Genomic DNA, 72,089 nt, shown 5'->3' on the forward strand with positions numbered 1-72,089 from the left:
CCCTTCTGAGCTCTGCCGTGTGCCCAAACAATGGTTTACCCTCACACATGGGATATCAGCGTACTCAGGAGAAATTGGACAACAACTTTTGCTGTCCAAGTTCTCCTGTTACCCTTGGGAACATACAAAACTGGGTGCTAAAATAATCATTTTTGTGGCAAAAAAAGGATTTTTTATTTTCACAGCTCTGCGTTATAAACTTTAGTGAAACACTTGGGGGTTTAAAGTTCTCACAACACATCTAGATAAGTTCCTTGGGGGGTCTAGTTTCTAATATGGGGTCATGTGTGGGAGTTTTCTACTGTTTAGGTACTCTGGGCAAATGGCACAACTTTTGAGGTCCAATTTCTCCTTTTACCCTTGGGAAAATAAAAAAATTGTGGGCAAAAAGATCATTTTTGTGAAAAAAATATGATTTTTAATTTTTACGGCTCTACATTATAAACTTCTGTGAAGCACTTGGGGTTTAAAAGTGCTCAAAACACATCTATATAAGTTCCTTAGGGGGTCTACTTTCCAAAATGGTGTCACTTGTGGGGTTTCCACTGTTTAGGCACATCAGGGGCTCTGCAAAGATAACATGGCGTCCGATCTCAATTCCAGCGAATTTTGCATTGAAAAGTCAAACGGCGCTCCTTCTCTTCCGAGCTCTGCTATGCGCCCAAACAGTGGTTTACCCTCACATATGGTGTATCATTGTACTCGGGACAAATTGCACAACAAATTTTGGGGTCCAGCTTCTCCTGTTACCCTTGGTAAAATAAAACAAATTGGATCTGAAGGAATTTTTTTGTGAAAAAAAGATAAATGTTCATTTTTTTTAAACATTCCAAAAATTCCTGTGAAGCACCTGAAGGGTTAGTAAACTTCTTAAATGTGGTTTTGAGCACCTTGAGTGGTGCAGTTTTTAGAATGGTGTCACTTTTTGGTATTTTCTATCCTATAGACCCTTCAAAGTGACTTCAAATAAGATGTGGTCCCTAAAAAAAAATGGTGTTGTAAAAATGAGAAATCGCTGGTCAAATTTAACCCTTACAACTCCCTAACAAAAAAAAATTGGTTCCAAAATTGTGCTGATCTAAAATAGACATGTGGGAAATATTACTAATTAAGTATTTTGTGTGATATATCTTGTGATTTAAGAGCATGAAAATTCAAAGTTGGAAACATTCAGAAATTTTCTAAATTTTTGCTAAATTTCAATTTTTTTCACAAACAAACACAAGTAATATCAAATAAATGTTTCCACTGTAATTAAGTACAATATGTCACGAGAAAACCATGTCAGAATCACCGGGATCCGTTGAAGCGTTCCAGAGTTATAATCTCGTAAGCGGACAGTGGTCAGAATTGTAAAAATTGGCCCGGTCATTAACGTGCAAACCACCCTTGGGGGTAAAAGGGTTAAGGTTAAAATTGTCACAGTCACTAAGGGATTTTAATGCAACGACACTTGTTTCTGTGCATGCTTTTTGTGAGGTTCGTAATAAAAGCCAATAGAGAAAAAAACACAGATGGTCCTTGACCTAGCATTCTACGTATTATCAATGCATGTCTCTAAATACTTTGAAATCCCTATGTAATGTTTTTTTATTTTAATGTATTGTTCATACATCAATATCTATTAATTAGTTTCCTGCATTTATTACTTCTTAACTTTTTGGGGGGTCCCAGGAGAGTTCTAGTGCTTCTCTTGGACAGACTTGTATTATATTTGCCCTCATCATCTCTCGCCTTGACTACTGCAACCTCCTGCTCTGTGGCCTCCCCTCTAACACTCTCGCACCCCTCCAATCTATTCTAAACTCTGCTGCCCGACTAATCCACCTGTCCCCCCACTATTCCCCGGCCCCTCCCCTCTGTCAATCCCTTCACTGGCTCCCCATTGCCCAGAGACTCCGGTGCAAAACCCTAACCATGACGTACAAAGCCATCCACAACCTGTCTCCTCCATACATCTGTGACCTCGTCTCCCGGTACTTACCTACACACAACCTCCGATCCTCACAAGATCTCCTACTCTACTCCCCTCTTATCTCCTCTTCCCACAACCGTATACAAGATTTCTCTCGCGTATCACCCATACTCTGGAACTCTCTACCCCAACATATCAGACTCTCGCCTACCATCGAAACATTCAAAAAGAACTTGAAGACCCAACTCTTCAGACAAGCCTACAACCTGCAGTAACCACCGATTGACCAAACCGCTGCACGGCCAGCTCTATCCTCACCTACCGTATCCTAACCCATCCCTTGTAGATTATGAGCCTTCGCAGGCAGGGTCCTCATTCCTCCTGTACCAGTTATGACTTGTATTGTTTAAGATTATTGTACTTGTTTGTATTATGTATAGCCCGCCTCACATGTAAAGCGCCATGGAATAAATGGCGCTATAACAATAAATAATAATAAATAATAATAATAATATTTTTTCTAAGAACATCATCCTTGGCTTCAATGAAAAAAAAGTCTTACAAAGTTGAAATCTGATTAAACTTTTCAGTAAATTTGAAAAATTATTAATTTATGTCAAGATAAGAATGAGGAAAACAAGCAGAAATAGCTTAATTCCATCATGATCAGAATCGTTATTTCTAACAGTTTCTCAAAAGCATTTAAAAATGATTCCATGCTACAATGTTATATTTTCCTAACAGTTTAGGGCACAATCAGCAGGGAGTAGATCCAGGGTGACGTATGATGAAACAAGACTATATCTGGTCCCATGTAAAATCTATCCCGTCATACTGTATATAAAGTGAGGACAGAGTTGTGTGGTGCACAATGCAGCTGATGATGATGAGTGCCGTGTTCTCTATGTTGGGTGACTTGCTGACTTTCCCTCATCAGTCATGTATTGTAGCAGATGTAATGCTCGGCACAGGAGCTTCATATCACTGCTGTAATATTATGTTATATGTCACTGTCTTCTTAGTGACTCTGACTATATCTGAGGATTCACACCTAGTCTGTAACCTTCCTATTAGAAAAACGAAAACTGTTTTTAAAACCTGTTACCACGATGGAGACATCATCATTGGTGGATTGTTCACTATAAATACAAGAAGCAAGGATGAAATATTTCCCGAAGATCCTTATACGTCTATATTGTGTTTCGCGTAAGTAGTTTTCAAATATTTATGGAGAAATAATATCTTCTTGTATCGTAATTAAAGTATATCCATGAATTAGTGACTCATCGTCAACAATGTAGTAAATGAGACTTGCAATTTCAAGAACGACTTTGGGGTTTCTCTTGAACTTGATCAAATATATCATGTGGCATCAAGTGATATAGTCTTGCTACTCTTATTGTAAAAATGTCCTTCTATGATGATGGTACCTTCAAGATCAGAGGTCTCAAACTGCATTCCTCGAGGGCCGCAAACAAGTCATGTTTTCAGGATTTCCTTGTATTGCACAGGTGATAGTTTAATCACCTGCACAGATAAAGATTTCATCACCTTGTGCAATGGTAAGGGAATCTTGAAAACACGCATGGTCTGAGGCCCTCGAGGAATGCAGTTTGAGACCCCTGTTCTAGATGGAGTGGATGTCCCCTTCTCATGGTCAAGGAAACTCATTGATCAGATCGGAAGTGGAGATGTCCTTCCATCATGAGGTGGTGAAACTGCAGAGAATGGTGTTTTCTCCAAGCTACTCTGGCCATCATCGTAAGAGCTTTGCTGCTATTTCTCAGTCATTCAAACACTAGCATGGCATGAAAAATACTAAGATTTGAGAATCCTCAGTGGTTGATACCTTTTAATGGCTGACTGAAAAGATGGTAACAAATTGCAAGCTTTCGAGACTACTCAGGTCTCTTCATCAGTCATAGAATAGTCATAAAAGAGACCTGAGTAGTCTCGAAAGTATGCAATTTGTTACCATCTTCCAAGCTTTCGAGACTACTCAAGTCTCTTTATCAGGCATAGAACACAAAATATTCTATGCCAGATGAAGAGACATGAGTAGTCTCGAAAGCTTGCAATTGTTAACCATTTAATGTAGCCAATAAAAGGTATCAACCACTGAGGACACTCAATTCTAAATATTTTTCTATCCACTGGCTAACATGGTACAGAGATATATATCTTTCCATTTGCCGCATGGTATGTGATTCAGCCATCCATCACTTATTCTAGAGAGCCATAAAACATAGAAAGGTGAAACTAATCACCTGAATTGAAATTGAAGTTACATTTACAGTTACATTTCTTAGTTTGTGGCTCTGCTTTGCTGTCTCCAGTCGAAAACCTTTAGAAAGTCTGAACATCTGATTTGGCAGTCTTTTTGAGATACCTTTCATTTTCTTTTTTTCTACATGACTATTGTACATGGTCAGTTCCAAAAGTGTCTGCCGGTTATTATATGCCTAGTTTACTTGCTGGCTTCTTAACTCTAAAAAGTCGCGAGTGCCATTTTAAAACCTCAAATACCACAATGCTTAAACATCTACATCGTGGTAAAGTGATTGCCATTTTGCCAGAACTTGATGAAAAATGTATGTTTGCCCAAAAGTCATCATTGTGTAAGCAATAGCGATAGTCAACATGGTATTATAATTCTCGATATTTACAAGGATAAACCATAAAATTAAATATTGAGCGCTAGAGAGCTCCAACAAAGTCCTACACTCTCCATGACACCTTTCTTTCATAGACAGGTATACATTTTTCCGCAATTTGTGCATTAGTAGATGCAATGGCTCTTAAATTTTAGAGTGCTGTGGAATATGTTGGCACTATGGAAATAAATTATTATTATTATTACTATTAATATTATACTATGAGATGCACACCAACTGGATTCCCTTTCACTCTCCATGGACAACAATGAGCTTTGGGTGCATCGCTCTCTTCCCAGTTCACTGTTGGTCCTTCTTTGGGACACCTTTGTTAGGTACTAACCGCTGCATAGCTGGATATTAAAAGTCATTTACTTTGTAAATGTCTTTCAGATGGTGAGTAGGAATAATGAGAAGGAAAAGTAACATTTATCATTGCAAGAAACAACCTACATTCCACTCCATATAGAATCCACTGGTCGCGAAACACAAAATTTGAAGTCAAATTTTTATTAGTAACAGGGATGTTTGTGTTTGTCAAAATTCTTGTTTTGCAGTTAACTCCAATTTGCCCAGGAACATTCATCTGTATTAGATTTTTCTCATAGTTATATGAATGAGCCTTATTGTATTTTCACCAGCTCCTAGTGTAGAATAATCATAGGGTGGAAAAAAATAAAATATATAATACCTTGTTCGTTGAGATGAGAGAACCTGAATTCCAAAGTTCGGTGTTCGTACCGGACAGTTAGTGTCCGATGCTAAACGCCGAAATTCGGGTTATGCTCACCCCTACTTGCTAGCCATCTGCCCCACCACCGCAGTGAGTATTGATATTCTGTTATTTTTTTCTCTCCTGTCCCAACCTTCTACAAATCAGTAAAATATCTGCTACACTTACACAAAGTGAATCACAAAGCGTGCCTGAATCAGAATTCCATGTAAGAATTGAGGCACATTTCATTCAGCTCAGGCAGATTTATTCAACTGTTATTAGATAATAAAATAAGCAATGGAGATATTGGCGCCAACCACAAAGAATGTAGATAATTCACAGCAAAGAAAGTCTTCAAGAAGCAACATGAGTTAAGAAGAAGATTGAAGGAAGGTCAAGGGTGGCAGTAAGTAGCTTCCCTTTTAAGATGATGACATAAATTATATCTTCTTATTTTTTTACCATTTACAGGGCCTCATTTAAGGGACACATGGATGCTATGGTTTTCTCCTTTGCTATTGACAACATTAACAAGGATCCTGACATTTTACCCAATATTACACTGGGTTATCATATATATGACTCGTGCTTAGATACAAGACTGGCAGTGAAATATGCTTTTCAGCTTCTGTCCAGTCCAGATAAAGTAATTCCTAATTACTCTTGTGAGAAACGTGCTCAGCTGGCTGGAGTTATTGGAGACCACCACTCATCCACCACTATCCCAGTAGCACAGATACTTGGCCTATATGGATATACTCAGGTCAGTGTATAATCATCACAGATTATCATCATTTCAACAAAGTTGCATTCCTTTTTCTAACATCAAGCGAATAGAAATGTTGCCCAATAAACTACAAAATATATTTACGTAGTCATGCTAAAATGTATTTATATATGTATATATATATTAGTCCATAAGGTCAAAAAACACATTCACCAATGCCAACCACGACAACCCTCCACACATTGGACAGGCTAATGCTACCCTTTCTGTAGCCTGTCCAATGTGTGGAGGGTTGTTGTGGTAAAATGTATTTATGCAAATTGTCTATTCAGAGAATAAAAGAATTTGAACTCTAGTGCCACCTTAAAGGGTCAATATTGACTTGTAGGATTGCTATTTCCAATAGGAGTCACTAGAGCTCCGTTACATATTTAATTTCCCAGAGTAGCATTCAAGGCGTTTATCCCCTTTCCAACATCCGACGCAATAGTTCGCAGATGTCGGACTCCCTCCCTTTGATGTGAGCTCCTGCGCTGAGCCCACATCTTTTCTGGCACATGTCAGCTGTTTTGAAGAGCTAAGATGTGCCTCTAACAGCCGCAGATGGAATCGTGATCCACCCTCTGCTGTTATGTAGTTTAACACGCACTTCTGGCAATCGCTCCACAAATCTCACCCATCGGCACTCGTGTCACATGACCACAGGTCGCCGATAGGTTGGAATGACAATCAGAGGTCTCCGGCAGACCTCTATGGTTGTCACTGCTGGATTGCTATGAGCGCTGCCCGGTGGTCGCAAGTCAGCAATTCTGCTACATTCAGGCGATCTGATCATCACCTGTATGTAGCAGAGCCGATCGGGTTATGTTATGGCAGCTTCTATTTAGTTTTTAAAACTATTAAAGAAATAAAAATAAAAGTTCAAATCACCCCCTTTCATCCTTTCATTCCATTCAAAATTAAGCAATAGAAAAAAAATCAAACATACACATATTTGGTATTGCCACGTTCAGAATTGCCCGATCTAACGATATAAAGAACAAATTAACTCAGTCGCTAAATGGCATAAAGATAAAAAAAGTAAAAACTCCAGAATTGTTTTTTTGGTCGCCGCAACATTGCATTAAAATGCAATAACGTATGATCAAAAGACCATAACTGCACCAAATATTATTAATAAAAATGTCAGCTTGGCTCACAAAAAATAAGCCCTCACCCGACCCTAGATTATGAAAAATGGAGACGCTATGGGTATCAGAAAATGGCACAATTTTTATATTTTTTAAAACAAATTTTGGAATTTTTTTCACCACTTAGATAAAAAAGAACCTAGACATGTTTGGAGTCTACAAACTCATAATGACCTGGAGAATCATAGTGGCAGGGCAGTTTTAGCATTTAGTTAAAATGTTTTAAAAAAACCCAAAAACAACAACTGTGGGATTGCACTTTTCTAGCAATTTCATCGCACTTGGAATTTTTTTTCCTGTTTTCAATTACACTATAGGTTAAAACCAATGGTTGTTCAAAAGTATAACTCGTCTCGCAAATAGCAAGCCCTCACATGGCCATATTGACCAAAAAATTAAAGAAAGTTATGGGAAGAAGAGGAGCAAAAAATGAAAATGCAAAAACGAAAATACCTCCAAGGTTAAGGGGTTAAATCTCCTAATACTGGCATGTCAGACGTGGCATGTCACTCTCCACATGGAGAAAATTTACCTTTTAGATCAAAGTTTATTTAGACATCTCTTGAGGCCAGTTTCACACGTCAGTGGCTCCGGTACGTGAGGTGACAGTTTCCTCACGTACCAGAGACACTGACTCACGTAGACACATTAAAATCAATGTGTCTCTGCACATGTCAGCATGTTTTCACGGACTGTGTGTTCGTTTGGAAAACACGGAGACATGTCAGTGTTCGTGGGAGCGCACGGATCACACGGACCCATTAAAGTCAATGGGTCCGTGTAAAACACGTACCGCACATGGATGTTGTCTGTGTGCAGTCCGTGTGCCGTGCAGGAGACATAGCTACTGTAAGCGCTGTCCCCCCCACATGTGGTGCTGAAGCCCCAATCATTTCTTCTCTCCAGCAGTGTTCGCTGGAAAGAAGGAATGAATAATCTTTTTTTATTTATTTTTGTTTTTAAAATAAAGTTGCCGGTAATCTGCCCCCTCCCACCCCCTGTGTGCCCGCCCGCTGGCATTAAATACTTTCCCAGCTCCCTCGGCGCTTACATCCTCTCAGCGTCGCTGCTTGTCCTGTATGAGCGATCACGTGGTGCGCACAATACAGTGATGAATATGCGGCTCCACCTCCCATAGGGGTGGAGCCGCATATTCATTACTGTAATAAGCGGCACCACGTGACCGCTCATACAGGAAGAGCTGCGAGGCTGAGAGGATGTAAGCGCCGAGGGAGCTGGGTAAGTATTTTAATTTGAAGAAAAGGATCACAGTTCCAGCTCCTTAAAACGATTAGTTTATTAAGTTCAAAAATATAAAATCCAAATATCCAAAGTGAATAAACTCCCAGCGGTTGGTGCTAAGATAGCGAAGACTGACTGGCAACGCGTTTCGATCACATTGATCTTTATCCGAGCCACATGTCAGTATGGTTGCGTCTTTCCTATATAGGGAGACTTGTCCAACCATGACACAGATTTAAGTTGTATGACTACCTCGAAGGTCCTGTCTAAAACCAAATACTATTACAATAGAAATGCAATAATACAGTAAAAATAAAAATAATCATCTTTAGCAATAGTGTAGCATAATTTCGTTTCTCTTATTTAGTCCCATTGGAGCCCGGGTATTCAATTGCAGAATCCAATACGCCTCCCGTGTGAGAAGTCGGCGTCTGATATCACCGCCGCGGGGGGAGGAATTAACCCTTTCTATTCCCTGGATCTGAAGACAGCTTATGCTGCGTGCATGATGAATGACAAAGTGTTTTGATGCCGCTGACATGTTTCTATTTTGGTTATCCGTATTTTTTATGTCATATAGATGTTCCCTAATGCGTATTTTTAATTTTCTGGATGTACATCCAACATACATTAGATTGCATTCTGTGCATCTGATGTTATATATTACGTTGGACGAGTTGCAATTAATATATTGCTTTATATCAAATTCCATAGTTCTATCCGCATTATGAAAAGTTTTAGCACTGGCAGCCACTTTACATGTGCCACAATTTTGTATGCCGCATCTAAAAAATCCTGGATAATTCAACCAGGTTTTTTTTATTTCTTTCCGAACTAAACATGCTAGGAGCTATTTTGCTGCCAATCGTTGGAGCCCTCCTGGACACCACATTAATACCCGAATTCAAAATTTCGTACAATTGATCATCCTCATACAATAATGGCAAGTATTTGTAAATGATACTTTTAATTTTAGGGAACTGGGGACTATATTGAAAACATATATATGGTTTCTTTTTTATTTGTACATTATCTTTATTTATTTGGGGTGCAATTAGCTCTTTTCAATTTTTTTCATTAACAATTCCCTTAGCCCGATCAATTGTCCATTGAGGATATTTACGGCATTTTAATTTTTTCGTTATCTGATTGAACTCACCATTTAGATCTTTTGATGAGCTACAATTACGCTTGATCCTGGTGAGTTCGCCCACAGGTATTGATTTAATTGTGTGCTTGCTATGACTACTATGGGCATGCAAAATTGTGTTTCCCCTGACTGGTTTATGATGTGTTTTAGTTGCAATTCCCTGATCAACATGTCCTGTAAGCTCCAAATCTAAAAAAGAAATATCATTTTTATCCACTTTGTGCGTAAATCTAATGTTATACATATTACAATTCAAGTACTCCAGAAAGTGTGGTATGGTAGATACATCCCCCTCCCAAATTATGAGGGTATCATCTATGTATCTACCATACCACACCAGATGTTCCAGAAAAGGATTAGCCACAGAAAATACATACTCCATCTCCCAAAAGGCCATGACTAAATTTGCGAGGGAGGGTGAATATTTAGCACCCATGGCCACTCCTGCTTGCTGAACAAAAAACTGACCATCAAATGAAAAATAATTATTAGTCATCAGAAAATGTATAACCATAAGCAAATATTCAATCAAGTCCACAGAATAATTACTATATTTCTCAAGATGATATTGTATAGCCCTCATTGCCAGATCATGCGGAATGCACGTATATAAGGATATCACATCGCAACAAAGCCATGAGTAATTAGACTGCCAGACTTTATTCTCAAAGATACATAGGACCTCTTTGGAATCCCTAATGTGTCCTGGAATGCGTTTAACCAGTGGTTGGAGGAGAGAATCGACCCACTGGCAAAGTTTTTCGTTACATGATCCGATTCCGGACACAATGGGACGCATGGGGGGAATACCTTCTTTTTTGTGTATTTTTGGTACCCCATAAATGATGGGGATAACCGGATTTCGTACTGTAAGGTATTCTATTTGCTTTTTAGTTAATACCCCCAAATTCTGTCCTTCTTTTATGATTTGATCTCTTTTGTCAATAATTTCCTGAGAGGGATTATATTTCAATTTTTTGTATATTGTATAATCAGATAATAATTCTACCATCTTTTTCTGATAATCCGTTGTGTTAAGTACCACAACTACTCCCCCTTCATCTGACATCTTAATAGTTAAATCTGACATGTCTTGAAGTTCTTTTATTGCTTTGCGATGTTTTATAGATATATTTTTTTGACTACTATTCCTTTTACTTCTTGTGTCCTCATATAATCGTTTTAATTATTTTTCGACACTTTCTTGGAATCTGTCCATACATTCAGATCTAGTCTGGACTGGATAAAAGTATGGATTTTTAGTCGTAAAATTTTGAGAGAAATGCACCCTGTCATGATCTGGCAATGCTGAGGCACCGAGATCCTGTAAGGCAATTAGAGCTACTTGTTCCTTAAAGTCCATAAACGAAAATTCATTTTCTAGTCTATTTGGAGCACTAGTTTCCTCTTGATTAGAGTCCTCCATATAGTTGTCCTCATTCCGAAAGTGCTTCCTGATAGTCAGATTTCTCACGAATTTGTTGGTATCCATAATGGTAGTGAATAAATCAAAGTCCTGATCAGGGACAAAATTTAATCCCAACGATAAAACTTGGATTTGATCAGATGATAGGGGTTTTGACGATAAGTTCAACACATTAGTATATTCATTTACTTCGCATGTAATTTCTTGTTGCGTGTTACCATCCCCCCTTCGTCTGTGCTTCCTCCCCCCCCGCCTCTTACGTTTTTTGCCTGGCGGGGACCATCTGTCGAGGTACATGTTCTATTTTCATTCAGAGAAACATCTGAAGCGCTACCTTGATTATCTGAAGATTCCGGATCTGATGATGTAAAATATACATGTGACTTTGTTCTTTTTTTAAAACTTTTCCTTTTATGTTGAAATTGATTTTGTTTCAATATTGACTTCGGATTTTTGTTTATATTAGTCCAATTAACCCAGTCATAAACTTTATTCGTAGAATAATCATTGGAATCTCTAATGAATTTTCTTTTCTTCCGATCCATAATCTGTTCCTCCAGGGTAGCTATCCTTTCATTGATTTTCGCCATTAAATTCTCAAACTGTGCAGCTGTTTTATATTCACTTATGGCAGAGTTTACTTCCTCCAGTTCCTGCTGTATATTTTTAAGTTTATTGTCCTCATACTTAATGATGAGTTTCATCAAGTTTAAAGAGCAGTTACTTAGTATGGAATTCCACTCCTCAGTAAACTCTGCCGAATAGGTGGTTGTGGGCAGCTTTTTAATCCGCAATCCTCTCGGGATCATGTCCTTTGACACATAGTTGTTTAATGTGGTTTGATCCCACCATATTTTAGTCTCTTGTGTCATGAGTGTTTCTAATTTGTTCATACTCTCATTAAGGGTTGATACACCCGAATCTCCCTCTGGTTGTGTGGAGAACACCTGTGCTGCTTTCCGCAGTCTTTCTCTGGATAAATCCATAGCCACACTTATATGCAAGATGATCAATAGCAAAACTCCGCATCTATAGGCAATCCAACCGAATATATAAGTACAACAGTACCCAAGTCCAATTTCAAGGGAGCAATACTGGTAGCACGGTAGTCCAGCAATAAATATAGCATAGAAAAGGGGTATGTAACCAGCTCACCAGTAATCACCGCAGGTGCACGGAACTCCGCTGCAGACAGGCGAAATGTTCATACTTGAAGAAAAGGATCACAGTTCCAGCTCCTTAAAACGATTAGTTTATTAAGTTCAAAAATATAAAATCCAAATATCCAAAGTGAATAAACTCCCAGCGGTTGGTGCTAAGATAGCGAAGACTGACTGGCAACGCGTTTCGATCACATTGATCTTTATCCGAGCCACATGTCAGTATGGTTGCCTCTTTCCTATATAGGGAGACTTGTCCAACCATGACACAGATTTAAGTTGTATGACTACCTCGAAGGTCCTGTCTAAAACCAAATACTATTACAATAGAAATGCAATAAAACAGTAAAAATAAAAATAATCATCTTTAGCAATAGTGTAGCATAATTTCGTTTCTCTTATTTAGTCCCATAGGAGCCCGGGTATTCAATTGCAGAATCCAATACGCCTCCCGTGTGAGAAGTCGGCGTCTGATATCACCGCCGCGGGGGGAGGAATTAACCCTTTCTATTCCCTGGATCTGAAGACAGCTTATGCTGCGTGCATGATGAATGACAAAGTGTTTTGATGCCGCTGACATGTTTCTATTTTGGTTATCCGTATTTTTTATGTCATATAGATGTTCCCTAATGCGTATTTTTAATTTTCTGGATGTACATCCAACATACATTAGATTGCATTCTGTGCATCTGATGTTATATATTACGTTGGACGAGTTGCAATTAATATATTGCTTTATATCAAATTCCATAGTTCTATCCGCATTATGAAAAGTTTTAGCACTGGCAGCCACTTTACATGTGCCACAATTTTGTATGCCGCATCTAAAAAATCCTGGATAATTCAACCAGGTTTTTTTATTTCTTTCCAAACTAAACATGCTAGGAGCTATTTTGCTGCCAATCGTTGGAGCCCTCCTGGACACCACATTAATACCCGAATTCAAAATTTCGTACAATTGATCATCCTCATACAATAATGGCAAGTATTTGTAAATGATACTTTTAATTTTAGGGAACTGGGGACTATATTGAAAACATATATATGGTTTATTTTTTATTTGTACATTATCTTTATTTATTTGGGGTGCAATTAGCTCTTTTCGATTTTTTTCATTAACAATTCCCTTAGCCCGATCAATTGTCCATTGAGGATATTTACGGCATTTTAATTTTTTCGTTATCTGATTGAACTCACCATTTAGATCTTTTGATGAGCTACAATTACGCTTGATCCTGGTGAGTTCGCCCACAGGTATTGATTTAATTGTGTGCTTGCTATGACTACTATGGGCATGCAAAATTGTGTTTCCCCTGACTGGTTTATGATGTGTTTTAGTTGCAATTCCCTGATCAACATGTCCTGTAAGCTCCAAATCTAAAAAAGAAATATCATTTTTATCCACTTTGTGCGTAAATCTAATGTTATACATATTACAATTCAAGTACTCCAGAAAGTGTGGTATGGTAGATACATCCCCCTCCCAAATTATGAGGGTATCATCTATGTATCTACCATACCACACCAGATGTTCCAGAAAAGGATTAGCCACAGAAAATACATACTCCATCTCCCAAAAGGCCATGACTAAATTTGCGAGGGAGGGTGAATATTTAGCACCCATGGCCACTCCTGCTTGCTGAACAAAAAACTGACCATCAAATGAAAAATAATTATTAGTCATCAGAAAATGTATAACCATAAGCAAATATTCAATCAAGTCCACAGAATAATTACTATATTTCTCAAGATGATATTGTATAGCCCTCATTGCCAGATCATGCGGAATGCACGTATATAAGGATATCACATCGCAACAAAGCCATGAGTAATTAGACTGCCAGACTTTATTCTCAAAGATACATAGGACCTCTTTGGAATCCCTAATGTGTCCTGGAATGCGTTTAACCAGTGGTTGGAGGAGAGAATCGACCCACTGGCAAAGTTTTTCGTTACATGATCCGATTCCGGACACAATGGGACGCATGGGGGGAATACCTTCTTTTTTGTGTATTTTTGGTACCCCATAAATGATGGGGATAACCGGATTTCGTACTGTAAGGTATTCTATTTGCTTTTTAGTTAATACCCCCAAATTCTGTCCTTCTTTTATGATTTGATCTCTTTTGTCAATAATTTCCTGAGAGGGATTATATTTCAATTTTTTGTATATTGTATAATCAGATAATAATTCTACCATCTTTTTCTGATAATCCGTTGTGTTAAGTACCACAACTACTCCCCCTTCATCTGACATCTTAATAGTTAAATCTGACATGTCTTGAAGTTCTTTTATTGCTTTGCGATGTTTTATAGATATATTTTTTTGACTACTATTCCTTTTACTTCTTGTGTCCTCATATAATCGTTTTAATTATTTTTCGACACTTTCTTGGAATCTGTCCATACATTCAGATCTAGTCTGGACTGGATAAAAGTATGGATTTTTAGTCGTAAAATTTTGAGAGAAATGCACCCTGTCATGATCTGGCAATGCTGAGGCACCGAGATCCTGTAAGGCAATTAGAGCTACTTGTTCCTTAAAGTCCATAAACGAAAATTCATTTTCTAGTCTATTTGGAGCACTAGTTTCCTCTTGATTAGAGTCCTCCATATAGTTGTCCTCATTCCGAAAGTGCTTCCTGATAGTCAGATTTCTCACGAATTTGTTGGTATCCATAATGGTAGTGAATAAATCAAAGTCCTGATCAGGGACAAAATTTAATCCCAACGATAAAACTTGGATTTGATCAGATGATAGGGGTTTTGACGATAAGTTCAACACATTAGTATATTCATTTACTTCGCATGTAATTTCTTGTTGCGTGTTACCATCCCCCCTTCGTCTGTGCTTCCTCCCCCCCCGCCTCTTACGTTTTTTGCCTGGCGGGGACCATCTGTCGAGGTACATGTTCTATTTTCATTCAGAGAAACATCTGAAGCGCTACCTTGATTATCTGAAGATTCCGGATCTGATGATGTAAAATATACATGTGACTTTGTTCTTTTTTTAAAACTTTTCCTTTTATGTTGAAATTGATTTTGTTTCAATATTGACTTCGGATTTTTGTTTATATTAGTCCAATTAACCCAGTCATAAACTTTATTCGTAGAATAATCATTGGAATCTCTAATGAATTTTCTTTTCTTCCGATCCATAATCTGTTCCTCCAGGGTAGCTATCCTTTCATTGATTTTCGCCATTAAATTCTCAAACTGTGCAGCTGTTTTATATTCACTTATGGCAGAGTTTACTTCCTCCAGTTCCTGCTGTATATTTTTAAGTTTATTGTCCTCATACTTAATGATGAGTTTCATCAAGTTTAAAGAGCAGTTACTTAGTATGGAATTCCACTCCTCAGTAAACTCTGCCGAATAGGTGGTTGTGGGCAGCTTTTTAATCCGCAATCCTCTCGGGATCATGTCCTTTGACACATAGTTGTTTAATGTGGTTTGATCCCACCATATTTTAGTCTCTTGTGTCATGAGTGTTTCTAATTTGTTCATACTCTCATTAAGGGTTGATACACCCGAATCTCCCTCTGGTTGTGTGGAGAACACCTGTGCTGCTTTCCGCAGTCTTTCTCTGGATAAATCCATAGCCACACTTATATGCAAGATGATCAATAGCAAAACTCCGCATCTATAGGCAATCCAACCGAATATATAAGTACAACAGTACCCAAGTCCAATTTCAAGGGAGCAATACTGGTAGCACGGTAGTCCAGCAATAAATATAGCATAGAAAAGGGGTATGTAACCAGCTCACCAGTAATCACCGCAGGTGCACGGAACTCCGCTGCAGACAGGCGAAATGTTCATACTTGAAGAAAAGGATCACAGTTCCAGCTCCTTAAAACGATTAGTTTATTAAGTTCAAAAATATAAAATCCAAATATCCAAAGTGAATAAACTCCCAGCGGTTGGTGCTAAGATAGCGAAGACTGACTGGCAACGCGTTTCGATCACATTGATCTTTATCCGAGCCACATGTCAGTATGGTTGCCTCTTTCCTATATAGGGAGACTTGTCCAACCATGACACAGATTTAAGTTGTATGACTACCTCGAAGGTCCTGTCTAAAACCAAATACTATTACAATAGAAATGCAATAAAACAGTAAAAATAAAAATAATCATCTTTAGCAATAGTGTAGCATAATTTCGTTTCTCTTATTTAGTCCCATAGGAGCCCGGGTATTCAATTGCAGAATCCAATACGCCTCCCGTGTGAGAAGTCGGCGTCTGATATCACCGCCGCGGGGGGAGGAATTAACCCTTTCTATTCCCTGGATCTGAAGACAGCTTATGCTGCGTGCATGATGAATGACAAAGTGTTTTGATGCCGCTGACATGTTTCTATTTTGGTTATCCGTATTTTTTATGTCATATAGATGTTCCCTAATGCGTATTTTTAATTTTCTGGATGTACATCCAACATACATTAGATTGCATTCTGTGCATCTGATGTTATATATTACGTTGGACGAGTTGCAATTAATATATTGCTTTATATCAAATTCCATAGTTCTATCCGCATTATGAAAAGTTTTAGCACTGGCAGCCACTTTACATGTGCCACAATTTTGTATGCCGCATCTAAAAAATCCTGGATAATTCAACCAGGTTTTTTTATTTCTTTCCAAACTAAACATGCTAGGAGCTATTTTGCTGCCAATCGTTGGAGCCCTCCTGGACACCACATTAATACCCGAATTCAAAATTTCGTACAATTGATCATCCTCATACAATAATGGCAAGTATTTGTAAATGATACTTTTAATTTTAGGGAACTGGGGACTATATTGAAAACATATATATGGTTTATTTTTTATTTGTACATTATCTTTATTTATTTGGGGTGCAATTAGCTCTTTTCGATTTTTTTCATTAACAATTCCCTTAGCCCGATCAATTGTCCATTGAGGATATTTACGGCATTTTAATTTTTTCGTTATCTGATTGAACTCACCATTTAGATCTTTTGATGAGCTACAATTACGCTTGATCCTGGTGAGTTCGCCCACAGGTATTGATTTAATTGTGTGCTTGCTATGACTACTATGGGCATGCAAAATTGTGTTTCCCCTGACTGGTTTATGATGTGTTTTAGTTGCAATTCCCTGATCAACATGTCCTGTAAGCTCCAAATCTAAAAAAGAAATATCATTTTTATCCACTTTGTGCGTAAATCTAATGTTATACATATTACAATTCAAGTACTCCAGAAAGTGTGGTATGGTAGATACATCCCCCTCCCAAATTATGAGGGTATCATCTATGTATCTACCATACCACACCAGATGTTCCAGAAAAGGATTAGCCACAGAAAATACATACTCCATCTCCCAAAAGGCCATGACTAAATTTGCGAGGGAGGGTGAATATTTAGCACCCATGGCCACTCCTGCTTGCTGAACAAAAAACTGACCATCAAATGAAAAATAATTATTAGTCATCAGAAAATGTATAACCATAAGCAAATATTCAATCAAGTCCACAGAATAATTACTATATTTCTCAAGATGATATTGTATAGCCCTCTTATTGTATTGCCTTACAGGATCTCGGTGCCTCAGCATTGCCAGATCATGACAGGGTGCATTTCTCTCAAAATTTTACGACTAAAAATCCATACTTTTATCCAGTCCAGACTAGATCTGAATGTATGGACAGATTCCAAGAAAGTGTCGAAAAAGAATTAAAACGATTATATGAGGACACAAGAAGTAAAAGGAATAGTAGTCAAAAAAATATATCTATAAAACATCGCAAAGCAATAAAAGAACTTCAAGACATGTCAGATTTAACTATTAAGATGTCAGATGAAGGGGGAGTAGTTGTGGTACTTAACACAACGGATTATCAGAAAAAGATGGTAGAATTATTATCTGATTATACAATATACAAAAAATTGAAATATAATCCCTCTCAGGAAATTATTGACAAAAGAGATCAAATCATAAAAGAAGGACAGAATTTGGGGGTATTAACTAAAAAGCAAATAGAATACCTTACAGTACGAAATCCGGTTATCCCCATCATTTATGGGGTACCAAAAATACACAAAAAAGAAGGTATTCCCCCCATGCGTCCCATTGTGTCCGGAATCGGATCATGTAACGAAAAACTTTGCCAGTGGGTCGATTCTCTCCTCCAACCACTGGTTAAACGCATTCCAGGACACATTAGGGATTCCAAAGAGGTCCTATGTATCTTTGAGAATAAAGTCTGGCAGTCTAATTACTCATGGCTTTGTTGCGATGTGATATCCTTATATACGTGCATTCCGCATGATCTGGCAATGAGGGCTATACAATATCATCTTGAGAAATATAGTAATTATTCTGTGGACTTGATTGAATATTTGCTTATGGTTATACATTTTCTGATGACTAATAATTATTTTTCATTTGATGGTCAGTTTTTTGTTCAGCAAGCAGGAGTGGCCATGGGTGCTAAATATTCACCCTCCCTCGCAAATTTAGTCATGGCCTTTTGGGAGATGGAGTATGTATTTTCTGTGGCTAATCCTTTTCTGGAACATCTGGTGTGGTATGGTAGATACATAGATGATACCCTCATAATTTGGGAGGGGGATGTATCTACCATACCACACTTTCTGGAGTACTTGAATTGTAATATGTATAACATTAGATTTACGCACAAAGTGGATAAAAATGATATTTCTTTTTTAGATTTGGAGCTTACAGGACATGTTGATCAGGGAATTGCAACTAAAACACATCATAAACCAGTCAGGGGAAACACAATTTTGCATGCCCATAGTAGTCATAGCAAGCACACAATTAAATCAATACCTGTGGGCGAACTCACCAGGATCAAGCGTAATTGTAGCTCATCAAAAGATCTAAATGGTGAGTTCAATCAGATAACGAAAAAATTAAAATGCCGTAAATATCCTCAATGGACAATTGATCGGGCTAAGGGAATTGTTAATGAAAAAAATCGAAAAGAGCTAATTGCACCCCAAATAAATAAAGATAATGTACAAATAAAAAAGAAACCATATATATGTTTTCAATATAGTCCCCAGTTCCCTAAAATTAAAAGTATCATTTACAAATACTTGCCATTATTGTATGAGGATGATCAATTGTACGAAATTTTGAATTCGGGTATTAATGTGGTGTCCAGGAGGGCTCCAACGATTGGCAGCAAAATAGCTCCTAGCATGTTTAGTTCGGAAAGAAATAAAAAAACCTGGTTGAATTATCCAGGATTTTTTAGATGCGGCATACAAAATTGTGGCACATGTAAAGTGGCTGCCAGTGCTAAAACTTTTCATAATGCGGATAGAACTATGGAATTTGATATAAAGCAATATATTAATTGCAACTCGTCCAACGTAATATATAACATCAGATGCACAGAATGCAATCTAATGTATGTTGGATGTACATCCAGAAAATTAAAAATACGCATTAGGGAACATCTATATGACATAAAAAATACGGATAACCAAAATAGAAACATGTCAGCGGCATCAAAACACTTTGTCATTCATCATGCACGCAGCATAAGCTGTCTTCAGATCCAGGGAATAGAAAGGGTTAATTCCTCCCCCCGCGGCGGTGATATCAGACGCCGACTTCTCACACGGGAGGCGTATTGGATTCTGCAATTGAATACCCGGGCTCCAATGGGACTAAATAAGAGAAACGAAATTATGCTACACTATTGCTAAAGATGATTATTTTTATTTTTACTGTATTATTGCATTTCTATTGTAATAGTATTTGGTTTTAGACAGGACCTTCGAGGTAGTCATACAACTTAAATCTGTGTCATGGTTGGACAAGTCTCCCTATATAGGAAAGACGCAACCATACTGACATGTGGCTCGGATAAAGATCAATGTGATCGAAACGCGTTGCCAGTCAGTCTTCGCTATCTTAGCACCAACCGCTGGGAGTTTATTCACTTTGGATATTTGGATTTTATATTTTTGAACTTAATAAACTAATCGTTTTAAGGAGCTGGAACTGTGATCCTTTTCTTCAAGTATGAACATTTCGCCTGTCTGCAGCGGAGTTCCGTGCACCTGCGGTGATTACTGGTGAGCTGGTTACATACCCCTTTTCTAAGTATTTTAATGCCAGTGGGTGGGCGCACAGGGGGTAGGAGGGGGCAGATTACCGGCAACTTTATTTTAAAAACAAAAATAAATTAAAACAAAATTATTCATTCCTTCTTTCCAGCGAACGCTGCTAGAGAGAAGAAATGAATGGCGGCTTCAGCACCAGATGCAGGGGACAGCGCTTAACTGTAGTGCTGTCTCCTGCACGGTGCGTGTGGTACCCAGTCGGCACACGGGCATCACACGGATGCCGCACGTGTGCCACACTGATGTGCCACGTGAGCACACGGACACACGGAAACGGATATTTCCGGTACCGAATTTTCCGATTATCTGGACGTGTGAGACTGGCCTTACCATGAGAGAAATATCAGTGTAAAGCCATGTTTACATGTCCAATATTTGGTCAGTATTTTACATCAGTATTTGTAAGCCAAAACCAGTAACGGGTGAAAAATGCAGAAGTGGAGACTTGTTTCTAATATACTTTCCCTCTGATTATCCCACTCCTGGTTTTGGCTCACTTAGGCTGCCATCACACTAGCAGTATTTGGTCAGTATTTTACATTAGTATTTCTCAGCCAAAACCAGGAGTGGGTGGTAAATGCAGAAGTGGTGCATATGTTTCTATTATACTTTTCCTCTAATTGTTCCACTCCTGGTTTTGGCTGACAAATACTGATGTAAAATACTGACCAAAGACAGAACATGTGAACAGGGTCTAATAGTGAGAAAATAATGGGGAAAAGAAGTGCAAGCATTCAAAGTTTGGGGTGCAATACACAATGGTGTTTAAAAGATTGTAAACAGCTCAGAATTTTCCATATTTCAGCATAAATTTTAGGTACAACTACATCAGATGACTTTCAGATTAGTCCTAAAAGTAGATAAAGTGAAGTAAATCAAACAAATAATTAAAAAATTAGACTGTATTTTTTGCTTTGTAAGATGCACTTTTTTCCCCACAAATTTTTGGGGAAAATGGGGGTGCATCTTACAATGCAGGTATACCACTTACTGGTACCATTGCAGGCTGAGATGAGGGGGTGTCCACCGCCGCTACCACTGCCCAGGGTGTCCGCCACTGCCCAGGATGTCTGTTGCGGCATGGGGGCTCTGCCGACATTTCGTGAAAGGCCAGAGCCCCCCGGCAGTTTCGTGGTTTCGTGGTTTCCTTCCGTGTGGTGGTTCTGGGGAAATGGCTGCCAGAGGCAGCACATGCACAGATGGAGATCTTGGGACCAAGATCTCAAGAGATGAGCTCTCAGAGCTGAAATCTCATCTCCCGAGATCATGGTGCCGAGATCTCCATTTTCACATGTGCTGCCTCCCAGCGGCCATTTTCCCTAAGTCCACAGCGCAGGAAAGCATGGACAAACTGCCGGGGGGCTCTGGCCTTTCACAAAATGTTGGCAGAGCCCCCAAACAGCACTGGGTACATCAGCATCACCGGAGACATATCACAGGAGTCCCCCCACAGCACAGGAGCCCCTCACAGAACAGGAGCCCCCCACAGCACAGGACACCTGCACACCCCCTCATCCCAGCCTGCGGTTAATAAAAAAAAATAAAAAAGTTATATATTCACCCTCCAGTGGCCCCCGGATCGAAGCGGTTACCAACGCTCCTCGCGACGCCCCGGTGACCACTCCATGCATTGCGGTCTCGTGAGATGATGATGTGCGGTCTCGCGAGACCGCTACGTCATCATCTCGCGAGACCGCAATGCACTCTTCAGACTGGAGCGCACGAGGAGCGTCGGTAACCTCTTCGATCTGGGGGGCCAATGGAGGGTGCGCAATATACTATGTGGGCTGCGCAATATACTACATGGGCTGCGCAATATATAACGTGGGCTGCACAATATACTACGTGGGCTGTGCAATATACTGCGTGGGCTGGGCAATATACTACGTGGGCTGAGCAATATACTACGTGGGCTGCGCTATATACTACGTGGGCTGCGCAATATACAATGTGCGCTGCGCAATGTACTACGTGGGCTGGGCAATATACTACGTGGGCTGTGCAATATACTGCGTGGGCTGTGCAATATACTACGTGGGCTGGGCAATATACTACGTGGGCTGGGCAATATACTACGTGGGCTGCGCAATATACAACGTGTAATGCATGGGCTGCGCAATGTTCTGCGTGGGCTGTGCTATACACTACGCATACATATTCTAGAATACCCGATGCGTTAGAATCGGGCCACCATCTAGTAAATAATAATATTAAAGAGAGAATATTGTTTATTGATTACTATGGACATTCTTCTAAATCACTCATCTTTCCAGATTTGAGATCACGTATAGCCAACATATTACCTCTGATGGAATACAACAAGGATTACTAACGCCATTTGTACTGACAGTTATTAGCGGCAACAGCACACATGTTTATCTATGTATTTTGTTTTTTTGTGGTGTGTTTTGGGTGGTGGCTTTGGTAGGGATACCTTTTAGGGTCCTTAGGGACAGTCTACATTGAGCGGGGGCGCCATATCGTACCCCAGGGTGCCAACCTCCACTGCAAGGAATGGATTCCATTAGGGAGAGGCACGTCTATCTTCCCTAGCCTTTTCCTTATTAGCTATTAGCTATATCCAATTATTTGTACTCGACGACTATCTGATCCTATTTGTGTGTTCCCTGCCATTGGTTGTTTGGTATGTGTGGTTTCTATTCCAAGAATTTTATTATTATCATTAAAGAGTACTTTTTAGGTCTTTTGTGTAATTTCTTGGTTTTTCCTATTGATACTAGACCTAGGCCATCTTTTTTGTTTTTTTCTCAATCCATATACACTACCATCGGTAGAGAGGGATCCTTAGTGGTAGTGGAGACAGCAGGAAAAGGGATGTTCTATCAGGAAAGAGTGCTAGGGCTGAAGATATGTCCTGTATCGGAGAGAAAGACTGTAACCTGTTGTGCCCTATCCCACATACCTCACAGAATTGACCTCAATGTTTCACTGTTGTAAAGCACTTGTTGTCCACTGGAATGTGTGCAGCGGTTCCAGAGGATGAAAGCCTGGAGCCAGTGGAGGCCTATGGCCCACAAAGGAGTGTGATGCACCCCACACCTGACAGCACACTGGGACAGGGACACGGTTTTCCTGTAGGGTGACAGAGCGGGCAGGAGCAGCAGACCACGCACGACTACCTCGCTCCGGCACCTTACACTAAGGCCGGGATCACACATGCGAGAAATACGTCCGAATCTCACACAGTAATCCCCGACCCTGCCGCCTGCACTCCGGAGCGGAGCGTGCGGCCGCATAGCAATACATGGAGCCCTACGCTCCGTTCCTGAGTGTCGGTTGCAGGGTCGGGGATTACCATGCGAGACTCGGACGTATTTCTCGCATGTGTGATCCCGGCCGAACACAGCCTTTCTCAATCACAAGAGACCACATTAGCTAATATGTCCCATCAGGTGTGCTTTTTTATCACTGGGATATTTTCTCTGCTTCCTGGATTATAACAAGTGGGATAGTTGAACCAGGAGCTATTGAAACTTTCACCAATATTCACTATTTTGTCTTCCAATGCTGCCACCTTTTTTTGAATGTTACACACACATGCATTTCATGCCACACAACATATATTAGGCTACGTTCACATTTGCGTTGTTGGGCACAGCGTTGGCGACGGATACCGACGCATGCGTCATGCGCCCCTATCTTTAACATGGGAGCGCATGGACATGCGCCGGTATGCGTTTTCATGCTTTGCATGACGCATGCGTTTTTTTGGTACACCAAACAGGGCGCAGATGACGCTACAGGTTGCAGTTTTGATGCATCACATTTCCGATGAAAAACGCATGCAACGCGTTGTAAATGCGCCAAAAGAATACATTAGTGTCTATAAAAAACGCATAGGGCGAGGTGCCTGCGTTGAGCCGCGATTTTTTGACGCATGCGCCTTTTGACTTAATGTATTTTTTGGGGGCGTTTTTGATCTTCAATTGTATAAGACAACATGTGCGTCAAAAAATGCTGCGTTGTGTATGCGTTTGACATGCGTTGTGCGTTGCGTCGATGATGCTGCGCCCAACAATGCAAATGTGAACGTAGCCTTACACATAAACTGCATGTTGCATGCACTGCATGTTGCACGCACAACAAATGTTACACACGGACACTATATTACACACACTGCATGTTACACACACATTACATGTAACACACTACACTATGCACACACACCGCGTGTGTGAGTTGCCGCAATACTCTACATACAATACATGTTACACACACTGCATGTTATACTAAGGAGATGTCTGGAAGTTTAGCGCCTGCAACAACAGCAACCAGTAGCAAAAGAAGAGGGCCGCCAGGAGGTGTGTCCATGGCATGGTTGCACATTTTTAGTTGTAGCAGCAAAAATCGCACTGTAGAAAAATAAATGTCAGAAAGAGAAATATCTCGAAGTGTAGAACTAGATATGGCAGCCTTGACAGTAGCAAGGAGTTGATTCCTCGCTGAATATTGGTAACAATTAGGGTTGAGCGACTTTTCTTTTTATAGGATCGGGTCGGGTTTCACGAAACCCAACTTTTTCAAAAGTCGGGTCGAGTGAAATCGGCCGATCCTATAGAAAAGTCGGGGTCGGGGTCGGCCGAAACACGAAACCCAATGCAGTGCATTGGGTTTCTAATGGTTCCCAGGGTCTGAAGGAGAGGAAACTCTCCTTCAGGCCCTGGGATCCATATTTAAGTGAAAAATAAAGAATCAAAATAAAAAATATTGATATACTTACCCTCGGACGTGCCTTGGTTCTCACCGGCAGCCTTCCTTCCTAAGAATGAGCGCCTGAAGGACCTTCGATGACGTCGCGGCTTGTGATTGGTCGCGTGAGCGGTCACATGGGCGTTACGCGACCAATCACAAGCCGCGCCGTCATCTAAGGTCCTTCAGGCACTGATTCTTAGGAAGGAAGGCTGCGGGTTGGAACCAGGGCACGTCCGAGGGTGAGTATATACCTATTAGGAATATACTCACCCTCGGACGCGCCCTCGGACGCTTCCTTCCTAAGAATTAGCTCCTGAAGGACCTTAGATGACATCACGGCTTGTGATTGGTCGCGTGACGCCCATGTGACCGCTCACGTGATCAATCACAAGCCGCAACGTCATCGAAGGCCCTTCAGGCGCTCATTCTTAGGAAGGAAGGCTGCCGGTGAGAACCAGGGCGCGTCCGAGGGTGAGTATATCAATATTTTTTTATTTTTATTCTTTATTTTACACTTAAATATGAATTCCGTTACCGATTCCCGATATCTTAAACATATCGGAACTCGTTATCGGAATTCCGATTCCAGATCAGAAGATCGCCGACCTCATGGCCGACCCCACACAGGGGTCGGGTCGGGTTTCATGAAACCCGACTTTGCCAAAAGTCGGCGACTTCTGAATCTGGCCGACCCGTTTCGCTCAACCCTAGTAACAAAATGGAAGACAGCAAATGGCGGGCAGAGGGGTCAATTTGACAAGTCTAAGGTTTGCAAAGCTTGTGATGGATAAACTATCCACCTAGAGTTAATCAGAATTGTGGTAAATGATGCCGGCCATGCACCGACTGCTATGTAACATGAGCGTAAATGTGATTGGCTAATTCTGAGCACAACCAAAATTACAAAAGGGTGTTCAGTGTTCACACTTATGCAATCACAGTATATGAGTTCATGCGGTGGAATAACATGGGCTTCATGTGTGATTCCACCGCATCATAGCACCGGGATCGCGATAGCCAGCAACGCTGGAATGATTACAGGAAGGTTTCTTAGAAAGCCCCAACAATATGCTAACTAGGGTTGAGCGACCTTGACCTTTTTAGAGTCGAGTCGTGTTTTGCGAAACCTGACTATCTTAGAAGTCGAGTCGAGTGGAATCGGCCGATTATCGCGAAAAGTCGGGTATCGGCCGAAACACGAAACCCAATACAAGTCAATGGGGGAGCATAGTCGGCAGTGAGTGGAGGCCAGGAAAACACCTACACTGCCCATTTTAATGGCAAAAACATCCATTCTTTTTACTGAAGCTTGTCAATCGTAATTTAGCTTATAATAATTGGAAGGCATTTGAAATGGGGGTCATTTGGCTAAAGTTGTGGGGGGTAGGGCTGGTTCAAGTAATTAGTGGGCCCAGGAAATCTGGAACGCGTCACGGCAGTGGAGCAGGGAGAGGAAAGTATTTCAACTTTGCAAGTGCTGTGATCCTGAGCAAGCAGGGGGGGCCCCACTCGTTGGCACTGGCACTGGCACAGGGCCCCTCAAAGTACAGCGGTGTGTTTGCACGGCGGGGGCGTCTCCCACCGGCAGCAACACTTTTGCGTACTATGAGAGGCCCTGTGTCAGTGACGTCGCCAACTAGTATTCCTCCCCCCACCTGATGAAGGAACCTGCACTTTCATCTGCACCTTCCTCTTTGTCCCCGTGTAAGGTGGTATGGTATGCGGGAAGAGGAACCTGACTTTCAGCAGGGTCACAATCTTGCTGTGTAGCGTGCATGGGGAATATAGCGTTATGGGTCAATGTACCAGCAGACTCATCTATCACTGGCTGGGCAATGGGCAGGATGAGGAGGAAACACAGATATAGGCCCAAAGAATAAAGTGGGCTAAATGCAGTTCAAAATTGGTAACACAGGACTAACCAGGGGGCATTGCAGTGGAGGACAACTGTAATGAGAGGCTGACACAGAGAGTAGGCCCAAATCAGTAAGTAGTCAAAATGCAGTTCAAAATTGGCAACCGTAGTAAACAGGCGGCACAGCTTTGTTCAGTGGAGGAGAACAGCAAGGAGTGGCAGACACCGATAGTAGGCCCCAACCCAACTAGTAGGCCAAATGCAGTCTAACATTAACAACTACTTAACGAGAGCCTGAAAATGGAATTTCAGGACAGGAAACCAGGAGAACAGCAAGGAGTGGCAGACACCGATAGTAGGCCCCAAACCAACTAGTACGCCAAATGCAGTTGTTCCATTTAACCACAATTTAATGAGAGCCTGAAGATAGAAGCTCAGGAAAGGCAACCTGGAGAACACCTTGGAGTGTAACACACCATCTCTACACCCCATACCCAATTTGTAGTCCTAATGCAGCGTAGTTTCCAGCAACTACTAAACGAGAGCATGAAGATCGAAGCAATGGAGAGGAAACCTGGGGAACACCTTGGAGTGGAACACACCATCTCTCTACACCCCATACCCAATTTGTAGGCCTAATGCAGCGTAGTTTCCAACAACTACTAAACGAGAGCCTGAAGATAGAAGCTCAGGAAAGGCAACCTGGAGAACACCTTGGAGTGTAACACACCATCTCTCTACACCCCATACCCAATTTGTAGGCCTAAAGCAGTGTAGTTTCCAACAACTACTAAACGAGAGCATTAAGATTGAAGCAATGGAGAGGAAACCTGGGGAACACCTTGGAGTGGAACACACCGTCTCTACACCCCATACCCAATTTGTAGGCCTAATGCAGCGTAGTTTCCAACAACTACTAAACGAGGGCATGAAGATCGAAGCATTGGCGAGGAAACCTGGGGAACACCTTGGAGTGGAACACACCTTCTCTCCACACCCCATACCCATTTTGTAGGCCTAATGCAGTGTAGTTTCCAACAACTACTAAACGAGAGCATGAAGATCGAAGCATTGGCGAGGAAACCTGGGGAACACCTTGGAGTGGAACACACCATCTCTCTACACCCCATACCAATTTTGTAGGCCTAATGCAGTGTAGTTTCCAACAACTACTAAACGAGAGCATGAAGATCGAAGCAATGGAGAGGAAACCTGGGGCACACCTTGGGGAGGCAGACATCGTTAGTAGGCCCTACCAAAGTTGTACCCCCAATGCAGTTTTAAAATTCCTAGAGGCTGAAAACAAGACTATTGACGCTCAGCTTTTTTCAAAGGAACACAGCTGAATTGAGTGGCGCAGACAGACACAGGTAGTAGGCTTTAAACCAAAAATGTGGCTCACTGCAGCTTAAAAAAGTTACAGGGGTACACAGGCAGCATTGCTCTGGGCAGTGGAGGACAATTTCAATAGTGGACCGCAGACAGACTTTGTACGCCTACTATTAAAAAAAGGATGCTCTATGCAATTAAAAATAGGTTCCAGGGGTCCACGGGCAGCAGTGGTGTGGTCAGTGGACAAGTATTGGAAGGAGGGACCGCAGACAGGCGTAGTAGGCCTAACATAACAAAATTAGGCTGTAGACACTGTAAAATTGGTTCCAGGGGGTACACGGGCAGCAGTGGTGTGAACAGCGGAGGAAAATTGGAATTAGGGACTGAATACAGACTTTGTAGGCTGTCCCCTGTGGACCATGCATCTAACACATTAACCCAGTGCGCCGTAATGGACACGTAACTTTTTGTGGACATGCCTACTGGTCCATGCGTCTCTTGTCAGGTGCACCTTTCTACTGTTTGATTTCCTGAGTGCTATGACAATGCAGACTTTTTCATGCCGCTGGAGGGCTGGGATGGCTTTTCTCGCAAAAGAAATGTCGACTGGGTAGCTTGAACCGTTGCACAGCGTAGTTCATCTGGGCTTTCTAAATATAAAACAAAGAAAAAAAGGAGGCTACATGCACTTTCAGCTGGGTTCCAGGGGTACACGGCCAGCATTGGTCTGGTCAGTGGAGAACTATTGGAAGGAAGGACCGCAGACAGGCTTCGAAGGCCTAACATAATAACAGATGGCTGTAGGCAATTTTAAATTGGTTCCAGGGGTACACAGGCAGCAGTGGTCTGGTCAGTGGAGGCCTAGTGGAAGGAGTGACCGCAAACAGGCATCGAAGGCCTAACATAATAACAGATGGCTGTAGGCAATTTTAAATTGGTTCCAGGGGTACATGGGCAGCAGTGGTGTGGTCAGTGGAGGCCTAGTGGAAGGAGGGACCGCAGACAGGCTTCGAAGGCCTAACATAAAAAAATAGGGCTGTTGGCAATTTAAAATTGGTTCCAGGGGTACACGGGCAGCAGTACAACGGTCAGTTGAGGCCTAGTGGAAGGAGGGACCGCAGACAGGCTTCGAAGGCCTAACATAAAAAAATAGGGCTGTTGGCAATTTTAAATTGGTTCCAGGGGTACACGGGCAGCAGTACAATGGTCAGTGGAGGCCTAGTGGAAGGAGGGACGGCAGACAGGCTTCGAAGGCCTAACATAAAAAAATAGGGCTGTTGGCAATTTTAAATTGGTTCCAGGGGTACACGGGCAGCAGTACAATGGTCAGTGGAGGCCTAGTGGAAGGAGGGACCGCAGACAGGCTTCGAAGGCCTAACATAAAAAATTAGGGCTGTTGGCAATTTAAAATTGGTTCCAGGGGTACAAGGGCAGCAGTACAATGGTCAGGGGAGGCCTAGTGGAAGGAGGGACCGCAAACAGGCTTCGAAGGCCTAACATAAGAAAAATGTCAATACAATGGTATTGTCAGTGGCAGGCATTGAAGGATGTCAGCGCATAGACTAAACATTGGTGGAGCTGTGAGAGATAATTTTGCAAGTGGTAGAGCACTGTTTGAGCTGGGGGGGGGAACTGTCTTGTGGCCGGCGGTACAGGCCCAGGGCCCCTCATATTACAACGGTGTGTCTGACGTTGGGTGCGCACCACCACCGCCAGACACTTTATTGTACTATGAGGGACCCAGTGGCAGTGCCGTCGACCAAAAGCGGGCACACCCACCTCTTCAGACAAACAGTACTCTCACGGGTGCTGGCGCCAAGTGGCGATACCACGGCCCCGTGTGGGGAGTTTGGCCATTTAGTGAGGTGTAAACATGTCGTATGCTGGACAATCAGGTGCAGAAAATTACGAGATTTTAAAAGTCATTCAGAATAGTCCACAGGCAAGACCTTTTCATAGGAAAACTAGGTGTCAGCCGGGCAAGGTGGGGCAAAAGATTTCGAAATCCAGTTGTGGTTCATTTTAATGAAGGTTGGATCATCTACATTTTGGGTAGCCAGAAGAGTCCTTTTTTCTGTTAGTATTGAACCTGCAGCACTGAATACTCTTTCTGATAGGACACTAGCTGCCGGGCAAGCAAGCTCCTGCAATGCATATTCTGCCAATTCTGGCCAGGTGTCTAATTTGGATGCCCAGTAATCAAATGGGAATGACGGTTGAGGGAGAACGTCGATAAGGGATGAAAAATAGTTTGTAACCATACTGGACAAATGTTGTCTCCTGTCACTTTGAATTGATGCTGCAGTACCTGTCCTGTCTGCGGTCATAGCAAAATCACTCCACAACCTGGTCAGAAAACCCCTCTGTCCAACGCCACTTCTGATTTCTGCCCCTCTAACACCTCTGGTCTGCTGGCCCCTGCAGCTCGTGTGAGAACGATCACGGGCGCTGTGTGCAGGGAATGCCAGAAGCAAACGGTCAACAAGAGTTGATTGTTTGGTTGCTAATATTAGTTCCAAGTTCTCATGTGGCATTATATTTTGCAATTTGCCTTTATAGCGAGGATCAAGGAGGCAGGCCAACCAGTAATCGTCATCGTTCATCATTTTAGTAATGCGTGTGTCCCTTTTGAGGATACGTAAGGCATAATCCGCCATGTGGGCCAAAGTTCCAGTTCTCAAATCTGCGGTTGTGCTTGGTTGAGGGGCAGTTTCAGGCAAATCCACGTCACTTGTGTCCCTCCAAAAACCAGAACCCGGCCTTGCCGTGCCACCAATTTCCAGTGGCCCCGGAAAAGCTTCCTCATTAAAAATATAATCATCCCCATCATCCTCCTCGTCCTCCTCCTCCTCTTCGCCCGCTACCTCGTCCTGTACACTGCCCTGGCCAGACAATGGCTGACTGTCATCAAGGCTCTCCTCTTCCTCAGCTGCAGACGCCTGATCCTTTATGTGCGTCAAACTTTGCATCAGCAGACGCATTAGGGGGATGCTCATGCTTATTATGGCGTTGTCTGCACTAACCAGCCGTGTGCATTCCTCAAAACACTGAAGGACTTGACACATGTCTTGAATCTTCGACCACTGCACACCTGACACAGTCTGCCATCCTACTGCCTGCCCGTGTATGTGTATCCTCCCACAAAAACATAACAGCCCCCCTCTGTTCGCACAGTCTCTGAAGCATGTGCAGTGTTGAGTTCCACCTTGTTGCAACGTCTATGATTAGGCGATGCTGGGGAAGGTTCAAAGAACGCTGATAGGTCTGCATACGGCTGGAGTGTACGGGCGAATGGCGGATATGTGAGCAAAGTCCACGCACTTTGAGGAGCAGGTCGGATAACCCCGGAAAACTTTTCAGGAAGCACTGCACCACCAGGTTTAAGGTGTGAGCCAGGCAAGGAATGTGTTTCAGTTGGGAAAGGGAGATGGCAGCCATGAAATTCCTTCCGTTATCACTCACTACCTTGCCTGCCTCAAGATCTAGAGTGCCCAGCCACGACTGCGTTTCTTTCTGCAAGAACTCGAACAGAACTTCCGCGGTGTGTCTGTTGTCGCCCAAACACTTCATAGCCAATACAGCCTGCTGACGTTTGCCAGTAGCTGCCCCATAATGGGAGACCTGGTGTGCAACAGTGTCAGCTGCGGATGGAGTGGTTGTGCGACTGCGGTCTGTGGACGAGCTCTCGCTTCTGCAGGAGGACGAGGAGGAGGAGGAGGAGGAGGGGGTGCGAACGGCTACAGCCAACTGTTTCCTAGACCGTGGGCTAGGCAGAACTGTCCCAAAATTGCTGTCCCCTGTGGACCCTGCATCCACAACATTCACCCAGTGTGCCGTTATGGACACGTAACGTCCCTGGCCATGCCTACTGGTCCATGCATCTGTTGTCAGGTGCACCTTTGTGCTCACAGATTGCCTGAGTGCATGGACGATGCGCTCTTTCACATGCTGGTGGAGGGCTGGGATGGCTTTTCTGGAAAAGAAGTGTCGACTGGGTAGCTCATAGCGTGCTACAGCATAGTCCATCAGGGCTTTGAAAGCTTCGCTTTCAACTAACCGGTAGGGCATCATCTCTAACGAGATTAGTCTAGCTATGTGGGCGTTCAAACCCTGTGTACGCGGATGCGAGGCTAAGTACTTCCTTTTTCTAACCATAGTCTCATGTAGGGTGAGCTGGACTGGAGAGCTGGAGATCGTGGAACTAGCGGGGGTGCCGGTGGACATGGCAGACTGAGAGACGGTGGGAGATGGTATTGTTGCCGCCGGTGCCCTAGATGCAGTGTTTCCTACTACGAAACTGGTGATTCCCTGACCCTGACTGCTTTGGCCTGGCAAAGAAACCTGCACAGATACTGCAGGTGGTGCGTAAAATGGTGGCCCTACACTGCCGGAAGGGATGTTGCGTTGATGACTAGCTTCATTGGCCGAGGGTGCTACAACCTTAAGGGACGTTTGGTAGTTAGTCCAAGCTTGCAAATGCATGGTGGTTAAATGTCTATGCATGCAACTTGTATTGAGACTTTTCAGATTCTGCCCTCTGCTTAAGGTAGATGAACATTTTTGACAGATGAATTTGCGCTGATCAATTGGATGTTGTTTAAAAAAATGCCAAACTGCACTCTTTCTAGCATCGGATCCCTTTTCAGGCATTGCAGACTGAGCTTTAACCGGATGGCCACGCTGTCCTCCAACAGGTTTTGGCTTTGACACGCGTTTTGGGCCAGATACGGGCCCGGCAGATGGAACCTGTTGCGATGTTGATGCCTGCTGCGGCCTCTCCTCCTCCGCTTCAGAACTGCTGCAACCTGCACCCTGTTCCCCCAATGGCTGCCAATCGGGGTCAACAACTGGGTCATCTATGACCTCCTCTTCTAGCTCGTGCGCAACTCCGTCTGTGTCACCGTGTAAGTCGGTGGGAGAGCGTTCGTGACGGGGCAACATAGTCTCATCAGGGTCTGATTCTTGATCATTACCCTGCGAGGGCAATGTTGTGGTCTGAGTCAAAGGACCAGCATAGTAGTCTGGCTGTGGCTGTGCATCAGTGCACTCCATGTCAGATTCAACTTGTAATGGGCATGGACTGTTAACTGCTTCACTTTCTAAGCCAGGGACGGTATGTGTAAAGAGCTCCATGGAGTAACCCGTTGTGTCGCCTGCTGCATTCTTCTCTGTTGTTGTTTTTGCTGAAGAGGACAAGGAAGCGACTTGTCCCTGACCGTGAACATCCACTAACGACGCTCTGCTTTTACATTTACCAGTTTCACGAGAGGAGGTAAAAGAGCTAGAGGCTGAGTCAGCAAGATAAGCCAAAACTTGCTCTTGCTGCTCCGGCTTTAAAAGCGGTTTTCCTACTCCCAGAAAAGGGAGCGTTCGAGGCCTTGTGTAGCCAGACGACGAACCTGGCTCCACAGCTCCAGACTTAGGTGCAATATTTTTTTTCCCACGACCACCTGATGCTCCACCACTACCACTACCCTCATTACCAGCTGACAATGAACGCCCCCGACCACGACCTCTTCCACCAGACTTCCTCATTGTTTTAAAAACGTAACCAAACTAACGGTATTTGTTGCTGTCACACAACTTACACGGTGAGCTATAACTTCAGTATGATTTAGCTACCCCTTTACAGGTGGGTGAGACCACAACGAAAATCAGGCACAATGTTACACACTCTGTTTTTGGAGGCACCAAATGAGAGAGATGCCACACACGCAGGACTGTCACTGAAGCACAAATGTAAATATTAATGTCCCACTGTTTTTTTTTATTTATTTTTTTTTTCAGGGAGACTTTAGAAAAAAAATAATAGAATAAAATGATTTTTTCAGGAAGAATTTAGAAACCAAATAAAATAAAATGATTTTTTCAGGGAGAATTTAGAAAACAAATAAAACAAAAAATAGGCTTTCTATGGCCCACTGAGTGAGAGATGACGCACACAGGAGTCAGGACACAAGCCCAGAGGCCAATATTTATCTCCCACTGATTGATTTATTGATTTTTTCAGGTAGAATTTAGAACCCAAATCAACCAAAAAAATAAATAGGCTTTCTATGGCTCACTATCTGAGAGAGAGAGATGGCACGCTTAGGACTGGCACACAAGCCCAAAGGCCAATATTTATCTCCCTTTTTTTTTTTCAGGGAGAATTTATAAAACCAAAAAAAATAAAATAAATAGGCTTTCTATGGCCCACTATTTGTGAGAGAGATGGCACGCTCAGGACTGGCACACAAGCCCAGAGGCCAATATTAATCTCCCACTGATTGATTTATTGATTTTTTTCAGGTAGAATTTAGAACCCAAATAAAGCAAAAAAAAAAAAATAGGCTTTCTATGGCCCACTGACTGAGAGATGGCACACACAGGAGTCAGGAGTGGCACACAAGCCCTGAGGCCAATATTTTTCTCCCATTGATTGATGTAGTGATTTTTTCAGGTAGATTTTAGAACCCAAATCAAGCAAAAAAATAAATAGGCTTTCTATGGCCCACTGAGTGAGAGATGGCACAGACAGGGATGGCACTCTAGCAGAAATGTCAATCTTAATCTCCCACAAAAAAAAAAAAAAAAACAGGGAGTGTCCTTCAATTACTATCTCCCTGCAGTAATCTCAGCCAGGTATGGCAGGCAGCAATAAGGAGTGGACTGATGCACAAATTAAATAAAAAGTGTGGACAAACAAACAAGATAGCTGTGCAGAAAGGAAGGAACAAGAGGATTTGTGCTTTGAAAAAAGCAGTTGGTTTGCACAGCGGCGTACACACAGCAATGCAGCTATCAGGGAGCCTTCTAGGGCAGCCCAATGAGCTACAGCGCTGAGGAAAAAAAAAAAAATGTAGCTTCCACTATCCCTGCACACCGAAGGTGGTGTTGGACAGTGCAAATCGCTACAGCACAAGCGGTTTGGTGGTTAATGGACCCTGCCTAATGCTATCCCTGCTTCTGACGAAGCGGCAGCAACCTCTCCCTAAGCTCAGATCAGCAGCAGTAACATGGCGGTCGGCGGGAACGCCCCTTTATAGCCCCTGTGACGCCGCAGACAGCAAGCCAATCACTGCAATGCCCTTCTCTAAGATAGTGGGGACCAGGACCTATGTCATCACGCTGCCCACACTCTGCGTTTACCTTCATTGGCTGAGAAATGGCGCTTTTCGCGTCATTGAAACGCGACTTTGGCGCGAAAGTCGCGTATCGCATGGCCGACCCCGCACAGGGGTCGGATCGGGTTTCATGAAACCCGACTTTGCTAAAAGTCGGCGACTTTTGAAAATGAACGACCCGTTTCGCTCAACCCTAATGCTAACACCTGTCTCCCAGTCCTTTATATCAGTGCTGAATGTGTTTTTTAAAATGCAGGCAGAAGTAAATTGTGCATACGTGTATACCAATATGCTTTACATTCATTACCAATGAGTCATAGAATACGTACATGTAAATTGTAATCCTGCATGTGTAATATATCAAATTATATGTGCAGCATATTGGATCTATTATGTAGGGTGTACCAGATGTCCATAGAAACTGGAGATAAAAAACACAGTTCAGACAGTACAAAGCTAGAAAACCAAAATAACACTGCTGTGTCCACTATTGCTAGACAATACTGTAGTGCAGCGGTAGCACAGTTAGGTTGTGATGAGGCAGTGAACCAGCAAAGTACAAAACAAAAGTCTCTTTAATGTCTTTACTTCACAGCATTAATGTTCAATTCACAGTATCAATGTCAAACTCACAAAAACACAGCTCACGATATCCTCAGGATCGCAGCCAATAAACACGCCAGTGTACCTCCTAGACGAGTTCCTGTGGGTGACTGCACTGCTGTGTACATTGTGGGTGCCAGACCTCCCATCTCCTTTGGCTGTTTGGCTCCGCTTGCCTGTGTTGCCTCACACAGATGGAGCTCTGCCCTCTAGTAAACACCAAACTGACTCTTGCCCTGACACCCAAGCCCTATACTGGAGGGTTTATAACTAGCAACCTGTGGCCTTCAGTCACATGGAAAACCTGGCCAGGAATGAAATGGACTGCATGACTACCATCCTGTAGTTTGTTTCAAAAGCCCAGGTTTTCTGAAATTTGCCCTGGACAAATAGCTTTTCCAGGACTAACATTTTTTTTTTATTTCACATTGCAATCACAGCAACACCTGTGACTGCAATGCACTCCCATGGCCTCAATACTCCTCTATGCGTTTCCTGAGGGAACTAACAGCGACCCTTATCAGTCACTGCCTCACAATACTGGAAGAATGTGGAATTGAGAAGTCTAAAAGCAACTCTTATAGAGAGGGAGATAGGAGACAGATTCTGTTGAAACGTGGTGCATATTTGATTTTTTGCCTTGGAGCTATATTATCAGGTGGTTAAATGTAAGGCTAGATCTAACATGATCTAAGTTACCATTGTTGATTGTGCTGCAATTATAGCAAAAAGGGATGAGCAAATCAATTCACAGAAGTAACTTTGAATTAAATTTCCAGAAATTTGCGGTTTCACTTAACTTTAAGATTTGATTTGCAGTTCCCCAAAGAAAACCTTGCCATTTTCCACATTGTTGAAAAATCAGATAGGAAGTTGACAACATTTTGCTTTCCAATGATTCACATAATGCCCTGCACTATCATATTTTAGATAACTTTTTGTACAATGGTGGTCAGTACCTGGGACAATTGAGATAACTGATTGCCAGCGAAGTACAATTTGTACAACAGAGTTATTTTGCACCTCCAGATTTACGGTGGAAGCTTTTTTCTTTTTAGAGTAATATCATATTGTCAGCCGGGTTCTTGTTTTTTCCTGTAGAGTATAAGCTCTTATGGTCAGTGGGGTCCTCTCTCTCCTGTAGAGTGTAAGCTCTTATGGTCAGCGAGGTCCTCTCTCTCCTGTAGAGTGTAAGCTCTTATGGTCAGTGGGGTCCTCTCTCTCCTGTAGAGTGTAAGCTCTTATGGTCAGTGAGGTCCTCTCACTCCTGTAGAGTGTAAGCTCTTATGATCAGTGGGGTCCTCTCTCTCCTGTAGAGTGTAAGCTCTTATGGTCAGTGGGGTCCTCTCTCTGCTGTAGAGTGTAAGCTCTTATGGTCAGTGGGGTCCTCTCTCTGTCATGTAGAGTGTAAGCTCTTATGGTCAGTGAGGTCCTCTCTCTCCTGTACAGTGTAAGCTCTTATGGTCAGTGGGGTCCTCTCTCTGTCATGTAGAGTGTAAGCTCTTATGGTCAGTGAGGTCCTCTCTCTCCTGTACAGTGTAAGCTCTTATGGTCAGTGGAGTCCTCTCTCTCTCCTGTACAGTGTAAGCTCTTATGGTCAGTGGGGTCCTCTCTCTCCTGTAGAGTGTAAGCTCTTATGGTCAGTGTTGACCTCTCTCTCCTGTACAGTGTAAGCTCTTATGGTCAGCTGGGTCCTCTCTCTCCTGTAGAGTGTAAGCTCTTATGGTCAGTGGGGTCCTCTCTCTCCTGTAGAGTGTAAGCTCCTATGGTCAGTGGGGTCCTCTCTCTCCTGTAGAGTGTAAGCTCTTATGGTCAGCGGGGTCCTCTCTCTCCTGTAGAGTGTAAGCTCTTATGGTCAGCGGGGTCCTCTCTCTCCTGTAGAGTGTAAGCTCTTATGGTCAGTGGTGTCCTCTCTCTCCTGTAGAGTGTAAGCTCTTATGGTCAGTGGGGTCCTCTCTCTCCTGTAGAGTGTTAGCTCTTATGGTCAGTGTTGACCTCTCTCTCCTGTACAGTGTAAGCTCTTATGGTCAGCTGGGTCCTCTCTCTCCTGTAGAGTGTAAGCTCTTATGGTCAGTGGGGTCCTCTCTCTCCTGTAGAGTGTAAGCTCTTATGGTCAGTGAGGTCCTCTCACTCCTGTAGAGTGTAAGCTCTTATGGTCAGTGGGGTCCTCTCTCTCCTGTAGAGTGTAAGCTCTTATGGTCAGTGGGGTCCTCTCTCTCTCCTGTAGAGTGTAAGCTCTTATGATCAGTGGGGTCCTCTCTCTCCTGTAGAGTGTAAGCTCTTATGGTCAGTGGGGTCCTCTCTCTGCTGTAGAGTGTAAGCTCTTATGGTCAGTGGGGTCCTCTCTCTGTCATGTAGAGTGTAAGCTCTTATGGTCAGTGAGGTCCTCTCTCTCCTGTACAGTGTAAGCTCTTATGGTCAGTGGGGTCCTCACTCTCCTGTAGAGTGTTAGCTCTTATGGTCAGTGTTGACCTCTCTCTCCTGTACAGTGTAAGCTCTTATGGTCAGCTGGGTCCTCTCTCTCCTGTAGAGTGTAAGCTCTTATGGTCAGTGGGGTCCTCTCTCTCCTGTAGAGTGTAAGCTCTTATGGTCAGTGGGGTCCTCTCTCTCCTGTAGAGTGTAAGCTCTTATGGTCAGTGGGGTCCTCTCTCTCCTGTAGAGTGTAAGCTCTTATGGTCAGTGGGGTCCTCTCTCTCCTGCAGAGTGTAAGCTCTTATGGTCAGTGGGGTCCTCTCTGTCCTGTAGAGTGTAAGCTCTTATGGTCAGTGGGGTCCTCACTCTCCTGTAGAGTGTTAGTTCTTATGGTCAGTGGGGATCTCTCTCTCCTGTACAGCGTAAGCTCTTATGGTCAGCTGGGTCCTCTCTCTCCTGTAGAGTGTAAGCTCTTACGGTCAGTGGGGTCCTCTCTCTCCTGTACAGTGTAAGCTCTTATGGTCAGTGGGGTCCTCTCTCTCCTGTAGAGTGTAAGCTCTTATGGTCAGCTGGGTCCTCTCTCTCCTGTAGAGTGTAAGCTCTTATGGTCAGCTGGGTCCTCTCTCTCCTGTAGAGTGTCAGCTCTTATGGTCAGTGGGGTCCTCTCTCTCCTGTACAGTGTAAGCTCTTATGGTCAGTGGGGTCCTCTCTCTCCTGTACAGTGTAAGCTCTTATGGTCAGCAGGGTCTTCTCTCTCCTGTAGAGTGTAAGCTCTTATGGGCATTGGGGTCCTCTCTCTCCTGTACAGTGTAAGCTCTTATGGTCAGTGAGGTCCTCTCTATCCTGTAGAGTGTAAGCTCTTATGGTCAGCGGGGTCCTCTCTCTCCTGTAGAGTGTAAGCTCTTATGGTCAGCGGGGTCCTCTCTCTCCTGTAGAGTGTAAGCTCTTATGGGCAGTGGGGTCCTCTCTCTCTCCTGTAGAGTGTAAGCTCTTATGGTCAGTGGGGTCCTCACTCTCCTGTAGAGTGTTAGCTCTTATGGTCAGTGGGGACCTCTCTCTCCTGTACAGTGTAAGCTCTTATGGTCAGCTGGGTCCTCTCTCTCCTGTAGAGTGTAAGCTCTTATGGGGAGTGGGGTCCTGTCTCCTGTAGAGTGTAAGCTCTTATGGTCAGCGGGGTCCTCTCTCTCCTGTAGAGTGTAAGCTCTTATGGTCAGCGGGGTCCTCTCTCTCCTGTAGAGTGTAAGCTCTTATGGTCAGTGGGGTCCTCACTCTCCTGCACAGTGTTAGCTCTTATGGTCAGTGGGGACCTCTCTCTCCTGTACAGTGTAAGCTCTTATGGTCAGTGGGGTCCTCTCTCCTGTAGAGTGTAAGCTCTTATGGTCAGTGGGGTCCTCTCTCTCCTGTAGAGTGTAAGCTCTTATGGTCAGTGAGGTCCAGTCTCCTGTAGAGTGTAAGCTCTTATGGTCAGCTGGGTCCTCTCTCTCCTGTAGAGTGTAAGCTCTTATGGTCAGTGAGGTCCTGTCTCCTGTAGCGTGTAAGTTCTTATGGTCAGCTGGGTCCTCTCTCTCCTGTAGAGTGTAAGCTCTTATGGTCAGTGGGGTCCTCTCTCCTGTAGAGTGTAAGCTCTTATGATCAGTGGGGTCCTCTCTCTCGTGTAGAGTGTAAGCTCTTATGGGCAGTGGGGTCCTGTCTCCTGTAGAGTGTAAGCTCTTACGGTCAGCGGGGTCTTCTCTCTCCTGTAGAGTGTCAGCTCTTATGGTCAGTGGGGTCCTCTCTCTCCTGTACAGTGTAAGCTCTTATGGTCAGTGAGGTCCTCTCTCTCCTGTAGAGTGTAAGCTCTTATGGTCAGTAGGGTCCTCTCTCTCCTGTAGAGTGTAAGCTCTTATGGGCAGTGGGGTCCTCTCTCTCTCCTGTAGAGTGTAAGCTCTTATGGTCAGTGGGGTCCTGTCTCCTGTAGAGTGTAAGCTCTTATGGTCAGTGGGGTCCTGTCTCTCCTGTAGAGTGTAAGCTCTTATGGTCAGTGAAGTCCTGTCTCCTGTAGAGTGTAAGCTCTTATGGTCAGTGAGGTCCTGTCTCCTGTAGAATGTAAGCTCTTATGGTCAGTGAGGTCCTGTCTCCTGTAGAGTGTAAGCTCTTTTGGTCAGTGGGGTCCTCTCTCTCCTGTAAAGTGTAAGCTCTTATGATCAGTGGGGTCCTCTCTCTCCTGTAGAGTGTAAGCTCTTATGGTCAGTAGGGTCCTCTCTCTCCTGTTGAGTGTAAGCTCTTATGGTCAGAGGGGTCCTGTCTCCTGTAGAGTGTAAGCTCTTATGGTCAGTGAGGTCCTGTCTCCTGTAGAGTGTAAGCTCTTATGGTCAGCGGGGTCCTCTCTCTCCTGTAGAGTGTAAGCTCTTATGGGCAGTGGGGTCCTCTCTCCTGTAGAGTGTAAGCTCTTATGGTCAGTGGGGTCCTCTCTCTCCTGTAGAGTGTAAGCTCTTATGGTCAGTGAGGTCCAGTCTCCTGTAGAGTGTAAGCTCTTATGGTCAGCTGGGTCCTCTCTCTCCTGTAGAGTGTAAGCTCTTATGGTCAGTGAGGTCCTGTCTCCTGTAGCGTGTAAGTTCTTATGGTCAGCTGGGTCCTCTCTCTCCTGTAGAGTGTAAGCTCTTATGGTCAGTGGGGTCCTCTCTCCTGTAGAGTGTAAGCTCTTATGATCAGTGGGGTCCTCTCTCTCGTGTAGAGTGTAAGCTCTTATGGGCAGTGGGGTCCTGTCTCCTGTAGAGTGTAAGCTCTTACGGTCAGCGGGGTCTTCTCTCTCCTGTAGAGTGTCAGCTCTTATGGTCAGTGGGGTCCTCTCTCTCCTGTACAGTGTAAGCTCTTATGGTCAGTGAGGTCCTCTCTCTCCTGTAGAGTGTAAGCTCTTATGGTCAGTAGGGTCCTCTCTCTCCTGTAGAGTGTAAGCTCTTATGGGCAGTGGGGTCCTCTCTCTCTCCTGTAGAGTGTAAGCTCTTATGGTCAGTGGGGTCCTGTCTCCTGTAGAGTGTAAGCTCTTATGGTCAGTGGGGTCCTGTCTCTCCTGTAGAGTGTAAGCTCTTATGGTCAGTGAAGTCCTGTCTCCTGTAGAGTGTAAGCTCTTATGGTCAGTGAGGTCCTGTCTCCTGTAGAATGTAAGCTCTTATGGTCAGTGAGGTCCTGTCTCCTGTAGAGTGTAAGCTCTTTTGGTCAGTGGGGTCCTCTCTCTCCTGTAAAGTGTAAGCTCTTATGATCAGTGGGGTCCTCTCTCTCCTGTAGAGTGTAAGCTCTTATGGTCAGTAGGGTCCTCTCTCTCCTGTTGAGTGTAAGCTCTTATGGTCAGAGGGGTCCTGTCTCCTGTAGAGTGTAAGCTCTTATGGTCAGTGAGGTCCTGTCTCCTGTAGAGTGTAAGCTCTTATGGTCAGCGGGGTCCTCTCTCTCCTGTAGAGTGTAAGCTCTTATGGGCAGTGGGGTCTGTTGTGAATTCCGCTCTTGTGCTCCCTCCGGTGGTTGTAAGTGGCACTTTTGTGAGTTCTGCTCTTGGGCTCCCTCCGGTGGTTTTAAGTGGAATGGCTGCTCCTTGGATTTAGCAGTCAGCAGCTGCTTCCACTGATTGTCTATTCTGCTCGGCTATTTAGCCTGGCTCTTTCCTTCAGCTTGTGCCACTTGTCAATGGTTCCTGGTTGGATTCACATCTCTTTGGATTTACCTGTTATCCTGACCAGTTCAGCAAAGTTAAGTCCTTGCTTGCCTTTTTCTGTCCACAGGTTGTGGACTTATTCGTTCTGTGCTTTCTATGTTTGTCCAGCTTGTCAGTATGAATTAATGCAGTGAAGCTGGAAGCTCTGGGAAGCAGATTTACCCTCCAAACCTTTAGTCAGGTGTGGAGATTTTTGTAAACTCTGTGTGGATTTTTTGTAGTGTTTTATACTGACCGCACTGTATTCCATCCTGTCCTATCTATCTAGCTAGACTGGCCTCCTGTGCTCATCCTGGTTTCATTCTGTGTATGTCTTTTTCCTCTCCACTCACAGTCATTACTTGTGGGGTGCTATCTATCCTTTGGGGATGTTCTCTGAGGCAAGATAGTTTTCATGTTTCTATCTTTAGGGGTAGTTAGATCTTAGGCTGTGACGAGGTGCCTAGGGAGAGTTAGGAGCATTCCACGGCTACTTCTAGTGTTGTGTTGAGCTTTGGGACTGAGGTCAATACAGGTACCACTTCCTTCAGAGCTCGTCCCATGTTGCTCCTAAACCACCAGATCATAACAGTACAAGTGGCCAAAAATGAATTAAATGCATCTCAAAAGAAGGAAAAAATTCTGAGCCATTTTTTTTTCTGTGCTCTGTCTTGTCTTATTTTTTTTCCTCTTGATCTCTGGGTGGTTCAGGATTTATGCTCTGGCATGGATGTTCAGGGTTTGTATTCTCGTGTGGATCAACTTGCTGCAAGAGTACAGAGTATCCAAGATTACCTTATATACTCGAGTATAAGCCGACCCGAGTATAAGCCGACCCCCCTAATTTTGCCACAAAAAACTGGGAAAACTTATTGACTTGAGAATAAGCCTAGGGTAGGAAATGCAGCATTTACCGGTGAATTTCAAAAATAAAAATAGATCATTATTTCCCCATAGCTGTGCCATATAGTGCTCTGCACCGTTCATTATTTCCCCATAGCTGTGCCATATAGTGCTCTGCACCGTTCATTATTGCCCCATAGCTGTGCTATAGAGAGCTCTGCACCGTTCATTATTTCCCCATAGCTGTGCCATATAGTGCTCTGCACCGTTCATATTTCCCCATAGCTGTGCCATATAGTGCTCTGCACCGTTCATATTTCCCCACAGCTGTGCCATATAGTGCTCTGCACTGTTCATATTTCCCCATAGCTGCCATATAGTGCTCTGCACCATTCATATTTCCCCATAGCTGTGCCATATAGTGCTCTGCACCGTTCATATTTCCCCATAGCTGTGCCATATAGTGCTCTGCACCGTTCATATTTCCCCATAGATGCTCCACATAAATCTGTGCCATTGCTGCTGCTGCAATAAAAAAAAAAAAGCCATACTCACCTCTCTTGCTTGCAGCTCCCAGCGTCCGGTCCCGGTGTCTCTCCACACTGACTGATCAGGCAGAGGGCGGTGTGCACACTATATGCGTCATCGCGCCCTCTGACCTGCACAGTCAGAGCGCAGATAGACGCCGGGAAGATGGAGCGGCGCCCGGCAGCTGGAACGGGGATAGGTAAATATGACATACTTACCTGGTCCCGGCGTCCGACTCCTTCTCCCGGACAGCTGGTCTTCGGTGCTACAGCCTCTTCCTCTATCAGCGGTCACCGTTACCGCTGATTAGAGAAATGAATAGGCGGCTCCACCACTATGGGAGGTGGAGCCGCCTATTCATTTCTGTAATGAGCGGTCCCATGTGACCGCTGAACAGGGGAAGAACTGCAGCACCGAAGACCATGGGACAGGCAGGGAGCACCAGGATCGCTGGAAGCAGGTAAGTATGCCTCAGCCCCCTCACCCCCTCAACCGCCGACCCTGCCACCCACCTTGACTCGAGTATAAGCCGAGAGGGGCACTTTCAGCCCAAAAATTTGGGCTGAAAATCTCGGCTTATACTCGAGTATATACGGTGTGTTGTCCAGACTCCGGCTTTGGAGCCTAGAATTCCTACTCCTGATTTGTTTTTTGGGGACAGATCCAAATTTTTGAACTTTAAAAATAACTGCAAATTGTTTTTTGCTTTGAAACCCCGTTCTTCTGGTGATCCCATTAAGCAAGTTAAAATCATCATATCCTTGCTGTGTGGTGACCCTCAGGACTGGGCATTCTCCCTTGGATCAGGGGATCCGGCATTGCTGAATGTAGACGCATTTTTTCAAGCGCTCGGATTATTGTATGACGAACCTAATTCTGTGGATCATGCAGAAAAAACCCTGTTGGCCCTGTGTCAAGGTCAGGAAGCGGCAGAATTATACTGCCAGAAATTTAGGAAATGGTCTGTGCTCACTAAATGGAAAGAGGATGCTCTGGCTGCTATTTTCAGAAAAGGTCTTTCTGAAGCCCTTAAAGATGTTATGGTGGGCTTCCCTACGCCTACTGGTTTGAGCGAATCTATGTCTCTAGCCATTCAGATTGATCGGCGTCTGCGCGAGCGCAAAGCTGTGCACCATATGGCAGTGTCCTCTGAGCAGAGTCCTGAGCCTATGCAATGTGATAGGATTTTGACTAGAACAGAACGGCAAAAATTCAGACGTCAGAATAGGCTGTGTTTTTACTGTGGTGATTCTGCTCATGTTATTTCTGATTGCCCTAAGCGTACTAGGAGGGTCACTAGGTCTGTTACCATCAGTACTGTACAGCCTAAATTTCTTTTATCTGTGACCCTGATTTGCTCATTGTCGTCCTTTTCTGTCATGGCATTTGTAGATTCAGGCGCTGCCCTGAACTTAATGGACTTAGAATTCGCCAGGCGCTGTGGTTTTTCCTTGCAGCCTTTGCAGAGCCCTATTCCTTTGAGGGGCATTGATGCTACACCCTTGGCCAAGGATAAACCTCAGTACTGGACACAGATGACTATGTACATGGCTCCTGCACATCAGGAAGATTGCCGTTTTCTGGTGTTGCATAACCTGCATGACGTTGTTGTACTGGGATTTCCAGGGTTACAGGAACATAATCCGGTGCTGGATTGGAAAACTATGTCGGTGACTAGTTGGGGTTGTCGAGGAGTACATAGTGACGTTCCTTTGATGTCAATTTCCTCTTCCCCCTCTTCTGAGGTCCCTGAGTTTTTGTCGGATTTCCAGGATGTATTTGATGAGCCCAAGTCCAGTTCCCTTCCTCCACATAGGGACTGTGATTGTGCTATTAATTTGATTCCTGGTTGTAAGTTCCCTAAGGGCCGACTTTTCAATCTGTCTGTGCCAGAGCATGCCGCCATGCGGAGCTATGTTAAGGAATCTTTGGAGAAGGGGCATATTCGGCCGTCTTCGTCACCATTGGGAGCGGGTTTCTTTTTTGTTGCTAAGAAGGATGGCTCCTTGAGACCCTGTATAGATTATCGTCTTCTTAATAAGATCACAGTCAAATTCCAATACCCCTTGCCTTTGCTTTCTGATTTGTTTGCTCAGATTAAGGGGGCTAGTTGGTTTACTAAGATTGACCTCCGAGGGGCATATAATCTTGTTCGTATTAAACAGGGTGACGAATGGAAAACTGCATTTAATACGCCCGAAGGCCATTTTGAATACCTTGTGATGCCATTCGGGCTCTCTAATGCTCCATCTGTGTTCCAATCCTTCATGCATGATATTTTCCGCAATTATCTTGATAAATTCATGGTTGTATATTTGGATGATATTTTGATTTTTTCCAATGATTGGGAGTCTCATGTGAAGCAGGTCAGGATGGTATTCCAGATCCTTCGTGATAATGCTTTATTTGTGAAGGGGTCTAAGTGCCTATTCGGAGTTCAGAAGGTCTCTTTTTTGGGTTTTATTTTTTCTCCCTCGTCTATGGAAATGGATCCTGTTAAGGTCCAAGCTATTCATGACTGGATTCAACCCACATCTGTGAAGAGCCTTCAAAAATGTTTGGGCTTTGCTAATTTCTATCGCCGTTTCATTGCCAACTTTTCCAGTGTTGTTAAGCCCCTTACTGATTTGACGAAGAAAGGCGCTGATGTGACGAATTGGTCCTCTGCAGCTGTTGAGGCCTTTCGGGAGCTTAAACACCGATTTACTTCTGCCCCTGTGTTGCGTCAGCCGGATGTTTCTCTTCCTTTTCAGGTTGAGGTTGACGCTTCTGAGATTGGGGCAGGGGCCGTTTTGTCTCAGAGGGATTCTGATGGTTCTTTGATGAAACCGTGTGCTTTTTTTTCCAGAAAGTTTTCGCCTGCGGAACGCAATTATGATGTCGGCAATCGGGAGTTGTTGGCTATGAAGTGGGCATTTGAGGAGTGGCGACATTGGCTTGAGGGAGCTAAGCACCGCGTTGTGGTCTTGACTGATCATAAGAATCTGATTTACCTCGAGTCGGCCAAGCGGCTGAGTCCTAGACAGGCTCGATGGTCCCTGTTTTTCTCCCGTTTTGATTTTGTGGTCTCGTATCTTCCGGGATCTAAGAATGTTAAGGCTGATTCCCTCTCTAGGAGTTTTTCGCCTGATTCTCCTGGAGTCCTTGAGCCGGTTGGCATTCTTAAGGAAGGGGTGATTCTTTCTGCCATCTCCCCTGATTTGCGGCAGGTGCTTCGGGAATTTCAGGCTGATAGGCCTGACCACTGTCCAGTGGGGAAGCTGTTCGTTCCTGATAGATGGACAAGTAAGGTTATTTCTGAGGTTCATTGTTCAGTGTTGGCTGGTCATCCTGGGATTTTTGGTACCAGAGATTTGGTTGCTAGGTCCTTTTGGTGGCCTTCCTTGTCGCGCGATGTGCGTGCTTTTGTGCAGTCCTGTGGGACTTGCGCCCGGGCCAAGCCTTGCTGTTCCCGCGCTAGTGGGTTGCTTTTGCCTTTGCCAGTCCTTGAGAGGCCCTGGACGCATATTTCCATGGATTTTATTTCGGATCTTCCTGTTTCCCAGAAGATGTCTGTTATCTGGGTTGTTTGTGACCGGTTCTCTAAAATGGTCCATCTGGTACCTTTGCCTAAGTTGCCTTCCTCCTCAGATTTGGTTCCATTGTTTTTTCAGCATGTGGTTTGTTTGCATGGAATTCCAGAGAATATTGTGTCTGACAGAGGTTCTCAGTTTGTCTCTAGGTTTTGGCGGGCCTTTTGTGCTAGGATGGGCATTGATTTGTCTTTTTCTTCGGCGTTTCATCCTCAGACTAATGGCCAAACTGAGCGAACTAATCAGACCTTGGAGACCTATTTGAGATGCTTTGTGTCTGCTGATCAGGATGATTGGGTGGCTTTCTTGCCGTTGGCCGAGTTTGCCCTTAATAATCGGGCTAGTTCGGCTACTTTGGTTTCACCTTTCTTTTGTAATTTTGGTTTTCATCCTCGTTTTTCTTCTGGGCAGGTTGAGCCTTCTGATTGTCCTGGTGTGGATTCTGTGGTGGACAGGCTGCAGCAGATTTGGACTCATGTGGTGGACAATTTGACGTTGTCTCAGGAAAGGGCTCAACGTTTTGCTAACCGCCGTCGGTGTGTTGGTCCCCGGCTTCGTGTGGGGGATTTGGTTTGGTTGTCTTCTCGTCATGTTCCTATGAAGGTTTCTTCCCCTAAGTTTAAGCCTCGGTTTATTGGTCCTTATAAGATTTCTGAAATTATCAATCCGGTGTCTTTTCGCTTGGCTCTTCCAGCCTCTTTTGCCATTCATAATGTTTTCCATAGATCTTTGTTGCGGAGATATGTGGTGCCCGTTGTTCCCTCAGTTGATCCTCCTGCCCCGGCGTTGGTGAGGGTTCGGTGACCCCTCCTCAAGGGGGGGGTACTGTTGTGAATTCCATTCTTGGGCTCCCTCCGGTGGTTGTAAGTGGCACTTTTGTGAGTTCTGCTCTTGGGCTCCCTCCGGTGGTTTTAAGTGGAATGGCTGCTCCTTGGATTTAGCAGTCAGCAGCTACTTCCACTGATTGTCTATTCTGCTCGGCTATTTAGCCTGGCTCTTTCCTTCAGCTTGTGCCACTTGTCAATGGTTCCTGGTTGGATTCACATCTCTTTGGGTTTACCTGTTATCCTGACCAGTTCAGCAAAGTTAAGTCCTTGCTTGCTCTTTTCTGTCCACAGGTTGTGGACTTATTCGTTCTGTGCTTTCTATGTTTGTCCAGCTTGTCAGTATGAATTAATGCAGTGAAGCTGGAAGCTCTGGGAAGCAGATTTACCCTCCACACCTTTAGTCAGGTGTGGAGATTTTTGCAAACTCTGTGTGGATTTTTTGTAGTGTTTTATACTGACCGCACAGTATTCCATCCTGTCCTATCTATCTAGCTAGACTGGCCTCCTGTGCTCATCCTGGTTTCATGCTGTGTATGTCTTTTCCCTCTCCACTCACAGTCATTACTTGTGGGGGGCTATCTATCCTTTGGGGATTTTCTCTGAGGCAAGATAGTTTTCCTGTTTCTATCTTTAGGGGTAGTTAGATCTTAGGCTGTGACGAGGTGCCTAGGGAGTGTCAGAAGCATCCCACGGCTACTTCTAGTGTTGTGTTGAGCTTAGGGACTGCGGTCAGTACAGGTACCACTTCCTTCAGAGCTCATCCCATGTTGCTCCTAAACCACCAGATCATAACAGGGGTCCTCTCTCTCTCCTGTAGAGTGTAAGCTCTTATGGTCAGTGGGGTCCTCTCTCTCCTGTAGAGTGTAAGCTCTTATGGTCAGTGAGGTCCTGTCTCCTGTAGAGTGTAAGCTCTTATGGTCAGAGGGGTCCTCTCTCCTGTAGAGTGTAAGCTCTTATGGTCAGTGGGGTCCTGTCTCCTGTAGAGTGTAAGCTCTTATGGTCAGTGAGGTCCTGTCTCCTGTAGAGTCTAAGCTCTTTTGGTCATTGGGGTCCTTTCTCTCCTGTAGAGTGTAAGCTCTTATGGTCAGAGGGGTCCTCTCTCTCCTGTAGAGTGTAAGCTCTTTTGGTCAGTGGGGTCCTCTCTCTCCTGTAGAGTGTAAGCTCTTATGGTCAGAGGGGTCCTCTCTCTCCTGTAGAGTGTCAGCTCTTATGGTCAGTGGGATCCTCTATCTCCTGTAGAGTGTAAGCTCTTTCGGTCAGCGGGGTCCTCTTTCTCCATCTCCTATATAATGTAAGCACTTATGATCAGCAGGATGTTTTCTCTCTTTATTAGGGTTGAGCGACTTTTATTTTTATAGGGTCGAGTCGGGTTTCACGAAACCCGACTTTCTCAAAAGTCGGGTCGATTGAAATCGTCCGATCCTATAGAAAAGTTGGGGTCGGGGTCGACCGAAACACGAAACCCAATGCAGTGCAATGGGATACTAATGGTTCCTAGAGTCTGAAGGAGAGGAAACTCTCCTTCGGGCCCTGGGATCCTTATTAATGTGTAAAATAAAGAATAAAAATAAAAAATAGGGATATACTCACCCTCGGACGCGCCCTGGTTCTAGCCGGCAGCCTTCCTTCCTAAGAATGAGCAAGTGAAGGATCTTCGATGACGTTGCGGCTTGTGATTGGTCGCGTGACCGCTCATGTGACCACTCACGCGACCAATCACAAGCCGCGATATCACCGCAGGTCCTTCACTCGCTCATTCTGAGGAGGGGAGACTGCCGGTTAGAACCAGGGCGCGTCCGAGGGTGAGTATATCAATATTTTTTATTTTTATTCTTTATTTTACACATAAATATGGATCCTGATACCGATTCCCGATATCGCAAAAATATCGGAACTCGGTATCGGAATTCCGATACCCAATAAGAAGATCGCCGACCTCATGGCCGACCCCACACAGTGATTGGGTCGGGTTTCATGAAACCCGACTTTGCCAAAAGTCGGCGACTTCTGAAAATGACCGTTCCGTTTCGCTCAACCCTACTCTTTATCACTTGCTTTTTGTATATTCAACAGTTTTTGTCAAATTTCCGGAATCTCACGGTTTCACCCAAATTGAAACATTTTGAGATTCAATTTTCGTTTACACACAAAAAAATACCTTACCTAGCACCATTCCTCTCATTGCTGAAGCATCAGACAGCAGGATAATGACATTTTGCTGTGTGGGTCGCCCCATAATGTCCTGCAGCTCTGACATTTTATAGATTACGATACCGTATACAGTTGTGATTAATACCTGGGTAATCACAGACCACTCTTTCCCAGCAGAGAAGAGTTTGTTCATCAGAGTCATTTTCCATCTCAAGAGTCACTGGAAAGTCTTTCTCTCCTCTTAACTGCTAGCTCTTGAAGGGAACCTGTCAGCAGGATTATGCCCAGTAACCTACAGACAGTGTAAGGTTGGCACCGTTATACTGATTACAATGATACATGTTGATGAAATCCATCTTGTGGTTGTTGCTTAATCCTAATTGATAATTTTCAATTAATGAAATTATCATGCTCTGTAGGTTGGGCTGTGACCAGGGCTTTATTTTGTGCTCTGTTCTCAAATTCATCATAATGGTCTTAAATGGCCTTAAAGGGAACCTGTCACCCTCCCATAGAATGTAAGTCCGCAAGGATAGGGTCCTCTCCCCTCTGTACCAGTCCGTCACTGTAAACCTGTTTACTGTAAACGATATCTATAACCCTGTATGTAACCCCTTTCTCATGTAGAGCACCATGGAATTAATGGTGCTATATAAATAAATAATAATAATATTAATAACCCCCAAAATCGAAGGTGAGCTAAGCCCATCAGCTTCAGGGGCTTATCTACAGCATTCTGTAATGCTGTATATAAGCCCCCAATGTATCCAAAAAGATGAGAAAAAGAGGTTAGATTATACTTACCTGGGCGGCGGTCCGATCCAGTGGGTGTCGCGGTCCGGTCCTGCCCCTCATATCTTCATCAGATGATGTCACCTTCTGGTCTTCACGCTGCGGCTCCGGTGCAGGCATACTTTGTCTGCCCTCTCGACACCCATCGGACCTGACCAGCAGCGGGACCTCCCCTGGGTAAGTATAATATAACTTCTTTTTCTCCTCTTTTAGGTAACATCAGGGGCTTATCTACAGCATTACAGAATGCTGTAGATAAGCCCATGATGATGGTGGGGTTTCCTCACCCTCGATTTTGGGGGTGACAGGTTCCCTTTAAACAACAGCTCGCAGATAGATGCTAATGCTCAAGCGCCTGTGCCATTTGGTTGGAGGAAAAAAATTGACTTGTGATAGATGATATTGTGCAAGTCAATTTTTTCCTCCAATAACATGACGCCACTGGCAGCAACTGAGTAGTCGCTATATTCCTGCATCCAATTTTTTTTCCTCCTTTATCTTTCCTGGCAGCGCATGTGCAGTAGCATGTAGCGGCAAGCGATATATTCTACAGTGCATGGGCCGCAGCCTGCGCCATTTACTATAGTTAATTTTTCTTTTACAAAGACCGCAATATGAACTGTGCAAACTCAGTATTTCAAATAGGAGGCCAACACTGAAGGTTCAGTGACCGGTCGTTTAAGCTCATAAGTATGAATATGAGTACAGAGCACCAAATAAAGCCTCGCCCAGCCCCACCCAAAGGTCCACCCTCAGCCCACCACAGGCCCGCCCTCAGTCCCACTATAGACCCACCCTCAGCCCCAACACAGGTCTGCCCTCAGCCCCACCCACAGACCCACCCTCATCCCCAACACAAGTCTGTCCTCAGACCCACCATAGGCCTGCCTTCAGCCCACCACAGGTCTGCCCTCAGCCCCACCCTCAGCCCCACCAAAGGTCTACCCTCATCCCCACCCACAGACCCACCCTCAGCCCCAACATAGGTCTGCCCTCAGCCCCACCCACAGACTCACTCTCAGCCCAACACAGGTCTGCCCTCAGCCCCACCATACGCCTGCCCTCGGCCCCAACACAGATCTGCCCTCAGCCCCACCCACAGACCGACGCTCAGCCCCAACACAGGTCTGCCCTCAGACCCACGCTCAGCCCAACACAGATCTGCCCTCAGCCCCACCCACATCCCCACCCTCAGCCCCAACACAGGTCCACCCTCAGCCCCACCATAGGCCTGCCCTCAGCCCCAACACAGGTCTGCCCTCAGCCCCACCCACAGACCCATGCTCAGCCCCAACACAGGTCTGCCCTCAGCCCCACCCACAGACCCATGCTCAGCCCCAACACAGGTCTGCCCTCAGCCCCACCCACAGACCCACGCTTAGCCCCAACACAGGTTTGCCTTCAGCCCCACCCACATCCCCACCCTCAGGCCCAACACAGGTCCACCCTCAGCCCCACCATAGGCCTGCCCTCAGCCCCAACACAGGCCTGCCCTCAGCCCCACCCACAGACCCACGCTCAGCCCCAACACAGGTCTGCCCTCAGCTTCACCCACATCCCCACCCTCATCCCCAACATAGGTCCACCCTCAGCCCCACTATAGGCCTGCCCTCAGCCCCAACACAGGTCTGCCCTAAGCCCCACCCACAACCCACCCTCAGCCCCAACATAGGTCTTCCCTCAGCCCCACCATAGGCCTGCCTTCAGCCCACCACAGGTCTGCCCTCAGCCCCACCCACAGCCCCACCCACAGTCCCAACTCAGGTCCACTCTCAGCCCCACCATAGGCTTGCCCTCAGCCCCACCCACAGACCCACCCTCAGCCCCAACACAGGTCTGCCCTAAGCCCCAACATAGGCCTGCCCTCAGCCCACCACAGGTCCACCCTCAGCCCCACCCAGAGCCCCACCTTCAGCCCCAACAGAGGTCCACCCTCAGCCCACATCATAGGCCTGCCTTCAGCCCCACCCACAGCCCCACCCTCAGCCCCAACACAGGTCCGCCCTCAGCCCCACCATTGGCTTGCCCTCAGCCCCACCATAGGCCTGCCCTCAGCCAAAAAACAGGTCCGCCCTCAGCCCCACCCACAGCACCACCCTCAGCCCCAACATAGGCCCACCCTCAGCTCCACCATAGGCCTGCCCTCAGCCCATCACAGGTCCACATTCAGCGCCACCACATTGGTTTGAGCAAGTTCTTATGGTCAGTAAGATATTTCCCACTTATTGAGATTGGCACAAATTTGATCATATTTGTTCCCTAAAATCTAATTTTTGGAAAACCTGTGGTGAATTCGAATTTCAAAAGATCTGCTCATCTCTAATGATGATAAGTAGCCGGGGAATGATTTTTGGTGTACATTACTTCCCGTAGATTAGTGGTTAAAAAATAGTTATACGTTCAAATCTCATTGGATGTTTTTAGAACCTGTTGAATACAATAATGAGCACAACTTTTTCAACATCGGTGAGTTACGAGCTGGAATTTTCTTTATTTGAATGGAGATGGAAATGATAAAAAAGTAAGAATTGCTATTATGTGTTATCTGCTTTACAGATCAGCTTTGGAGCTACAGACTACTCATTAACTGATAGACGCCTCTATCCGCACTTTTTCCGAACTGTTCAGAATAACCACGTCCATAATCTGGTGGTAACCAAACTGTTGAAGCATTTTGGCTGGACCTGGGTTGGAATTTTAGTGTCAGATGATGACACTGGAGAAAGCAAGCTGCAAATACTAACAAAGTACATGAGAGAACATGAGATCTGTGCTGCCTTCACCATAAAACTGACTGCCAACATTCTTCAATATTGCGACAAATATTCCAGCATTATAAACAATTCAGGAGTGAATGTCATTGTGATGTGCGGGTCACATTCCGATTACATGATTACGTTTTTAGACAAATGTGATCCTTTGCTTCATAACATAACATTTGTTCTTCCTCCTTCATGGGCCTCATGTCCCATCATTATAGAGCTTAGTCGCCCACATTTTAATGGGAGTTTAGCTGTAGAATATTTATTGCGACCTATTCCCGGAGTCGAAGAATTTGTGCAAAATTACCAGGATCTTTCTATTATATTTTATTTTCAGGAATTTTTGCCATTTTTAGACTGTTTGTCAGCAGATGGTTGTAAGGATCACTTTATTTTATATAGCACTACAGATGAATTTGATGCTATTATTAATTATTCTTTTCCAACTATGAGTTATTACCTGTCTTCCGGGGTTTCTTCTAGTGTGTACTACAGTGTGGAAGTCATGGCACAAGCTTTGCATGATATGTTCCTAATGTTAACTGGTAAAGACGCGAAATACCAGTTATTACACAGTTTTCAACATCACGTGACTAAGGTGAGATTATATACTATCTCGTTACATATCATTTAAAATAATCTTTTATCACTTTATGTGAACGATCTCTTTCAGGTTCTGGGGAGGACGTTGTCCGGAAGATAACTCTGCCTCCACAGCTTGTTTTATATGAAGGAGAGTTACCAGTGTGAGACAAGGAACTAACATAGAACGGGAGAAATTAAATTTGTTTTGTTGTAAACACATTTTTTTTGCAGCTCTCTGAGCTCTGATGTATTCAAACAAGATTTAAGCCCTGTCTGCCTGTAAGATGAAGGCTGCAGCTGAGAGGAACCTTCAGATGTGTCAGTTATAATTACATACAACTCTGCAGTGAGATGAGTAGAGCAGAGAATGGCCATCACACATATATGACACTGGTATTACTGGTAGCCATTACACATCACACTGGAAACACTGCTAGCCATTACACATCACACTGGTAACTCCCCTTCATATAAAATCTGGAGGCAGAGTTATCTTCCAGGCAGCATCCTCCACAGAGCAGGGAATCATCTTTTGTCACTTTATGTAAAGTGATAAAAGATGATTTCTCAACAAGGCAGCTGATATGAGGCGTAAGACATTTATCAGCATTCTAGAGCCTTTATACCCATTTTAACAGTTTAGATAGCTCAAATGTGGTGATTAGTGTTGAGCATTCCGATACCGCAAGTATCGGGTATCGGCCGATACTTGCGGTATCGGAATTCCGATACTGAATTCCGATACTTCCCGCGTATCGGATACCGGAATCGGAAGTTCCCAGAATTCAAATTGAACGCAGCAGCCAATGAGGAATGAATGAAAGTGTGGGCACATCCTGATTAGCATGGTGGGCATGTAAGTACTGGCAAGGCTGGGATTGGCTGCTGAAATGATGTCACTCTGCACTATAAAAAAGCGCTGCCGCCATTTTGCGCTCACTCTGCTGTGATTTCAGTTAGGGACAGGACGCTGTGTTCTAACTGAGGGCCAGTTGAGCTTGCTAATTGCTTTATTTTCCTTTCCAAAGGCTAATTTAGCAAAACGCTGTGTGTTCTTCACTGTTCACCTTGCTCTTGCCTTGCAGCGCTGTTTTAACAGCGTTCTGAAAGGTCTCTGTGTGTGTGTGTGTGCAGCTCACTCTGTAGTCTGTGTGCAGCCATATACCCGGTTGTATTCAGCTCAGGGAGGGTTCACACTGCCTCACACAGTTGTTCTTTTTTGCTCTTAGTGCAGCCTGCTGCACATTTTTTCTCAAATTTCCTATTAGTGTTTTTCCACCAGTCTCCAGCTCTATTGTGGAAAAACACTACATAGGATAACCTAGAGGGGGGTTTTTGGGCCTTGCAGCGCCGTTTACGGCTGTCTGCACGGTCTCCGTGTGAGCCCAGCTCGCCCTGTAGTCTGTGTGCAGCCATAGCCGGTTGGATTCAGCTCAGGGTTCGTTACTGGCTCATACCTTGAGAAAAATTTTCCTTTTTTTCAAATAGTGCAGCCTGTTTAAAATTTGAAAAAAAAAATTCCTATTAGTGTCTTTCCACTCGTATCCAGCTAAATAGTGGAAAAACACTATATAGGATAACCTAGAGGAGGGTTTTTTGGCCTTGCAGCGCCGTTTACGGCTGTCTGCACGGTCTCCGTGTGATTTAAACTAGCTCTGTAGCCCGATCTGCACCAAAAAAAAAGTTAAGTTCACCAAACACAACTTAACACTTGTGTAGGCCACATTTGAAAAATAATAAAGTTTAGTCCACAATTTACAACATTAGTGTTTCTTACACCTGTTAGGAGGAGCATTACAGGAATAAGCACACTAAGGCCTTAGTACTTTTCTGCTTATCTTTATCTGTCAACCAAGATGAAGAGGGCAGGGAGTAAGGCACGTGGGCGTGGGCGCGGAGCAGGGAGAGGAGCAGGGAGAGGACGTGGTGATTCTGTGCCTGCTGCGGGCGCCGGTGACTCGTCGTCACTCAGTTTCAGCAGGGAACAGTCCTTCATGCGCAGCTTTGTCGGAGAGCGCCGTGCACCGCTGCTGCGTGAAGACCAAATTGAAGCCGTTGTCGGGTGGATGGCAGCTAACGCCTCGGCATCGACTTCAGTTAGTGCCACATCCTCTCAGGCACAGAGCACTGGAGAGCAGCCATCTGTCTCTTCACCACCTGCCAAATTGGCCAGGCAGTCAGAGAGCCCAGGACAGGAGCCGTCTCTACTTCTGTTCTCTGAATCTCTTGGCTTGGAAACAGGGGGCCAGCCAAGCAGCATTGGAGAAATGGAAGAAGAGGCAGTGTGCAGTGATGCCCAACACCTTTTTCTCTCTGACTCTGAAGAGGCAGGTGGGCCAGTGCCTCCGGTGACCACAGCGCAGTACGCATCTGATGATGAAACTCAGGTGCCGCTTTCTCATGCGTACTGTGCTGCTGAGACTACCCAGGAGGAGCAGTTGGTGGCAGAGGGTAGTGGAGATGATGAGGTCCTTGACCCATCGTGGCGTGAGGAACAGGAAGGTGGTGGGAGCAGCTCAGAGGAAGAGCTTCCTCTTACGGGCCAAAGAGGGAGAGGGAGGGGGAAGACTGCGGAGCCTGTAGCCTCCACTTTGGCACCCGTTAGGAGCCTGTCTCTTTCCAAAGCCAAAAAGGGCGCTCCCAAGACTTGCAGTGCCTGGTCCTTTTTTGACACAGTTGCAGATGACATTTGTTTTGTCAAATGCAAGCTGTGTCATCAGAAAGTAAAAAGAGGGAAAAATGTCAGCAACCTCAATACCACAAATATGTGGAAACATGTGCGGACCAGGCACGCGGTGGAGTTACAGAAACACACTGAAGATGTAGGCCAACCAACAGCGGCAGCTACCACCTCTTCAGCTCGTGTTGCCTCTTCCTCCAGCTCACGCACAGCTGGTTTGGCTTCCTCCCAGAGACCTTGTGTAATTCCACCCACAGCACCACCTTCCCAGTCATCCTCACACTCCCAGTCTACTCTACAGCCATCGGTAGTACAGGCATGGGAGAAAAGGCGGGCATTCTCGGCCAACCACCCCCGAGCACAGGCTCTGAATGCAGGCATTGCCAAACTGTTGTCCCTGGAAATGCTCTCGTTCAGGCTGGTGGAGACTGACAGCTTCCGTGACTTGATGGCATTGGCAGTCCCACAGTACAAGGTGCCCAGCCGCTTTTACTTCAGCAGGCAGGCTGTCCCTGCCCTGCACAGGCATGTTGAGGCAAACATAAAACATGCGCTACTGAACGCCGTCAGTAGCAAGGTCCACCTCACCACCGATGCGTGGACCAGTCAGCATGGACAGGGGCGATATGTTTCCCTCACTGCCCATTGGGTTAATGTTGTTGAGCCAGGTACAGATCGTGCGAGTGGCGCAGGACGTGTCCTGCCCACTCCAAGGATTGCAGGAATCCAGTCTGTACGCATCGACTCCTCCTCTTACACCAGTTCCTCTGATTCCTCTCTGCAGGATCCGTCACAGTCCACCCCCACATGGACCCGTGAACGTTTACCTATGACCGACATGAGCACAGCCGTGGCCAAACGTCAGCAGGCCGTCTTGAAACTAGTTTCATTGGGGCATCGAAGCCACACAGCGCAGGAGCTCTGGAATGCCATAAAGCAGGAGAGCGATGTGTGGTTACTGCCAGCGAATCTCCAGCCAGGCATGGTAGTGTGTGACAATGGCCGAAATCTGGTGGCAGCTTTGGCCCTTGGCAACCTCACTCACATCCCATGTCTGGCACATGTGCTCAATTTGGTTGTGCAGAGTTTTCTGAGGGACTATCCAGATCTTGATGCCCTGCTGCACAAGGTCCGCCTAGAGTGTGCTCACTTGCGGCGTTCCAGCTTGGCCAGATCCCGCATTGCTGCTCTGCAGCGCCGATTCCGCCTTCCGGAACACCGCATCATATGTGACCTACCTACCCGGTGGAATTCCACGTTACATATGTTGGAGCGGTTGTGTGAGCAGCAGCAAGCAGTTATGGAGTACCAGCTGCATCAGGCGCAAAGAAGTCGCAGTCAGCGCCGATCAGACTTCACAACCACAGAGTGGGCCACTATGAAGGACGTCTGCCAGGTTTTGCGTCCTTTTGATTATTCCACGCGGATGGCAAGAGCAGATCATGCACTAGTCAGCATGACTGTCCCCCTTATCTGCCTGCTTCAGCAAACTTTGCAAGGGTTAAGGGATGATGTGGTGGAAGAGGTGGAGGATGAGGAGTCACCTTTTCCATCAGCTTCTGGAGAGTCAGCGCCACGTGGTTCCTCACAAAGGGGTACGCAGGGGCCAATTTGTGAGGAGGATGAGGAGGAGTCAATGGAGGAGGAAGAGCTCCGTCCAGAGGAGGGAGCGACACAATTGTCCAGTGGTCAGTGTGTACAGCGAGGGTGGGGTGATGACGAGCGGGCAGAGATCATGTCTCAAGCAGGGGACAGCGTTTCTGGGCCAGTTGGCACTCTGCAGCACATGGTGGATTTCATGCTGCAGTGCCTGAGAAACGACCGCCGCATCGACCACATTCTCAACATGCCTGATTATTGGGTGTTCACCCTCCTCGATCCTCGCTACCGGGACAACGTCCAAAACCTCATCCCTGCGTTGACCCGGGAGCGTAAATTGCGGGAGTACCACGACACACTGGTGAATTCCATCATCTTCTCCTGTCCAACTGAGAGGAGTGCTGCTAGTGCTTTACAAAGCAGCTCAGTGCGTCGAGGCAGTGGGGGAGGCTCTGCCCAAAGAGGGAGCAGAAGCAGTGCCTCTGCCCAAGGCAAGCCCAGTATGGCACAACTCTGGCACACTTTTGTGTGCCCGCCCCAAATGTCTACACCATCACCGGCGGCTCCAGTCAGCAGGAGGCAACGGTTCCGTCAGATGGTGACAGACTACATGGCTTGCCCTCTTACTGTACTCCCAGACGGCTCTTCCCCGTTCAAGTTTTGGGTCTCTAAGCTGGATACATGGCCAGAGCTAAGCCAGTATGCATTGGAGGTGCTGGCTTGCCCTGCGGCTAGTGTCTTATCGGAACGTGTCTTTAGTGCCGCAGGTGGTGTACTAACAGACCGTCGCATGCGACTATCCTCCGATAACGTTGACCGGCTTACTTTCCTGAAAATGAACCAGGCCTGGATCTCGCAGGAATTTGCCACTCCTCTGCCTGATTAAGTAATTGGGTGTCATCCAGGTCTCCTGCTGTGTTCATCTTTCTACCACCTGAACTGCTATTCCTGGGCTCCAACACCGCCAGTTGCGGCTCAGAAGTGCAGGCTGCACAGTAAAAACATACGACCCAGTGTTATTGGGTTTCAGTAACGTCAGCTGATCCCCAGCTGTGTAGCCGGCAATGTGTCCTGCGACCGCCACGCTGGCACAACAACCTAAATGTAAGGGAACCTGTCCCCCCCCCCCCCCGTCGTTTGTTACTGAAAGAGCCATCTTGTGCAGCAGTAATGCTGCACAAGGAAAAGGTAGCTTTTTTTTTTAGCTCTTTGCACACGCAGAACTTAACACTTATAAAATGTGTTCACTGATACCGTTATACCGTCCCAGAGCTGGGACTTTACTTCGTAATGTGACGCAGCACAGCCGTCATTCCTACCCCCTTGGTGCCATGCGCTGCCTCCTCAGCGTTGTTTTAAGCTGTCACGGAGCCTGCGCTGTTCTGTTATCCCTTGGGCATGCCCTATTTGCGCTGCCTGTCTTCTGACATAATTTGGTGTCAGGCTGGCTGCGCCTGTGCGGCCGCGGTGCCCGAGATCCCGCCTCGCAGTGTCTTCTGATTGAGTCACACTGCGGGCCTGGGATCCATGGGCATGCGCAGTGCATATCTTCCCCTCGGGCTCTCGCTCATTTCCCTCCGCCTTCTTTAGACTGTGCGCCGTCAGCTGATCCCTAGCATGCCACGGCCGTGACACCGCACAGTCTGAAGAAGAGGGAAGGAGCGGAGTGAAAGTCGAGGTTATGCACTGTGCATGCCCATGGTTCCAAGGCCCGCAGTGGGATTACGTTAGATGAGACTGCGAGGTGGGATCTGGAGCAGCGTGGACGCACAGGCACTGACAGCCTGACACCAAATTATGTCAGAAGACAGGCAGCGCTAATTGGGCATGGCCAAGGGCTAACAGAACAGCGCAGGCTCCGTGACAGCTTAAAACAACGCTGAGGAGGCAGCGCACGGCATCAAGGGGATAGGAATGACAGCTGTGCTGTGTCCCATTACGAAGGAAATTCGCACCTCCGGAACGGTTTAACGGTATAAAGGGACACATTTTTAGTGTTTACTTCGGTGTTTGCAAGGAGCATAATTAAAAGAGCAACCTTTTCCTTTTGCATCCTTAGTGCTGCACAACATGGCTCTTTCAGCTACAAACGTCTTGGGGGGGGGTTAAAGGTTTCCTTTCAACTTGCTCCAATCAGGCTTCGGCCTACACTCTGTTCCTCTGCTCCTCCTGCTGTCCCTGGGCTCTAACACCGCCAGTTGGTGCCCGGAAGTGCTGTGTGCACAGTCAACAGTCGCTCCTCTATTATTGGGGTTCAGTAACGTCAGCTGATCCCCAGCTGTGTGTGCGGCAATACCTCCAATCTGCTCCTCCTGCTGTCCCTGGGCTCTAACACCGCCAGTTGGTGCCTGGAAGTGCTGTGTGCACAGTCAACAGTCGCTCCTCTGTTATTGGGGTTCAGTAACGTCAGCTGATCCCCAGCTGTGTATCCGGCAACGTGTCATGCGACCGCCACGCTGGCACAACTAAAATGTAAGGGGACCTGTCCCCCCCCCCCCTAGGCGTTTGTTACTGAAAGAGCCACCATGTGCAGCACTAATACTGCACAAGCGAAAGGTCGCTCTTGAAATTATGCTCCTTGCAAACGCTGAACTACACCTCACACCGTCCAACCGTCCCGGAGGTGGGACTTTCCTTTGTAATGTGACGCAGCACAGCCGTCATTGCTACCCCCTTGGCACCGTGCGCTGCCTCCTTAGCGTTGTTTGATTCCGTCATGGACCCTGCGCTGTTATGTTATCCCTTGGCCATGCACAGTTTGCGCTGCCCGTCCTCTGACATCATTTGTTGTCGTCCTGGCTGCGCCTGTGCGTCCACGCTGCCCGAAATCACACCTCGCAGTGTCGTCTAATGTGATCCCACAGTGGGCCTGGTATCCATGGCCATGTGCAGTGCATATACTAGCCTCTCACTCCCCTTCTTCACGCTTCTTCAGACTAGGCGGTGTCAGCTGATCCCTAATAGCATGCCACGGCCGTGACGCCGCACAGTCTGAAGAAGCAGGAAGGAGGTGAGTGAGAGGCGATGATATGCACTGCGCATGCCCATGGATCCCTGGCCCGCAGTGGGACTACATTAGATGACACTGCAAGGTTGGATCTCGGGCAGCTTGGACGCACAGGCACTGCCAGCCTGACACCTACATGATGTCAGAAGACGGGCACCGCTAACTGTGCATGGCCAAGGGATAACATTACAGCGCGGGCTCCGTGACAGAACCAAACAACGTTGAGGAGGTGGCGCCCGGCACCAAGGGGGTTGGAATGACGGCTGTGCTGTGTCACATTACAAAGGAAAGTCCCACTTCCGGGATGGTTTGACGGTGTGAGGGGACACATTATATGAGTGTGTACTTCAGCGTTTGCAAGGAGCATAATTTTCGGAACAACCATTTTCCATGTGCAGTATTACTGCTGTACAAGATGGCTCTTTCAGCAACAAATGCCTGGGGGGGGGGTTAAAGGTTCCCTTTCAACTTGCTCCACTGCAGGCTTCGGCCTACACTCTGCTCCTCTTTGATTCCCTGGGTTTCAACACTGTCAGTTGCCACCTGGAAGTGTTGTCTACACAGAAAAAACACTAGGTGATGTGTCAGTGGGGTTCAGCACCGCCAGCTGTTCCCCTGCTGTGTAGTCGGCAACGTGTCCAGCACAAGCCACGCTGGCACAACAGAACAAAAGCTGCCACCAGTGCAGGCTTCGGCCTACACTCTGCTCCTCTCCTCCTCCTGCTGACCCTGGGCTCAAACACCGCTAGTTTTTGCCCGGAAGTGCTAGCTGCACAGAGAAAAACACCAGCCAATGTGTTAGTGGGGTTCAGCAACGCCAGCTGTTCCCCTGCTGTGTAGCCGGCAACGTGACCTGCAAACGCCATGCAGGCACAGGAACTGAAATTAAAAGGGAACCTGGCCCCACCCCCCAGGTGTTTCTATGTATAACAGCCACCTAGTACAGCAGTACTGCTGCATTTGTACAAGGTGGCTGACTTTTTCTCCTTGCCCACGTGGAACTCAACACGTACAAAATGTGTCTCATTGAGACCATTCCACTGTCCCTGAGGTGTGACTTTCCTTTGTAATGATACGCAGCACCCCCCTTGGTAGCGTTTCCCGTCTTTTGTCATCATGGTTAGCTGGCTGCGCCTGTGCATCCGCCCTGCTAGAAACAACGCCCCTCGTTGTCATATTTATTTTGTCAGCGAGGGTGTGGTTTATGGGCACGAGCAGTGCATATGTTCGCCTGTCTTAACTCATCTCCTTCCGCCTTCTTCAGACTGTGCGGCCTCCTGGCCGTGGTAGGCGATAAGGGATCAGCTGAGGCCGCCCAGTCTGGAGCAGGTGTAAGGACATGTGTAAGCGGCAAACCTATTTACTGCACCAGGCCACGAATCCCAGCCACGCAGTGTGATTTTTTGAAAACACACTGTGGGTCTGGGATTCATGTCCATCGCTAACCGCAACGGCCGACATGAAATGAGGTCAGAAGACAGGAAGCGCTCACAGCGCATGGCCAAGGGATCACAATAGCGCAGACTCCTGTACAGCAAATAACAACGCTCAGGAATCTGCGCCCAGTACCTAGGTGAAAATTTTGACACCTGTGCTGCGTCTCGTTAAAAAGACAAGTCACGCCTCCACAACTGTTTGACAGTATAATGGGCTAAATAGTGTACGTGTTTTAGTCAGCGTGTGCAAGGAGCAAAACAAATAGAGCAACCTTTTACTTGTGCAGCATTAATGCTGCACAAGGTGTGGCTCTTGTACCTTGCAACACCTGAGGGGGGTTAAAGGTAACCTTTGAAATTGGTTCAACTAGGCTTCGGCCTACACTCTGCTCCTCTACTCCTCCTGCTGACCCTGGGCTCAAACACCGCTAGTTTTTGCCCGGAACTGCTAGCTGCACAGAGAAAAACACCAGCCAATGTGTTAGTGGGGTTCAGCACCGCCAGCTGTTCCCCTGCTGTGTAGTCGGCAACGTGTCCAGCACAAGCCACGCTGGCACAACAGAACAAAAGCTGCCACCAGTGCAGGCTTCGGCCTACACTTTGCTCCTCTCCTCCTCCTGCTGACCCTGGGCTCAAACAACGCCAGTTTCTGCCCGGACATGCTAGCTGCACAGAGAAAAACACCAGCCAATGTGTTAGTGGGGTTCAGCACCGCCAGCTGTTCCCCTGCTGTGTAGCTGGCAACGTTTCCTGCAAACGCCACGCAGGAACATGAACTGAAATTGAAGGGAGCCTGCCCCCCACCCCCCCAGGTGTTTCTATGTATAACAGCCACCTTGTACAGAAGTACTGCTGCATTTGTACAAGGTGGCTGACTTTTTCTCCTTGCACACGTGGAACTCAACAAGTACAAAATGTGTCTCATTACAGACCATTACAATGTCCCTGAGGTGTGACTTTCCTTTTTAATGACACGCAGCACCCCCATTGTTAGCGCTGCCCGTCTCCTGACATCATTGGTTGGCTGGCTGTGCCTGTGCGTCCCCCCTGCCCGACACAACGCCCCCCGTTGTCTCATATATTTTGACTGCGAGGGTGTGATTGATGGGCACGAGCAGTGCATATGTTCCCCTGTTTTCACTCCCCTCCTTCCGCCTTCTTCTGACTGTGCGGCCTCATGGCCGCGGCATGCGATAAGGGATCAGCTGAGGCCGCCCAGTCTGAAGCAGGTGTAAGGACATGTGTGAGCGGCGAACATATTTACTGCACAAGGCCACGAATCCCAGCACCGCAGTGTGACTTTAGGAAAAGCCACTGTGGGTCTGGGATTTATGGCCATCGTTAACCGCACCGGCCAACATGAAATGAGGTCATGAGACGGCCTGCACTAACAGGGTATTGCCAAGGGATAACACAAGAGCGCAGTTTCCTGTACTGCAAATAACAACGGTAAGGAATCTGCGCACAGCACCTAGGTGTAAATTTGTACACCTGTGCTGCGTCTCCTTAAAAAGACTAGTAGTCACGCCTCCACTACTGTTTGACAGTATAATGGGCTAAATAGTGTACGTGTTTAATTCAGCGTGTGCAAGGAGCAAAATTAAATAGAGCAACCTTTGACTTGTGCATCATTAATGCTGTTCAAGGTGTGGCTCTTGTACCTTGCAACACCTGAGGGGGGGTTAAAGGTAACCTTTGAAATTGGTTCAACTAGGCTTCGGCCTACACTCTGCTCCTCTACTCCTCCTGCTGACCCTGGGCTCAAACACCGCTAGTTTTTGCCCGGAAATGCTAGCTGCACAGAGAAAAACACCAGCCAATGTGTTAGTGGGGTTCAGCAACGCCAGCTGTTCCCCTGCTGTGTAGTCGGCAACGTGTCCAGCACAAGCCACGCTGGCACAACAGAACAAAAGCTGCCACCAGTGCAGGCTTCGGCCTACACTTTGCTCCTCTCCTCCTCCTGCTGACCCTGGGCTCAAACAACGCCAGTTTCTGCCCGGACATGCTAGCTGCACAGAGAAAAACACCAGCCAATGTGTTAGTGGGGTTCAGCACCGCCAGCTGTTCCCCTGCTGTGTAGCTGGCAACGTTTCCTGCAAACGCCACGCAGGAACATGAACTGAAATTGAAGGGAGCCTGCCCCCCACCCCCCCAGGTGTTTCTATGTATAACAGCCACCTTGTACAGCAGTACTGCTGCATTTGTACAAGGTGGCTGACTTTTTCTCCTTGCACACGTGGAACTCAACAAGTACAAAATGTGTCTCATTACAGACCATTACAATGTCCCTGAGGTGTGACTTTCCTTTTTAATGACACGCAGCACCCCCATTGTTAGCGCTGCCCGTCTCCTGACATCATTGGTTGGCTGGCTGTGCCTGTGCGTCCCCCCTGCCCGACACAACGCCCCCCGTTGTCTCATATATTTTGACTGCGAGGGTGTGATTGATGGGCACGAGCAGTGCATATGTTCCCCTGTTTTCACTCCCCTCCTTCCGCCTTCTTCTGACTGTGCGGCCTCATGGCCGCGGCATGCGATAAGGGATCAGCTGAGGCCGCCCAGTCTGAAGCAGGTGTAAGGACATGTGTGAGCGGCGAACATATTTACTGCACAAGGCCACGAATCCCAGCACCGCAGTGTGACTTTAGGAAAAGCCACTGTGGGTCTGGGATTTATGGCCATCGTTAACCGCACCGGCCAACATGAAATGAGGTCATGAGACGGCCTGCACTAACAGGGTATTGCCAAGGGATAACACAAGAGCGCAGTTTCCTGTACTGCAAATAACAACGGTAAGGAATCTGCGCACAGCACCTAGGTGTAAATTTGTACACCTGTGCTGCGTCTCCTTAAAAAGACTAGTAGTCACGCCTCCACTACTGTTTGACAGTATAATGGGCTAAATAGTGTATGTGTTTAATTCAGCGTGTGCAAGGAGCAAAATTAAATAGAGCAACCTTTGACTTGTGCATCATTAATGCTGTTCAAGGTGTGGCTCTTGTACCTTGCAACACCTGAGGGGGGGTTAAAGGTAACCTTTGAAATTGGTTCAACTAGGCTTCGGCCTACACTCTGCTCCTCTACTCCTCCTGCTGACCCTGGGCTCAAACACCGCTAGTTTTTGCCCGGAAATGCTAGCTGCACAGAGAAAAACACCAGCCAATGTGTTAGTGGGGTTCAGCAACGCCAGCTGTTCCCCTGCTGTGTAGTCGGCAACGTGTCCAGCACAAGCCACGCTGGCACAACAGAACAAAAGCTGCCACCAGTGCAGGCTTCGGCCTACACTTTGCTCCTCTCCTCCTCCTGCTGACCCTGGGCTCAAACAACGCCAGTTTCTGCCCGGACATGCTAGCTGCACAGAGAAAAACACCAGCCAATGTGTTAGTGGGGTTCAGCACCGCCAGCTGTTCCTCTGCTGTGTAGTCGGCATCGTGTCCAGCACAAGCCACGCTGGCACAACTGACCAAAAGCTGCCACCAGTGCAGGCTTCGGCCTACACTTTGCTCCTCTCCTCCTCCTGCTGACCCTGGGCTCAAACAACGCCAGTTTCTGCCCGGACATGCTAGCTGCACAGAGATAAAAAAAACAGCCAATGTGTTAGTGGGATTCAGCACCGCCAGCTGTTCCCCTGCTGTGTAGCTGGCAACGTGTCCTGCAAACGCCACGTAGGCACATGAACTGAAATTGAAGGGAGCCTGCCCCCCACCCCCACAGGTGTTTCTATGTATAACAGCCACCTTGTACAGCAGTACTGCTGCATTTGTACAAGGTGGCTGACTTTTTCTCCTTGCACACGTGGAACTCAACAAGTACAAAATGTGTCTCATTACAGACCATTACAATGTCCCTGAGGTGTGACTTTCCTTTTTAATGACACGCAGCACCCCCATTGTTAGCGCTGCCCGTCTCCTGACATCATTGGTTGGCTGGCTGTGCCTGTGCGTCCCCCCTGCCCGACACAACGCCCCCCGTTGTCTCATATATTTTGACTGCGAGGGTGTGATTGATGGGCACGAGCAGTGCATATGTTCCCCTGTTTTCACTCCCCTCCTTCCGCCTTCTTCTGACTGTGCGGCCTCATGGCCGCGGCATGCGATAAGGGATCAGCTGAGGCCGCCCAGTCTGAAGCAGGTGTAAGGACATGTGTGAGCGGCGAACATATTTACTGCACAAGGCCACGAATCCCAGCACCGCAGTGTGACTTTAGGAAAAGCCACTGTGGGTCTGGGATTTATGGCCATCGTTAACCGCACCGGCCAACATGAAATGAGGTCATGAGACGGCCTGCACTAACAGGGTATTGCCAAGGGATAACACAAGAGCGCAGTTTCCTGTACTGCAAATAACAACGGTAAGGAATCTGCGCACAGCACCTAGGTGTAAATTTGTACACCTGTGCTGCGTCACCTTAAAAAGACTAGTAGTCACGCCTCCACTACTGTTTGACAGTATAATGGGCTAAATAGTGTACGTGTTTAATTCAGCGTGTGCAAGGAGCAAAATTAAATAGAGCAACCTTTGACTTGTGCATCATTAATGCTGTTCAAGGTGTGGCTCTTGTACCTTGCAACACCTGAGGGGGGGGTTAAAGGTAACCTTTGAAATTGGTTCAACTAGGCTTCGGCCTACACTCTGCTCCTCTACTCCTCCTGCTGACCCTGGGCTCAAACACCGCTAGTTTTTGCCCGGAAATGCTAGCTGCACAGAGAAAAACACCAGCCAATGTGTAAGTGGGGTTGAGCACCGCCAGCTGTTTCCCCGCTGTGTAGCCGGCATCGTGTCCAGCACAAGCCACGCTGGCACAACCGACCAAAAGCTGCCACCAGTGCAGGCTTCGGCCTACACTTTGCTCCTCTCCTCCTCCTCCTGCTGACCCTGGGCTCTAACACCGCTAGTTTTTGCCCGGACATGCAATCTGCACAGAGAAAAACACCAGTCAATGTGTCAGTGGGGTTCAGCAACGCCAGCTGTTCCCCTGCTGTGTAGCTTGCAACGTGACCTGCAAACGCCACGCAGGCACATGAACTGAAATTGAAGGGAGCCTGCCCCCCACCCACAGGTGTTTCTATGTATAACAGCCATCTTGTACAGCAGTACTGCTGCATTTGTACAAGGTGGCTGACTTTTTCTCCTTGCCCACGTGGAACTCAACACGTACAAAATGTGTCTCATTAGAGACCATTACAATGTCCCTGAGGTGTGACTTTCCTTTTTTAATGACACGCAGCACCACCCTTGTTAGCGCTGCCCGTCTTTTGACATCATTGGTTAGCTGGCTGCGCCTGTGCATCTCCCCTGCTCGAAACAACGCCCCACGGTGTCTTATTTTTTTGGACAGCGAGGGTGTGATTGATGGGCATGTGCAGTGGATATGTTTGCCTGTGTTCACTCATCTCCTTCCGCCTTCTTCAGACTGGGTGTCCTCATGGCCGCGGCAGGCGATAAGGGATCAGATGAGGCCACCCAGTCTGAAGCAGGTGTAAGGACATGTGTGAGCGGCAAACATATTTAGTGCACCAGGGCACGAATCCCAGCACCGCAGTGTGATTTTTTAAAAACACACTGTGGGTCTGGGATTCATGTCCATCGCTAACCGCAACGGCCAACATGAAATGAGGTCATAAGACAGGAAGCGCTCACAGCGCATGGCCAAAGGATCACAAGAGCGCAGACTCCTGTACAGCAACTAACAACGCTCAGGAAGCTGCGCCCATGCAAAAAGGTGTTGTTTTCGACACCTGTGCTGCTTTTCTTTAAAAAGACAAGTCACGCCTCCACTACTGATTAACAGTATAATGGGCTAAATAGTCTACGTGTTGCATTCAGCTTGTGCAAGTAGAAAAATTAATAGAGCAACCTTTTACTTGTGCAGCATTAATGCTGCAGAAGGAGTGGCTCTTGTACTTTGTAACACCTGAGGGGGGGTTAAAGGTAACCTTTGAAATTGGTTCAACTAGGCTTCGGCCTACACTCTGCTCCTCTCCTCCTCCTGCTGACCCTGGGCTCTAACAACGCTAGTTTTTGCCCGGAAATGCTAGCTGCACAGAGAAAAACACCAGCCAATGTGTTAGTGGGGTTCAGCACCGCCAGCTGTTCCCCCGCTGTGTAGCCGGCATCGTGTCCAGCACAAGCCACGCTGGCACAACCGACCAAAAGCTGCCACCAGTGCAGGCTTCGGCCTACACTTTGCTCCTCTCCTCCTCCTCCTGCTGACCTTGGGCTCAAACACCGCTAGTTTTTGCCCGGAAATGCTAGCTGCACAGAGAAAAACACCAGCCAATGTGTTAGTGGGGTTCAGCACCGCCAGCTGTTCCCCTGCTGTGCAGCTTGCAACGTGACCTGCAAACGCCACGCAGGCACATGAACTGAAATTGAAGGGAGCCTGGCCCCCACCCCCAGGTGTTTCTATGTATAACAGCCACCTTGTACAGCAGTACTGCTGCATTTGTACAAGGTGGCTGATGTTTTCTCCTTGCCCACGTGGAACTCAACACGTACAAAATGTGTCTCTTTGAGACCATTCCACTGTCCCTGAGGTGTGACTTTCCTTTCTAATGATACGCAGCACCCCCCTTGGTAGCGCTTCCCGTCTTCTGACATCATTGGTTGGCTACTTGCGCCTGTTCGTCCGCCCTGCCTGAATAAAATGCTCCTCGTTGTCTTAATTATTTTGACTGCGAGGGTGTGATTGATGGGCACGAGCAGTGCATATCTTCGCCTGTCTTAACTCATCTCCTTCCGCCTTCTTCAGACTGTGCAGCCTCATGGCCGCGGCATGCGAGAAGGGATCAGCAGAGGCCGCCCAGTCTGAAGCAGGTGTAAGGACGTGTGTGAGCGGCCAAAATATTTACTGCTCAAGGCCACGAATCCCAGCACCGCAGTGTGGCTTTATGAAAAGACACTGGGGGTCTGGGATTTATGGCCATCGTTAACCGCACGGGCCAACATGAAATGATGTCATAAGATGGGCAGCGCTAACAGGGCATTGCCAAGGGATAACACAAGAGCGCAGACTCCTGTACAGCAAATAACAACGCTCAGGAAGCTGCGCCAAGCACCAAGGCGTTATTTTGGACACCTGTGCTGCGTCTCATCAAAAAACCAAGTCACGCATCCACTACAGTTTGACTGTAGAATGGGGTAAATTGTGTATGTCTTTCATTCAGCGTGTGCAAGTAGACAAATTAATAGAGCAACCTTTCACTTGTGCAGCATTAATACTGCACAAGGTGTGTCTCTTGTACTTTGTAACACCTGAGGGGGGGGATAAAGGTTTCCTTTGAAATTGGTTCAACTAGGCTTCGGCCTACACTCTGCTCCTCTCCTCCTCCTCCTGCTTCAACACGGGCTCTAACATCGCTAGTTTTTGCCCGCAAGTGCTAGCTGCACAGAGCAAAACACACGCCATTGTGTTAGTGGGGTTCAGCAACGCCAGCTGTTCCCCCAGTGTGTAGCCGGCAAAGTGTCCTGCAAACGCAACGCAGACACAAAGCTGCCTCCAGTGCAGGCTTCGGCCTACACTCATCTCCCCCTGCTTACCCTTTGCTCCAACACCGCTAGTTGGGGCTCTAGGAAGACAATCTTTAATAGGCAAGGCAACGCATCTGGGTTCCAGCACCGCCAGCTGGTTCTCGGCAGTGTTCTTGTCACAGGTACTCCCTCGTGCCAAGCCTGGTTTCAGCACCGTCAGCTGTTTCCGGGTTGTGTCAACTTCACTGAGACTCCTATGCTTGCCCCGTCGTGGTGCGGTCGAGTTAGCCAACTCCAGGGTGCCTCCAGTTTAGGAGCTTCCTATGTGGGCTGCGTGAACTGGTAGTCAAGGCTGGTTCTGTAGTGCCAGTAGGCCCAGCTCCCCCTGTAGGACTGTTGGGGTTCGGTAACTGCGGCTGCCTCGCGGCCTAGCTGTTCTCTCCTCTCCTGTGGGCCTTGGGGTCCACCACCTGGTTCCAGCACCGTCAGCTGGTTCCGGGCCGAGCCTTTGGCTTAGGTGCCTCCTCCTGGGTATCCGAGTTCCGCCAACGCCAGGCGGTCCTTGGTAGTGCTTTTAAGCGCGGGCACCTACAGCTTAGTAACCGGGTTCCAGCACCGTCAGCTAGTCCTCGGTCGTGCCATTGGCTCTTGCACACTGGGGCAACGCATCCGGGTTCCAGCACCGCCAGCTGGTTCTCGGCAGTGTTTTTGTCACAGGTACTCCCTCGTGCCAAGCCTGGTTTCAGCACCGTCAGCTGTTTCCGGGTTGTGTCAACTTCACTGAGACGCCTATGCTTGCCCCGTCGTGGTGCGGTCGAGTTAGCCAACTCCAGGGTGCCTCCAGTTTAGGAGCTTCCTATGTGGGCTGCGTGAACTGGTAGTCAAGGCTGGTTCTGTAGTGCCAGTAGGCCCAGCTCCCCCTGTAGGACTGTTGGGGTTCGGTAACTGCGGCTGCCTCGCGGCCTAGCTGTTCTCTCCTCTCCTGTGGGCCTTGGGGTCCACCACCTGGTTCCAGCACCGTCAGCTGGTTCTGGGCCGAGCCTTTGGCTTAGGTGCCTCCTCCTGGGTATCCGAGTTCCGCCAACGCCAGGCGGTCCTTGGTAGTGCTTTTAAGCGCGGGCACCTACAGCTTAGTAACCGGGTTCCAGCACCGTCAGCTAGTCCTCGGTCGTGCCATTGGCTCTTGCACACTGGGGCAACGCATCCGGGTTCCAGCACCGCCAGCTGGTTCTCGGCAGTGTTTTTGTCACAGGTACTCCCTCGTGCCAAACCTGGTTTCAGCACCGTCAGCTGTTTCCGGGTTGTGTCAAGCTCACTGAGACACCTATGCTTGCCTCGTCGTGGTGCGGTCGGGTTAGCCAACTCCAGGGTGCCTCCAGTTTAGGAGCTTCCTATATGGGCTGCGTGAACTGGTAGTCAAGGCTGGTTCTGTAGTGCCAGTAGGCCCAGCTCCCCCTGTAGGACTGTTGGGGTTCGGTAACTGCGGCTGCCTCGCGGCCTAGCTGTTCTCTCCTCTCCTGTGGGCCTTGGGGTCCACCACCTGGTTCCAGCACCGTCAGCTGGTTCCGGGCCGAGCCTTTGGCTTAGGTGCCTCCTCCTGGGTATCCGAGTTCCGCCAACGCCAGGTGGTCCTTGGTAGTGCTTTTAAGCGCGGGCACCTACAGCTTAGTAACCGGGTTCCAGCACCGTCAGCTAGTCCTCGGTCGTGCCATTGGCTCTTGCACACTGGGGCAACGCATCCGGGTTCCAGCACCGCCAGCTGGTTCTCGGCAGTGTTCTTGTCACAGGTACTCCCTCGTGCCAAGCCTGGTTTCAGCACCGTCAGCTGTTTCCGGGTTGTGTCAAC

General features: G+C 46.3%; 1 protein-coding gene across 1 annotated transcript; it reads left to right on the forward strand.

Moving 5' to 3' along the window:
- The first annotated feature begins 2,746 nt into the window (after window positions 1-2,746).
- Window positions 2,747-54,169, forward strand: LOC138657553 (vomeronasal type-2 receptor 1-like). Its single transcript, XM_069745323.1, has 4 exons — window positions 2,747-3,121; window positions 5,756-6,047; window positions 53,261-54,064; window positions 54,140-54,169. Exons 1-4 carry the CDS (start codon window positions 2,787-2,789, stop codon window positions 54,167-54,169), a joined length of 1,461 nt encoding a protein of 486 aa, XP_069601424.1. The 5' UTR covers window positions 2,747-2,786.
- The last annotated feature ends 17,920 nt before the right edge of the window (window positions 54,170-72,089 follow it).

This window comes from Ranitomeya imitator, chromosome 1, assembly GCF_032444005.1.
Source record: "Ranitomeya imitator isolate aRanImi1 chromosome 1, aRanImi1.pri, whole genome shotgun sequence".
In the NCBI taxonomy this organism is placed as follows: domain Eukaryota; kingdom Metazoa; phylum Chordata; class Amphibia; order Anura; family Dendrobatidae; genus Ranitomeya; species Ranitomeya imitator.

Coding starts and splice junctions, on each gene's coding strand:
- LOC138657553 (XM_069745323.1), top strand. CDS start 2,787: ATGCAGCTGATGATGATGAGTGCCGTGTTCTCTATGTTGGGTGACTTG. Junction 6,048..53,260: donor GCCTATATGGATATACTCAG/GTCAGTGTATAA, acceptor TCTGCTTTACAG/ATCAGCTTTGGAGCTACAGA. Junction 54,065..54,139: donor TTCAACATCACGTGACTAAG/GTGAGATTATAT, acceptor GATCTCTTTCAG/GTTCTGGGGAGGACGTTGTC.